At 26.3% G+C, this 60,428-nt stretch overlaps 12 protein-coding genes across 15 annotated transcripts; 6 read left to right on the top strand and 6 right to left on the bottom strand.

The window, feature by feature from the left end:
* Positions 1-5,991: 5,991 nt before the first annotated feature.
* LOC112592659 (V-type proton ATPase subunit E-like) lies at positions 5,992-7,191 on the top strand. Its single transcript, XM_025336813.1, has 3 exons — positions 5,992-6,485; positions 6,552-6,720; positions 6,787-7,191. The coding sequence occupies exons 1-3, from the start codon at positions 6,319-6,321 to the stop codon at positions 7,108-7,110; spliced, it is 660 nt and encodes a 219-aa protein (XP_025192598.1). The 5' UTR covers positions 5,992-6,318; the 3' UTR covers positions 7,111-7,191.
* LOC112592658 (palmitoyltransferase ZDHHC15-like) lies at positions 7,100-14,356 on the bottom strand. Of its 3 annotated transcripts, none has more exons than XM_025336810.1 (9): positions 13,770-14,356; positions 13,528-13,649; positions 13,326-13,449; positions 12,996-13,249; positions 10,248-10,377; positions 9,474-9,600; positions 7,461-7,555; positions 7,329-7,374; positions 7,100-7,263 (listed from the first exon to the last, which is right to left on the bottom strand). In XM_025336810.1, exons 1-9 carry the CDS (start codon positions 13,897-13,899, stop codon positions 7,200-7,202), a joined length of 1,092 nt encoding a protein of 363 aa, XP_025192595.1. In that variant the 5' UTR covers positions 13,900-14,356; the 3' UTR covers positions 7,100-7,199. The 3 variants fall into 3 exon arrangements, with proteins under 3 accessions (XP_025192595.1, XP_025192596.1, XP_025192597.1); XM_025336811.1 differs by having other exon boundaries at positions 12,996-13,234; positions 13,770-14,354; XM_025336812.1 differs by lacking the exons at positions 7,100-7,263; positions 7,329-7,374; positions 7,461-7,555 and adding an exon at positions 7,929-8,194 and having other exon boundaries at positions 13,770-14,351.
* Positions 14,357-17,955: 3,599 nt separating this feature from the next.
* LOC112592655 (cleavage stimulation factor subunit 1) lies at positions 17,956-19,925 on the bottom strand. Its single transcript, XM_025336807.1, has 9 exons — positions 19,776-19,925; positions 19,508-19,707; positions 19,289-19,443; positions 19,004-19,234; positions 18,781-18,941; positions 18,556-18,706; positions 18,397-18,490; positions 18,209-18,340; positions 17,956-18,141 (listed from the first exon to the last, which is right to left on the bottom strand). Exons 1-9 carry the CDS (start codon positions 19,850-19,852, stop codon positions 18,026-18,028), a joined length of 1,317 nt encoding a protein of 438 aa, XP_025192592.1. The 5' UTR covers positions 19,853-19,925; the 3' UTR covers positions 17,956-18,025.
* A 4,221-nt stretch (positions 19,926-24,146) lies between these two features.
* On the bottom strand, positions 24,147-25,656 carry LOC112592653 (inhibitor of growth protein 2-like). 2 transcript variants are annotated; one of them, XM_025336804.1, is made up of 2 exons: positions 25,336-25,656; positions 24,147-25,158 (listed from the first exon to the last, which is right to left on the bottom strand). In XM_025336804.1, the coding sequence occupies exon 2, from the start codon at positions 25,133-25,135 to the stop codon at positions 24,245-24,247; it is 891 nt and encodes a 296-aa protein (XP_025192589.1). In that variant the 5' UTR covers positions 25,136-25,158; positions 25,336-25,656; the 3' UTR covers positions 24,147-24,244. The 2 variants fall into 2 exon arrangements, with proteins under 2 accessions (XP_025192589.1, XP_025192588.1); XM_025336803.1 differs by lacking the exon at positions 25,336-25,656 and having other exon boundaries at positions 24,147-25,329.
* Positions 25,657-25,906: 250 nt separating this feature from the next.
* LOC112592657 lies at positions 25,907-26,262 on the top strand. Its single transcript, XM_025336809.1, has one exon. It carries the CDS (start codon positions 26,020-26,022, stop codon positions 26,245-26,247), a length of 228 nt encoding a protein of 75 aa, XP_025192594.1. The 5' UTR covers positions 25,907-26,019; the 3' UTR covers positions 26,248-26,262.
* A 31-nt stretch (positions 26,263-26,293) lies between these two features.
* On the top strand, positions 26,294-27,205 carry LOC112592656 (protein YIPF3-like). The gene has a single exon (XM_025336808.1). The coding sequence runs from the start codon at positions 26,311-26,313 to the stop codon at positions 26,932-26,934; it is 624 nt and encodes a 207-aa protein (XP_025192593.1). The 5' UTR covers positions 26,294-26,310; the 3' UTR covers positions 26,935-27,205.
* Positions 27,206-27,615: 410 nt separating this feature from the next.
* Positions 27,616-30,236, bottom strand: LOC112592664. The gene is made up of 5 exons (XM_025336819.1): positions 30,059-30,236; positions 29,556-29,818; positions 29,151-29,354; positions 28,502-29,033; positions 27,616-27,767 (listed from the first exon to the last, which is right to left on the bottom strand). Exons 2-5 carry the CDS (start codon positions 29,805-29,807, stop codon positions 27,616-27,618), a joined length of 1,140 nt encoding a protein of 379 aa, XP_025192604.1. The 5' UTR covers positions 29,808-29,818; positions 30,059-30,236.
* Positions 30,237-31,005: 769 nt separating this feature from the next.
* On the bottom strand, positions 31,006-32,651 carry LOC112592663 (A disintegrin and metalloproteinase with thrombospondin motifs adt-1-like). Its single transcript, XM_025336818.1, has 6 exons — positions 32,597-32,651; positions 32,242-32,311; positions 31,806-32,094; positions 31,625-31,676; positions 31,337-31,516; positions 31,006-31,184 (listed from the first exon to the last, which is right to left on the bottom strand). The coding sequence occupies exons 1-6, from the start codon at positions 32,649-32,651 to the stop codon at positions 31,006-31,008; spliced, it is 825 nt and encodes a 274-aa protein (XP_025192603.1).
* Positions 32,652-34,684: 2,033 nt separating this feature from the next.
* Positions 34,685-37,799, top strand: LOC112592662 (tRNA pseudouridine(38/39) synthase). Its single transcript, XM_025336817.1, has 8 exons — positions 34,685-34,890; positions 34,977-35,074; positions 35,757-35,958; positions 36,108-36,302; positions 36,383-36,687; positions 36,746-36,889; positions 37,045-37,178; positions 37,685-37,799. The coding sequence occupies exons 1-8, from the start codon at positions 34,828-34,830 to the stop codon at positions 37,753-37,755; spliced, it is 1,212 nt and encodes a 403-aa protein (XP_025192602.1). The 5' UTR covers positions 34,685-34,827; the 3' UTR covers positions 37,756-37,799.
* LOC112592661 (lethal(2)neighbour of Tid protein) lies at positions 37,775-39,116 on the bottom strand. The gene has a single exon (XM_025336816.1). It carries the CDS (start codon positions 39,068-39,070, stop codon positions 37,793-37,795), a length of 1,278 nt encoding a protein of 425 aa, XP_025192601.1. The 5' UTR covers positions 39,071-39,116; the 3' UTR covers positions 37,775-37,792.
* A 2,641-nt stretch (positions 39,117-41,757) lies between these two features.
* On the top strand, positions 41,758-47,955 carry LOC112592660 (fatty acyl-CoA reductase wat-like). The gene is made up of 8 exons (XM_025336815.1): positions 41,758-42,128; positions 44,259-44,507; positions 44,651-44,778; positions 45,308-45,417; positions 46,091-46,280; positions 46,416-46,676; positions 47,534-47,791; positions 47,865-47,955. The coding sequence occupies exons 1-8, from the start codon at positions 41,940-41,942 to the stop codon at positions 47,950-47,952; spliced, it is 1,473 nt and encodes a 490-aa protein (XP_025192600.1). The 5' UTR covers positions 41,758-41,939; the 3' UTR covers positions 47,953-47,955.
* Positions 47,956-59,029: 11,074 nt separating this feature from the next.
* LOC112592654 (fatty acyl-CoA reductase 1-like) lies at positions 59,030-60,396 on the top strand (the record flags this gene model as incomplete). The annotated part of the gene is made up of 2 exons (XM_025336805.1): positions 59,030-59,245; positions 60,356-60,396. Coding segments are annotated over exons 1-2 (230 nt in total), but the record flags the coding sequence as incomplete, so codon positions are not given.
* Positions 60,397-60,428: the final 32 nt, after the last annotated feature.

Below are 60,428 nucleotides of genomic sequence, written 5' to 3'. Positions count from 1 at the left end.
GTATTTTTATATGATCACTAGGTCTAAGTCTCGTTAGTTCAAGTGACGTTAATATTTGGCTTAGGTACCTCCTGGCCTCTTAGGCTAGAATTACGATGACTTTTAATGGCCAGGCGCCTACAAGTTTCTTTTATAGGAAAAGCGACCACTTCTAAATTGCAAATTTAGTTTGCACAAATTATATTTTCTTTTATTAGATACCTACTTAATACTTTTAGTGATTCTCATTCCCTAGTGGTTTTTCAATTTTATAATCTCGTAATTATTACGCAATAACCCACAGAACGCCCACCTCCCTTTTTTAGGAGTTTGATATAGGAAATTTTAATGAATTTAAAGTAACATAATATCTTACACATAATGTTGGATTACATAAACAGTAAATAAACAATAAGCAATCATCAAATATCTAACGTATAAGTAGAGAACTAAGGAGTCTTAAACATGATTTATTAGCCCATGATTAGACCCATTATATTATATTGAGCTATTAAATTAATCAATTTTTCATGTTACTCAGCATAAATGTATTGGAATTACTAATTAAAAGTAACTTACAATTATTAGACATTAGTCTCGTGTCAGTATCATTGTTAGTTGCGGCACGGTTATTAAATTATAATTAAAGTATTTATGTGTCTGTAATGACCATCCTCCCAAAGCTAACCACTCAAAATTGGTTCTTCCGGACGCAAATTCACATTGTCGTTCTTTCGTAAGACAGGCACATACACGGGTGTGGCGTCGTGCTGTACGCGTAGACCATAAATTAAAAATTTAGGTCTTTAGTCGTATGTAAGCAAACGTCATTCGTGATGCTGCACACGAGGTTTTTGTTAAACAATTAATTTATCTAAATAGCATTATCAATATATTTGTAATTATTACTCTCTTGTCGGCGAATCGCAAGGCGTGGTAGTTATTAAAGCTCGTGTTACCTAATCTAATCTGGCATTTTTGTTAACTATATATTTCGACTAAATATATGTATAAAACTATAAAAGCTCTTTTACCCAATAATATTTTATTTTAGTTGTAAAATGTTGGATATATATTTTTTTTATAATGTATTAGTAGTATAGGTACCTACAGAATTACAAATTATAGGTATAGTGCAATGCATTATAAATTTATATCGTAATATGATTATTTGCTTAATATTTGATTAATGATTAGTAGATATATATATAAGCGATGACGGTTGCGACTTATATCGGTTTTATTATTTAATTTGTCGGCTTTATTACTATATCACTACTAATGAGTCAACTGTAGACTACCTATTTTGAGGAAGGGCACGCGTAGACGAATAGTTTAATACAGTTCTTCAGTGTATTTACAGACGTTCGGGCACCTAAACGTGCGTTTATATTGTAATAATTTATGATTAACCAACAACTATTCATAATGTTGTCATTGTTTTACTGTTAAAAAATAGTTTATTATCAATCGCGCTCATACAATGTTAACATTTTTAGCGGCTAACGTATGAGTTCGACCAGGCTGTACAACAAGACTTGCTATCGTTACAGATGGCGAACACAGACATCGGAAAAATAACAGCCAAGCAGTTTTATGCACTCCGCGAGTTTGAGTCATAATGATTATCTATAAGATAACAATACTATACAAGTAGACAAGTAGTGCATAGTAGTACTTCACGTCTACATGGTTATAAACGCGTAGCGCAGCGTAGATATTATATCATATATGTCGCGCCGTCGCGGGTTAGGTGCTTAAACATGTAAAGCAAAAGCTGACAGAAATTTTCCTAGAGCCATGTAAATTGTGGCAAAATGCTAATACACCTACTACCATTCCTGATATAGGTATAATCAATGGTATTATATAATAAATAATAATTCTTTCAAAATACCTCTATTCCTCTAATTCTACAATTTAAAATCTTATTTTCATGGCTTGGTTAATACTTATAAAAATATCAAATTACTTATTCCACTTACAAGTGCGTGTAAGTAGGTACTCTGCTTTACCTTTGGGCAGTGACCTACAAACACTATTCTTAACTCTAAGTTATTATTTTTAATTCAAAACATTTGGACGCATTTCATAAGTTTTTATGATCTGTAAAACATCACTTGGAATATATTTTTATCAGTCCAACAACCCAGTTTGTAAAGTATAAGAATTAGTAATTATCCGAGGAAAATTAATTACTCTAACTCCATGACTAGATAAAATCCTGACGTCAAATATCCATAGAGCACGAATCCGAAGAAATTATATAGGGGGGGGGGGTCATTAGGGAATGTTCACTATACATACATTATACTCGTACCTACCTTACACATTTTACTTTTTTGGACCAGTAAAAATGTTTCAATTTTCAACTTAATACACATATTATGGAAACTAATTGGATCTAATCATTCTAATCAGTATTTTTTGGAGTCAAAAGTAAAAATACACTATCATTTTCAAAATCACCGGGAAAACCAAAAAAAAAATAATAGTAGAAAACGAAAATATTTATGATTAACCAGCTTTTGATAAAATTAAATTTTTTATTATTATTTAAAAATGAATAATTATAAACTAAAATGTTTCACCAAATATTTATAATATCATTTTTTAAACATGAAATAATTTTCAATATATTTTGTGCAGTTATAGACATTTAACATTTTGTTTTTCATTTTATATATTACATTTTTGTTTTAGAACTATTATCTAATTATTAAAAAAAAAAAAAAAAAAATCATAATCGTTTTCTTATTCAACGATTTATCATTAGATTCAAATTTAAGTTTTAACACACCCATTACAGTTAATTATTAAACACTGAGATACACACTGGACAGTTAACACTTATGTATAGCAGAATGATTTCCCCATGTTTATGATTTATTTAAAAAAGGTAAAACAAAAAATCTAAAAAATAAAATGCCATACAGACAGATTGTAATTCTTCTAGTGAAATTGAATATTGAACACTCATAATAAAAAGGGGTGTTTATCAAAAATTTAAATGTTTACAAAATCTAGATAATACATGTACATTATACCACCCTCCAAAATCTACCATCTGAGGGTAATTCCCATACCACTGTAATTGTGATTGAGGGAGTTCCTTGTAAATATTTACAATGTCCACAATTTAATATTTCTACATATTTTACACGACTACACACGTATACTATTCAATATCGATTATCGTTAATAATATCAACCCCTACCAGTTAGATCATTTTTCATCTAAACATTATTGATATCATAAACATATTAAGCGGGAGAAGTGGAAGTTAATCACTCGAGAGGTACGTTTTTAACCTAACCTTTGGTAAACTATTGCGGTTTTACTCTTTGTATCTATTTTATTACAACTCGCATAATATGATCCAAGCTATTTCACAATAAAAAGAAACATCTAAGTTGATATAATAATAAATAGTATCCTAATTAATTCTCAAACTTAAAATCAACATTTAAATTGACTTTTACTGTGATTTTCCTTTAAAATTAATTCTGGCTTATTTTTGTTTATAATATACATTAATAAAACTTTTGAGGTTGAAAAGTTCAAAAAACAAGTCATAGATAAATGTGACTAATAGTTTTAATAAACAATAAACAAAATTTACATTGGTAATAATTATTCTAAGTAGTTTAATTAAAAATACAAATAGATAGGTAGTATAATATTTTGAATATTGGTAATAACATTTTTACAAAAACCGAGAGTTAATACCTAATTTTTATTTGTATTTTTGATCATAATTAATTTAAAACTGTATGTTCTAACCATTTTTAAAAAGCTACCTATGTTATAAAGTATAATATTTAAGTAATAATATTATAATGGGGAAACAATACGGTCATACCCTGCGAAACAATCCGAGATCCAATTTAGAATTATTCCGTACCTACTGAATAATAATATATAGATTCCTAATAATAAAAATAAAAACAGTCATGAGTCATAAAACGTACAATAATTTAATAAATTACAATATACATTATAAACAATTAAAATACATAATTTTTCGTGTAATTATATGATAAGTATTAAGTACTTAGCTATTGCAGTGTATGGCCAACAAATTTAAATGATAAATAATACAATAAAATTAGATATAGGTAATAATCGCATAAGTTTGTCTTATTAAAATCCGATTACACATTTTTCATCGCTAAAATTGAGAAATAATCAAATGTAATTACTAAAAATTATAAACGAATAAATAAATTGATATATTGCGGTACACAAAATTGCAGGTACGTAGGTCATATTGGTGTACTGGGACGTCGGAAAAGCAGAACAGGCCGTATCGGAAATCTTTTCTGAAGTAAAAGGCAACGGCTTTGGACAATTAGTCGTGGAGATTCGAATTTAGCATCTTTCGCATCGGTCAAACGTTGCGCAAAATGTATTTTACAAATGGAGAAACAAATTCACTTGCTAGTGAACAACGCCGATCAGTGGTACACGCCTGTCTAAATCTGCTTTTTGTACAATTACGGGGATCGAATCGAGAAATTAACCACGTGGGGTTAGAGATATGATCTGTCATCAGTTAAATATAAAGTAGTCGTCATACACTCCTTTTAATACAAAAGTTGTTAGCAAATTTTGTGATTTCATTATTATTTATTTTTATTAATGTTATATTTGCATTATTTGCAAGCTAATAATTAAATTTAAATTAACCTCAATATAGTGGTTTCTATTTAAAATTATCTTTTTTTCAAGGAGTAATGGGTAGTAGGAATTGGTTAATTGTACACTTAACCCTCGAGTGTAAGAGTGGTTAAACCTATCACCTATGGGTACTCAAACCTACGGATATTATTTACCTGCAGTTGTAATGGCTTGTTCCAGAGGGTCAGAGGAAAAACTCAAGACGGACTCGAAACAGTCAAAACCCAATTTGGCGTAAATTACTTGGAGCACTTTTTGTTCACGTCTCTCCGCTTACCAAGAATCCAAAACTTAACGCCCACCCGCATCATTAACGAGTCATTAACACGCATACAAGTTAATTCCAAAAACTTCAAAAATGTATTCGTCAATACAAAAAATACGGTCAAAAAGTATTTATTTTGAGAAGAATCGATCAATTTTGAAAACATCAACTCCGACAGAAATTACTTGGCTATTATAGCTTATAAACAGAGTAAACTGACTAATAAGTAGTTCTTGATAGAACTGGCATGTAGATTCGAAGGCACTATTATATAATATAGAATCGTAGAATTTGACACGTCTAAGTCATCTACCAGCACAATTAACAATAATATTAAAAATTACAAAATAAACATGTAAAAATTCGATTCTTTTAAAATTATGTTTTCGGTAAATCTATGTCCATAAAAATATTATTTTTTTCTTTTCAAAACGTGTTTATACTTTAAATTTATCCATATAAAAAAAGTTTTAAAGCATATTAATTAACCAAGAAAACGGTTGTGTAAAATTATCATCATGTATTACGTAATCACGGAACCGTGAACGCCAAATTGGTCAAAACAGTAAATCAAGTGTACCTACTTCCAGGGCATGTGGCTGTTGGAACATGTTATTATCTTTCTATTGGTAAAAACTCTAGAAAAAGAAGCTCTGACCACTCTGTACTGTTCAATAGATTAAAAGCCAGAGAAGAACCTGGACTTTATTACAAGTATATTATTTTTGGAAGAATTTTTTTTTTTTTTTTAATTATATATTTCTTTAAAATTGCGTATTTAAACGATTACAAAGCGAACGAATCGAAGCTGGCAAAAAAACTTTAGGTAAAAAACATGGAAATTGTTGACCTAAAATGATTATGACATGTTCAACTGCAGCGGAGACACGCTCCCCGAACTATTGAAAAATGCTTGAATTGTGAATGCTCAAGTGTATTTTTTAAACAGCTTTTTTTTTTAAAAATAATAAATATTTTTTATTCTTATTGTCGTGGTTTTACATTAGTATAATTATTGTATAACAACTAAGTGTTGACTGACAAAAGTATTTATATTTTTAAATATAGTTTTAAATATTTTAATATCGATAAAAAGAATTTTTGTTACCTAATTAATAATATTATAATATGAACGAATCACAGAAAACCCAACAAGTGAGCCCAATACTTTCAAAAATTGTTTTTATCTGGCGACTGGCGACAACTATAGTGTCTAATAGTTATTTTTGAAATATTTAAAAAAAAAAACATATAGGTAGCTGCCAGCTGATTATATACTTTGATTAATCTCATGAGACATAATAATTACCTAAGTTGAACTCCTTAGAAATACTTACAGTAGCAATTATAGTCTATGCGCCTACAGTATATTGAATTATTTTAGTTGGATAAGATGGTCAAGTTCATAGAGTTTGAAGCAAATGAAATTGAAAAAAATATTGACACTCAATCAGAAGATGAATATAATATTAAAAAAAATGAGATTATACTCAAAGGAAAAATGAAAATTAATCAATTGTACAACAAAAAGACAAAACTTATGAAAAGAACAACAGCAACGTGAGTATTAAAAAAATTTAAAGGTAATATTGCAAATAAAAAAATTCCCTTTGGTCTACTTCATAGAATGATTACCACGCTAATGACCAATGCCAAGTTGGAAATATTGAATGTCAGAGATAAATTCATTAAATCTGTGTTAGCCAACGTAAATAAAGAACTGTTAAAATTACGTAACCATGAATCGTATTATAGGGAAATTCTCAAAAAATTAATACTACAAGCAATGTACAAAGTAGTACTAATATAATGGTCGACCATTTAACAACAAATTGATACTTTTATTTCCGTATATTTCAAGGTTTTAGAGAAAAAAATAAGCTTAATACTAATATCAGATGATGTGGAATGTGTGAACTCAATGATCCCTGAATTAAAACAAATATATTTGGCCGACACAGGAATAAATGCTGAAATAAATATTGATAATAATATCAAGTTACCAACTCAAGAAATAGGAGGTGTTATAGTCGCAGCCAAAGGTCAAAGATTACTTATTGAAAACACGCTGGTGGTGAGATTGCTCTATCTCACTCAACAAGCTATACCAATAATATGTACTGGGCTGTTTGGGCCAAATCCCACTAGAACTTACTTAAGAGATAATTACAAAATAAGGAATTAATTTATTATTTAATATGTTTGAGTAAAAGTAGGATATATCACAGAAATAAGTTTTATTTAAGTATTAACTTGTTAGTGTAAGTCAAACAACTAAATTTGAATAAGATCTTGATATTTAGGGGCGTTTGTATCTGTTGAGCTCATGTTATCATCACTGAAACATTGATAAAATTTCAAGTCAAATTATATTAATTCCAATTAATTTTGAATCTAATTCACCTTATTAAGATTGATGTAAACAATGACGTATCATAATGTTCAAAATCTAGAAAAAAAAAACATTGTGTTTGATAGTCAGTGAGACAATTAAAAATCTAATAAAAATCAATCATCTTTAATATATTAATATACCAATTGATGTTTTCTGGTCGTTCACATCTGAGAATAACAGACTTTGAGCTTCAGGAACAGTTTTATTGATTGGAAATGACACACCCTCACCAAGGCTGTAGGAGAATCATTAGTATTAATACATGCAGTTAGATGATAAACTAAGATAGAATTACTATGTTAATAAGCTGTAGAACATTTTAATACTATCAAGAAAATATTGCAAATATATATAATACTAATATTTATGATTTAAACAAAAGATTTTACCAAATTATTACGATAAAAGAAAAACAACACTTTTTTTAGTATATTTAGTCAAATAAAAAACTCATATTATTTTATACTGTGTTATTTGTACAGGTCAAAAATATGTAGAGTAAACAAACATTACCAAAAATATACAAAATGTCAAAAATATAAAATTGCTCACCTTATTAAACAAATTAAAATATAATATATCTTAATAAATTAACAACATCAATAAAATTAAAAGTAATTATATATCTATATGAATATCGCATTTTTTAAGCAAGAATAAAATAAACAATAAGAGAGAACACAACATAATACTGATTTGAGCTTTATGTGTACTTGTTTATTTTTATATTGTGCATAGAATAAGTACTAAACGTGTCTTGGTATAAAAAAATGTCTAAACAGTAAATGGTGTCCTGGATTTGTTTGATGATTGCCTAACACTATCATTAGACTTCAGGTCGCTCGCCAATGGATAAATTACACCATCCCCCAAACTAAAACAGAAAAATTAATATCAGGCAACGTATTACGAATATCAAGACGTATACCCGGGAATATATTTACACTACTCGTATAGAAAATTGGTAAGATAACGTTAAGAACGGCTGTTAAAATAAAATGTTATTAAATCCACAATGATTGATCCATAATATAGCCTTTCTATACGTTTTCAAAACCATTTTATAATAATTAAATGCACTTAACCAACTCATAAAAACATAATTTAATGCTATAAAAATATTATATTTTACTTTAGAAAGTTGTAATTACAAAATAAAAAAAAACGATAACACTAGATTTATATTTAAAAAAATGTAAAGGAATTTTGAGAAATTTGACATTTAAGGGGATCTTAGATTCTAAGGAACCTTTTATAATCAACTTCTTATGCATTCTACAATTCAGCGATACCATATTAGTTGTAAGTATATAGGTTTCATGATACTAGGACTATTTAACTTACTTAGATGCACATATCAAAAATTATAAAAAATAATTATTTAAAAAAAAGTATTTTATTTTTCACTCAAGTGAATAATTCAAATTTTACTAGTATCTCATAATGTTTTTATTTCAAACATTTTTTTAAATTCTTCACATAAAATAAGACTATTTAGATTAAATATTTTAGCTTGAAATGTTTAAAATAATATCATACTCACTTGAGTTAATTTCATTTCACATAATATAGCAAATTTAAAAGTAAAAATATTATTAAGTCCCAAGTAGGCTTTATTGATGTTTTAATTTAAATGTGTTATGAATATTTTAAAATTGCAAATCTCTAAACAGAGTTAAAATTAATACTGAGATTTCATATATTAATGCAAGAATAACATTAATTATGCATTGTTTATTGATACCTTAAAAATGAATTTAAATTAAAAATAATGAATTAATATTGTGTAACTTTCTGGCTTCTTCATCAAAAATAAATTTCATACTATAATTTCCCAAGTATATTCTGTTAAATTTAATAATCACAAATCAATTTTCTTAAATTTGTGAACAATTTCATTAAACTACATTCAAAAAATCAACAATATTTTTAACTTAGAACAATTATCTCTACAGTCATAATAAACAAAATATATTAAAAAATAAATAATATAATGTTTGCAAGCTCGAATTTTGAAAATTTAGAATATAATGATTTTTTTTTATATGTAATGAACTAATGAATAAGAATAATATTTATTTCCTAGCAATGACTTAACACGTTTCCATAATTGGTAAGTGCATTTAAAATTTGAATACCCTCTTATTACTTACCGAGTATCTATAGGAAAAGGCCACAAAAGAATTTCTTTACCAAACACTTCTTGTATATTTCTGCAGCATCCCAAGTTGAATCCATTTTTATCATTACCTTCCAAAAATTTAGGAGGACGAAAAGACTCTAAGAAAAAAAAAATGAATACTCAACATATCTAATAAATATTATATCAATAAAATATATTTAATGGTTATAATTAAATTGGAGAATTTGGAAACTATAAACAAGGTCAAACTATATAGTTTAAGCATTAATTAAATAAAATATTCAAACATACTAGGTATATTATCAAATATTTACTATGTTAAATATATTTTTAATGTAACTTAGCATAAGAGAATATTTAAGCAGTTTATATGACCTATCTTTTGAAATTGTACAAAATTATTATATAAAAAAAAAAAAAAAAAAACAATGACTGGTAATTCTACAATGACCATAACAATATAAAGTACATTTATATATGATTACTATTATTATTTTTTAATTAAGCTCAATAATTCAAGCCTGATAGCTGTAGAATTTTATGATTGTTACTTATGGGGTATGGTACAATAGGTTTTGAGAACAGATGTTTCCATAAGCGGGACATGGCTTTGTTGCTAAGAATCCAGATAGTCACCCATCCGAGAGCTACTAATATCAGTCAGTATTTAACCACAATACTAATTATAGACTGTCATAGTGTTAAGCCTCTTAACTCTACATCATAACCATGCCCCAAAAAGCGATAAATATTTATAATAAGACTGTATTATTATTTTAATTACCTAATGTTGTTCTGTTTTTTGAAACCAGGTAGATGTGATATGCAAGCAATGAGAATAAGCTTAATGAAAACATTGAAGCAATAAAAAACAAGAATATTATATGAATTTTATAAGATCCTTCTTGAATTCGCTGAAAATAAAGACAATAATTATTATTGATTTAAAAAGATTAAAAATACATTCTTAAATTTATTCATATAATTGCATTATAATAAATATTTTTGTTGATCAATCAATATTTTAAATTGTTATTTCATACAACACATAAAGGATGCATACTCACCTAAAATGTATCTTTCAGTTATGTATTTTTTTTAATTTATAATTGCAGATACCATTTTATAACTAATGGATTATTATAACATTAAAAAAATATTGATACAACTTTATTTTCTAACAAATATACATAAATGATTTTAAGTAAAGCTAATTTATTGAAATCTATTACTATAAAAACTGAATACCCATAATTTTTTTATAGTAATCTAAATATTAATTTATATTTAATCATAGCCAAGAATTCATACAGTTAAAGGTTTATAGCCAAAAACATATCTATGATTTCTTAATTTTCCTTGCAGAGAAAATATTTAGTTTTTTATTATTATTTGGAAACCACATTTCTTACTGTTAATTGTTAAAAATATTATTTATTGGTAAATTTAAAATTTAAACAAGTAATGTAAAATCTTTCCATTTATTTTAAATTTTAATGAAAACCAATTCTAAAGCCTATTGTCTTTACATCAGTACATATACTGATAACTTAAAAATTGATCTAATTTTGATTTATAGATATAAAACATAAGCAAACATTCTTTAAAAATCATCATTTCAATAATTTACAAACATTTTCATAAATGGAAAAAATAAACTTGTATCACTGTGGAACACTTAAATGGCATAAAAATTTTTAATACTTTAAAAATATGATCTATAAGTTACTCAAAAAATCCTAAGACTCTGAATTAAAATAAATAAATTAATGATTAAAAGATACAATACCAAAAAAGAGTTTGCTTAGATTAAAAGTATGTTATATTATAATTTTAAATATATATATATATATGTATATAACTCCAATTATTCAATGAAATACAAGCATTTAAAATTATGTGTACAACATTATAGAGCTAAAATCTGAACGACAATGTACATTTTACATGTAAAAATCTAGAAAAATTAATATGATAATTTTAATTGCTAAAGATATATTTTAAACTTTTTTTTTAATGTGATTTAAGTGTATATTATAAGTAGAGACCGGATTCTCGTGCAATTGCAACTTTTTTTTCTTTTGCTTTAAAACATATAAAAACAAATTATAAATCCGAATCATGAGAAGTAGATTAATTTAAACGTAGTTTTATTTTGCACGAAATTGCACGATTTTAATTTTCATTGCATGATGCATTTTTAAAATTAAACTAGATAATATTTCAGTTTTCAACTATACAAAAGGAAAAAGTGAACTCAAGCTGATAATATATTCTTAGAATAACATCAACTTATTAGTGTTTTGTGATAAAAATAAATGACAGCAAATACTAGTTAGATAATAATTTGGAATGTATAACATTGTAAATTTTAACTCAATAAAATTTTTTTTATGTATGTATAATAGTTAAAATTAAAATTAAATAGCTTAACTCTGTTTTTTTTTTTTACACAATGTGTATATTCTTATCAATATTTTAATTATTTTTTATTTTTTAATTATTAATTGCTAATCTTGTAATAGAGTAAAAAACTGGATAAATAAAGTATAATTTAAGGGTTTAAATCAATGTACTTTAAATGTTTACAAAATGTTGGTAAGTATTAAGCGATTTTAGGTCAAAAATACATTTTTGCACGATTTAGGTACTTAACTGAACATTTTTTTTGATTTTTACTGCATGAAAATCCAGTCTTTAATTATAAGCAAACATTACACATAAAAGTATCATTACTGATGTGATAATAATTTTTATAAATTTTCTAGTTTTTTCATAGTAATAAAAATATTAATTAAATTACATAAAATTTGATTAGAAATATGGCAATACCACGCAAACTAAAATTTACAAAATTTATACTACTAAACATCTTATATTTATTATTAATATATTTTCAATTTAAATATGTATTGATTTTTTTTTTTTTTTATATATATAATAATTTATATTAAGTTAACAATACCAAGATATTTAATATAATTTAAAAATAAATACTATAAAAAGTTATTGAAATCATCATATAACTCAAGAAACTTTTACATGTAAAAGTAAAACATGGGCAACTGTACTCTTGTATACTTAAAGAGCTATTAATCAACTATTATTATTTCATCAAATGATTATTATTATTTTTTTAATTTCTGGTTTTTATTTAAACGTTTTTCATTAATACAACAATCATCAAACTTAAAATTTAAATATCAAATAATAAATTATTTTCACAAAAAATATAAATTCATTGATTGATAACATCAAAAAGATATTTAAAAAAAAAAAATAAAATAAATATTTATTTAATGATTAATAACATTTTACTGGACAGTTATTTATTATTTTTAGATAATTACAATATATAATTTATTAATTTTGAAACTTTAAAGTGTTATTAGTACCCTCAAAGAATTATGATTATTGATTTAAAATATAATTTTAATAATTTATTTTCAATTATAGTGTTAATTTATAGATAAATAAATAAATATAATCAACAATTTAAAGACTCTAATATAATAAAGTATTAAAATATTACCATATCTGTAGTAATATCCCAGAATTTGATAACATATTCAACTGTTGTAGCTGCCACATAAATACACAATAAAAGACCATAGGCCAAAAATAGTATAAAATACTTGTAGTTAGAATATGATACGCAATTGTTCACCCATGGACAATGGTGATCCATTTTCAACACACATTTACGACACACGCTACAATGGTGTGATCTATCTGGCTTGACTATTTTACATTTATCACAAAACCGAATATCTGAAAAAAAAGGTTCTACAATTTTTAAATCATATATAATCTACAGTACAATAAACGCGTACATTATCAAGATAAAAATAAATTATATTACCATTGGTATTTGTGAAAGTCATGATAGGCAAGTTCTCAGCAAAATCACGTAAAATAGCGCTTTGCCTACTCAAGTCTATAGGATTTCTATTGAACTCTTCAAATACTTCTTCTGGCAGTCTGAACTACAATAAAATAAATACTGCGTGTTAATAAACTAATGAATCCATCACTACCAGTAATCATAAATCATCTGTCAATACATTTGGTGGTGCGCCGCTTGGCTCTGTGAAAATAGTTTTGAAGTACGACCATAGGAACAACACTAGTATGATGTGGTACACTAGGAGATATGGTACCGACAGTTCAACAGACGTGACTCGATCTAAAAACAAGAGGTACAGAGAATAGACATTATGAATGTATTATTAATTGTGGCACTAAATGGCGTGTAGACATTATTATCATAGTAATGTCTGTTCAAACTTCAAACGACGAGACTTACTGAGGCACAGGTGATAGACGTACGCGTAATACGACCACGCGAGTATACACAAAATGAATATCACCGGGATGCTCTTGACTGCGTGGACGCAAACGGTGCAGCAAAATCTCTTCGATGACGGTGCCTCCATTGTTGATTCCAGAGGGTCGTAGGCACCATTTATTCACGATCTCCGTGATGTGAGCACAGGGCGATCGCTAAACTGTACAATACTATCTGTTGACCAACATTATTCGATAATGACAGTACGTAACCACAAATTGTTATTATATCATACGACTAAAGAAATCGCATTGCCTTAATTCAACGCAATAATAACAAATGATTAGTCTATAGGTGCAAGGCGTAAAATGACTACACTGTAAAGTGTAAGGTGAACGTGGACGATGTGACTCAAGTATAGTAATAAATAATAATAATAAAACTTCATAAAATGAAAATATGTGACAAGAGGGTGTTAACTGTCAAGTTCTCAGTACTCGAACGAGAACAGCGAGGCGCGAGCGTTTATACTTCACGGCACGTATTTGTTTGATGTTTATTATCTTTTATGTGGGCGACCGAGAGTTAGAGGCGGCCTGGGTAGGCGGGCAGCGACCAGTTGTTGTGAGGAGCAAGACATGTACATAGCGATTGTGTTATCTTAAATGCTTAAAATCAGTGTTACCAACATTTCGTTGTTCTATGATGATGATGATCGATAATTCGCTACAAACTTCTGATTGACCGATTTAAATTTACCACCAAATTTAATTCGTATCGAATTTTCCACGTGAGGAAACGTATTATTTAGTATAGATTTATTATTTAGCCACCATAATTTACAGATTATAAGTTATAACCATGAATTATAATTTATATCATGATGAAGTAGGTATAGGATCATTGGGATCTATTTAATATAAGTGCATATTATTATTTTTGAAATATAATTTAAAAAATATATCGTGTAACGTTGTATAGTAAGGCGTATGTCAGTTGTAACTTTGTAAGTAGCCAAAATCTTAGTAAGTTATTTTATTTTTATTATTAGTGATATGAAGCTATATTACGGGCATATATCCAATTAACAATTCGCACAATTTGTTACGAATTCTACAACAATAATAGTGTTATAATATAAAGGTGTAAAATAATAATCTTAACTGAACAATTTAATAATTATGTGTGATAGAAAAGGAGGGGTCAAAATTGGCTATAGACATACAACGACGAAATGCCTTACTTAAACCATAGTTATAATGAGAAAGTTGGTAGATTAAAAATAAACATAGTGTCGAGTACTCGAGTAAAGCGTGAAGAAACATTGAAAAGAAATTGAAGACAGTACACAGCCGTATATCTACCTAGTATTACTATATAGTAATAGTACAGACGTACAGTTAATACTTACCTATACATAGTGCTTACGTAAGTATTCCCTAGTTTCGCTATTAACTATCAAAATATTTAATTGTATACTATGTGCAAGAAATTTATAAAATTAATTTTAATGAGTGATGAACATTCATATCAATAGGTACATCAATATACTTTTCGATCAGAAAAAATGATTTACCTTTCGATAATTAATAATGTACCTATACAAGTGATTAAAATTTAGGGGCGATGGTAAACTCTCCCGATTTTTAAAAATAGTAAACTCTCCCGGATTAATATTATGTTTACCTGAAGTAATTGCGTCCCGTTTCAAATTTTTTATGTAAATTGCAGCCCGGGTATATTTTATACATACGTAAATTGCGGCCCCGTTACATTTTAATATATTTGCTTACTTAAGTATTTATCATTGTTATGTAAATTACATTAAGGGTTGTTATTGAATTTAAAAAAAATACAAATACTAATTTACCAAATACTGTAAATACTGTAGACCAATGTAAAAACTCGTGCAAAATATTTCGATCAAATGCACACTGGCTAAATTACAGGATACGCTGGTATCGCATCTTCTTACAACGCCTATATAAATTATAAACTCAGGTTTCTTAACATTTATTTTAGACGTTTTTAAAATAAAAATTGTAAATTTACTATTTCTTTAATCTTTTGAAACGTTTTTTTTTTAATACCTAAATACCTAAATGGAACCAAAACCAAAAGAAATAAAAATATTTCAGACCTTGAGGCCTGTGCTATACACGACGGATGTAATACACGTCGTGTTTTAATCCGCGACGGAAAAGCCTATGGGCTTACATTTTGGCGAATAAAAACGCAAACTTCTAATTTTATATTATTTTAAATTAGGATAGACTATACTGGTGATAGAAAACGTCATATTTATACCATAATTTTATGATTTTTTTTTTTTAGATATTATACAAATATACGCGGAAAAATACACTCGAGGGATACGCCTTGTATAGTCCAGGCCTGAAAGAAATTACTGAATTCGTGGAAATGTCCACATCAAATTTAACTAAATTATAATAATTGTATTATTGAACCTAAGCCTAGGAACTGCCAACTAATAATTATCCAACAATTATAAATAAATATTTTTTATTATTTATTAGGTAGATATTTACTAGGTAGGAACTCGGCTATTAATATTATCTAGCATTCACTTTTATATTAGGTATCTACCTACCTATCTAATTAAATTAACATTAGGTAGGTACATATAATATATACCACCTGTATAAGACATAAAATACGACTATATATTATATAGGTAATATATATCATATTTTAATATTATAGTATAATATAGTATTTTACATTAGCAAGATCATAGAGATATATCTGAAATGACTGTAAATTGTAATAACAATAAGACGCATGGATTTTTTTATAAAAAACAAATACATAGGCACCTAACTCCAACTACGTGCTATTGTCTTATTTTATACATATATTATATAATAGATAATAAATTATGTATGATTATTATTTGATCGTATTCTAACACTTTAAGTACATATAAGGCTGCATTTTTTATAGGTAGATAGGTACTTACCTACAATTTATATGGATTCCATATATTATATCTACACTATATTTATTACATGATTGTGCATATCAAATTACTGAGTAATCTTTCATAAATTATTTTTATTTTTAAAACCAATAGCTACAAATATAAAAATATGTATGATGTATTTATAAATTTCAATTCAAATAATAAAACCATTTTTTAATTTAAACAAATATAATTTGGTTTTTGTTCATTGAACTTAGTAACATATTTTTCTATAATACTTTATCTATAGATAGATATTTTATTATGACACAAAAATGTGTTATATATTGTTATTATTATTATTATCATATTATATATTTAAAAGTATATAAATGGGTAACCTATTATTAGAGTGCAATTACCATTAAGGATATTATTTTATTATTAAGGAATAGATATGGGGCATGGTCACTTAAAATTTAACATAATTTACTATAACATAACAGTTATCGTAGAATCAAATTTCGTTTATAAAAGAGTGATAATCTATTCGTATGTTCGGCTTAAACAAACTTAAATCTTTTAACCTACAGGGTATTTAAGTCAAAATATTATATAATTACATATTTATGCACAAATGGTAAATTTAATTTAAGTTGTATACATGCAACATAGTATTAAACTGAAACCATTTAATAGTAAATAAACCATACTTAAATATACTTCACACAAAAAATAGTTATTTAGTGACAAAATATAATATATTCATTATTGCTCTGTTTATACTTAAATATTACAATTACTTAATATATTATCAAATTCAAATATAAAGGAATTCAAATTAATTGATTTTTAATGGAGATTTTACAATATATATTTTTTTAAGCAAGTTATAAGTATAAAAATATTACAATTTAAAAATTAAAATACTTTAAAAAGTCCATGAAAATGCACAGATAGTGTTCTTATTTTTAAATTTTGTATTAAGTCAATTCAATCTATTGTTAAAGTTTACTACACAAAATTAAAGCTGTTGAATACAAATTTGGGATGTTGTACATTTGTTAAATAGAAACACAATGGAGTGTGACATCCTCCAAAGAAAAATTTCACTAAAAAAAGATATTTGTTTTAATAATAATTAATATTTAATTTTTTTTATTACATTAAAAAATTTAGTAAATTGTATAATTTTAAATTTAGGAAATATCAATTAATTAAAAATTTACATTTTAATAAATGCAATATTTATATATTCTATATCATATTCTAGTTATTTTTACTGATGTACATTAACTTTATTCAAAATCATATAAATAAACAGTTTTTAAATAAATTCAAAATATTCAATTTATGCTCCAATCAGGTGTTTTCTATACCAAAAACGAGCTCTGAAATCATCTGAACAAGTCAAAAATGCTGCTGAATTCGGTGAATGAACTATTGAACGAATAGGTCCATTATGGCCTACAAAATAATTCACAATAAAATCATTTTAATAAAATAAACACATTCAAAGAAATTAATTAAGTACCTAGTGATAAAAGTTGTTGCCGTGAAGCATTTCGTGCATTCCATGCACACAAAGATGTAGTGGCTTCATCTGGAAACATGACATACTCTTCAGTATGATTAAACAATGCTTGTGTACGGTGTTCTTGTTTTCCTATTCAAAAACATTGATTATTCATAAAATTTTGAACAAAACAAATACTAATTTACCAGTGGTTCCAGCTCCAGTATATGCAATCAGACATCGACTAGTGGACAATTCCCAAAGTTTCACTAAAGAATCTTTACCTGATGATAAGATGTACTGCAAATGAAATAGAAAATTGTTTTATTTAATATTTATAAAAATTTAATTAAAAACATTATTACCTTTCCATTTCTTGAAAATGTCACAGAACACACTTGACTACCATCGTGTGCTTTTTCAAATGTGTTAACACATTTGTTAGATACAGCGTCCCATAGCTTAATTGAACCATCTCGACTAGAAGACACAAAATACCTGGCACTTGGTTCATATCTAATAAATCATAATAAACAATATATTTAAAAATAATTTAATAGGGATTTCATATAAAATAATTTTTTGTATACTTAATTGCTGTAACAGGACCAGTATGTTGATGACTGGGAAGTGAACAAACATAGCATTGAACTGTATTTATATCATAAAGCCTTATAATAGGGCTGTTGGTGCCCATTACTATAAAATCTCCAATGGGGTGAAAACTTATACATGTTATAGGTTCAACATCCTGTAATGTAGTTGTATGCAATTAAAATAATTTTTAAAGTATAAAATTTGATAATGTCTCACATTTATTGTCTTAAAGGCTTTCTTCACAGATGTTTTAGAATAATCAAAAAGTTTAACATGACAATCTCGAGAGCCTGAAGCTAAAATTGGTTTGTTTGGATGGAATTCCAAGCACGTTACTTCCTCCAAATGATCATATAAGGTTCGAATTACTGGATGTCCCTGTCCTTCTTGGTTATCAGTGCTACCAATATCATGTGCTTTAGCCAGCATTCTTTCAACATCTAAAATCTATTAATATTATTTTAATAAATCTTTTAATTTAATGTCATAAAATATAATTACTTTGATTGATGCATCACTGCTTCCTGTAGCAATTAACTGCCCATCAGGGCTAAAAGCACCAGCCCTACAGGCTCCTTTGTGGGATGTTACATATACAGTTTCATAAAGCGATGGTTCGGGAGCAGTACAACTAACATTAGTCTCAAATTCCAAATCTAATAAGATTCAAGTAAAGATTAAATATATAAATTTATTTGTTATATAAATAATTAAGCATACCAATGCCTGGTCCAATTAACATTTGTTGAATTGGATTTAAGTTTAATGCTTGTTCAGATTCTTTTTGTCTATCAGTTTCGTGTTGTAAGCCTTTTGTCACTACACTCATAAGTCTATCAGAAGGAGAACAAGGCGGATCAACGTTAACCTGGGCAGCTAAGCTTGATGCAATTGTGGAATGGCCATCATAAAAAAGTTGACTAAACAAATCAAAATCGGTATAAATCTAAATACTATGGATTAATATTTATTAGGATTTATATTTTACCTTATTATGAGCCTGTATAAATGATCTCTATTCTTAATACACATTTCAGGTTTAGCATTATTTACTTCACTCCTCATTTTAAATGTTTATTGAACTATTTGAACTCAATCTCATATAAAAATAATGGATAAACAGTAACTTAAAAAAATAAAATTATTAGTTAAGTGTTTTTAGATCATACTATAATGTAATTTATTTAATATTATAACAAGTTAGCGACATAAACCTAATATTAATATATCATTAAATTATTATTTTCCCATATTTTCTAGTCAATTATGCTGGAACGGATAAAGTTTGAAATATGATAACACTATCAGTTTTGTACACGGACATCCAAAACTAAAAACAACACGAGTAAAATACGTCAGTAACTTCATTCATTAAGAAACCGGCGTCCGGCAAGGCGCAAGCTGCACGGTGGCACAGCTACACGTGAGACTGTGAGAGTCGTATAGTGACTTGTATTTTCACTCGAAAGTCAAAAATATGGCTTACATTTCTTACTGAAAAAACTCTCAGCTTAGTTAAATAATCTGATTTCAATAATTATTTTTTATCTTAGCATTTTCAAACTTTGAATTTAAACTTTAAAAATTCTATTTCTAAACTAATATTATGGTTTTAAATAAGACGAATTTTTACTTTTAACAAGCAAATATTACTCAATTGTAATATATAGTCTATGTAGCTTGTGTAGATACTAGATAGTTATAAGTTAAACTTTTTAATGGTTTAACAAATACTAATCAAAGTTAAATCATATCACTTGTAGAAATTATTCAACAAAAAGGTTAGCATTCTAAATTTAGTATTAGAATTTAAAATTGTACATTATTTCTCTTTAAAATATGTATCTTATCTCGATAAGATTAATCTAAATATTTTATTTCCTCAATTATTATTGAACTTGGATCATATTTGGAAAAACCGTTTATACCTATTAATTTATTTTGATATGAATCGAAACTATATAAATATAATATTTTTTTTCTTATATTATAATAGACTGCAATTGCATACTATTAATAGTCTATATTTAAAAAATGTTTAAAAAAAAACATTAAAGAATGCACTAAAATATGAAATCAAACTTGTAAAATAAGCCCTTAAAATACAAAAATGTCAAAAAATGAAAAAATATGGACTAAAAAAGTTTAAATTTTTAAATCGTTATGTTATGAAACAAATTTTGAGCTCACTTGGCATATCAGAATAAATATGGAAATGCATATAAATATTACAAATCCGCGCTTTACTTATAACCGTATGAATCTTATAGGTGAAGTGGAATATAAAAACAAAGTAGGCACTCATGAATTTTATTTTATTATCTTGCTTTTATTTTAATCTACTTAAATACATACATATTACCTATTAATATTATTAGTGCATTAATAAAAAAAATGAAAATTATATTATTATAAAAATTATTACATATTAATAAACTTTATAAATTATGTATGTACTTACTTTTTACTTATGAAAAAAATTAATAATCCTGATTTGTTTTGAATTACGTTCTAATATCCCGAAAATGGAATTTTTGAAAATTTTCGACATTTCATTTGTAATTTTTGAAAATAAGTTTATTTCTAAATATTGACCAATAATATTTATTTTATACCATTTTTTTTTTTTTTTTTTTTTTGTTTACGAAATTTGAGTCTTATAACCGAATTTTTTTATAATGTATTTGGATATGTCCGTTCCAAACGATTTTGAGTCTATTAAGCGACTAAACTTTTTATACGCGAGTCTTATAACTATAAGCGACGTCCACTATACCAACAATACCATATTGATTTTTGTACAAACCTAATTAGTATTTAGTAGGAATATAAAATACCTACATCGCGCGTGCAATAATTGAAAAACAAATAACGTTTTAAGTTAAGGATTAATAATTTAAGCCACATGTATTTTCCAGCAACAAAAAAAAAAAAAAAATAGATATACGTCATTTATGAATTTATGATTTAAAGATTATGACAGCCAATAGGTCATTTTTTCCGAATTCCAAGTTAGTTACATATATTGGCAGACCACTAAAATCTACACATCTTTTTAATTTAAATTTATGTCGTCTTAAATAGATTTATTTACTTCTTTTTCTTTTCATGAGGTATATTTGAACTTAACATACTAAGCATTTTTGTTTATCTTCATTATTTTAAAGATGTAAAATTAATTTTATTTTCATTAAAAAATGTATTTGGTTGTTATAGTCAGTCATAGTAATATCATACTACTAATAGGTATGTAACCAGATCAAATCTAAAGAATGACATTTTATTGAGCTCAAATAACACTATATACATTTCAAAATATGGTAAGCTTTAATTATTTAAGTTTAAAAATCATTACATGATTTGATTTATGTCTTAAGAATTTTTTTTATAATTAATACTCCATAAAAGTTCTGATAATTAGTAATATTCATTTTTATATTTTATGGAGTAGAATACAGTATACTTCAAAATGCTTATAAATTTTAAGTAAGGATTTTAATGTAACACTTAAATGTTTTTAAATAATTCATCTAGAAATGCTTTTTATTGTTTCTATTTTAAACTAGTTCTATCACAAAAATATTTTTATTTAATTAAAAAAAAAGTATATCAGGACTTCTAGGAATGCAAAATTTTAATATTTTATTGAAATGCTATTTCATAAATAAATAAATAAAATTAATATTAGTATATTCTATGAATTAAGATTTAATTGATTGAGGACTGCTCTCCCATCATAGCTAAGATTGTGTTACTACAATATTGATATTCATATATTATTCATATATGATATATCTATTATTAAATGTATCATATAATACTGTTGTTGTAATGAAGTTGTTAAAGTTAGTAATTACTATTAGTAATAATAAATGATTAAAAATAAGTATAATTTAATATGTATTTTTTTTTTCATGCTATGTATGAACATAGTATTTAAATTTTAGCATTAGGGCCAATTAGTTCTGATAAATGAAGGCCTATAACTATATTATAATGATTTTTAATAAGTATATAATGGCTACAAAAAATTATCTATTGTAATTTTATTAACAAACCAAAATTACAATAGTAGTTTTTATTATTTATAAAAGATTATTTTTTAATATCTATAATTTAATAATTTCTTTTTTTTATCGAACATAAAATGTAACAACATTTAACCCTATAAACTTAAATATTATACTTGGATATTTAAATAAATATAAATTATTCTCACAATAGTTATTGATATTACTACTTTTTAAGATTTTTATACAAATTCAAAAACTAATTATAATATATTTTACATTTATAATTGGTGAAAAAATGCATATTATTCTGTTATTTTGTTTCTATAAAATCGTCATTAAATGTTAAAAAAAAAATAAAAGTAAACTACATAGTTTTTATTTGGAACTGGTACTATTCATTGTAGTACCAGTTTTTTCATGTCGACTTTTGTATTTGGCAATCTCACGACACACTTTTCTGACAATTGACGGAGAATAACCTATGTCTAATAGTTCTAACATTGCACTGTAAACAAAACCATTATAAACATTAAAACATTGACAATTTCCATTTCATAAATTTTAAATAATGGTATATTTGAAGAGATGACAGAACCTATCTTAATGTTCCTTAACACAATTCAATTTAAGAATTAATAAGACTGGATAATGAATAAATGATATTATGTTACAAACAAAATATGGAAATAAATATATATTACACAGGACATCATTTCACAAGTAAAAAAATAATATGCCACAATATTTAACAGTTAATAACTAATAAAGCAATACCTACCTTGCAACATTAGGAGAAATTTTGACACCAGCCAATTGGGCAAGCTCAACAGAATCCAATATGAAACTGCACTCTGTTCTAATAAGAAGAAGTTAAAAAGGAGGGAGTTAAAAATGAGACAATTTGTACTTATGACAACAATAAAAGGTAATAGTAATGAGTAGTAAAAAAAATACTTATACTATAAAATAACAATGAAATATTTGAGGGACACTTATAACACGTAATTTTACAAAAAATTAAATTTAAATTTCATATATTTAATTTATTGAGTTAAATAGTTCAAATAGTGTTATAATAGTCAAGTTTATATCATGATTAAATAAAAAAAAATTATAATAATAATTATATAATACTAAAAGTATCATAGTAGTCAATAGTACAGAATTAATAAAAATGATAAATGTTATCAAATAATATAAAATGATCAACCTATAACTAAATTAAGCTTGATAAATTTGCATGCATTAAATATTTAAATAATATTGAATTAAAATAATAAAATCCATAGTTTTACTTATAACTAATTTAATAATATACATAAACTTTAATTTAGCTTGTATGAATAAATTGTTAACTAAATACTAGATAATTTATTGAATAATTAGGTATTTTTAAATATCAAGTTAAATTAAGTAAATTGTAGCTTATGTTCAAAACAAAATCTTAAGCTTTATCTTCTTTTTCTTTGTTATATCGTTCAAGTTCTTTAAGGAACTGTGCTTTAGGTTTCATTATATTTGGACGATCTCCACGACACTTAGGACAAAACCATTTGCCTTTTGGTTTTGTTGATAATGAAACACATGAAAAATGAAACCATTCTATTGGACATAAATCGTTATCGCAACATATCATTTCTCCGTATGAAATTTGATCACAAAGACAATAGGTTGGTTCATCTGGATCAACAGCTATTTCATCATCGTCATCCAATGATGGTGAATTATCCTTCTGTTGTTTTTTATACTTTCCTTTCTTTTTGGTTTTTGTTTCTGTTTTTTGAGTAACTTTTTTCAACGTTACTTGAGATTGTACTTGCGCTGTTGCTGTGGCTCTTGGTAAAGGTGTGTTGGAATGTTGTAAAACTGACATTGCCATCACATCATCAGAAATTTCTTTATAATCTGGCTCATCGGCTCTATTACGTCGTGGCCGTTTTGCAAGTTTTGCATCATTATTAGATTCATTACTATCATTATCAGTATTGCGTTTTTTCAATTCTTTAGAAACACTACTAGTACTAGTGCTAGGTAAACATCTTTCTTTAGAACAATTACCACTGTCTAGTTTTTCTTTGATACTTGGCTTAGGAGCATCAGGTTCTTTAGCAGAAGTCAAATATTTCCTACCAATTTCTAAACGTCTGACTTTATCATCTACCAAATCAGATATATTTTGAACTGTTTGCACCTTTTTATCTCCTAGATTTAAACCAGTTATTAATAGCTTTGTCAATTTTTCAGAATGTAATGAAGACATAGAACCATTAAAATTGTCTGTCAATTCTTTGATTTTTGACATCATTTCTTGGTACTCCAAATCACATTCACGCATTTGCGTTACATGCCGTTGTACATCTAAAGGCAAGTTTTGGGTACAGTCAATATAATCATTGTAATACTCTAAAGCTCTATTCGTTCGATTCGTCATTTTATCAAAAAATGTTCAACTCAATACATAGATTTTATACACTATAATTGCTATCTGGACAGTTTTATAAGAAAACAGAAAATAATGATTTAAATCAAACTTACTTCTCAAGAACCATAATGTCGAGTAGTTAGTCGTATCTTCGTAAACTGTTAATTAAATTCAAACGTAGGTGACTTAATAATGACAATATTATTGTTTAGAAGAACATTTTTAACGACCATCTAACAATTAATCATTACACAGGGTCAGATGACAGACACTGGTCACTGACAAATAAGATTAAGTATTACGTTAATACTTAACAAAATAATAAACAATACGACATACGTTAATAACAGTCTATATGTCTACAAGTCATAACAGTTAGTACAACATGGCTGGCTAATGGCTATTAGTTTTGCCTTTTGATATCAAAAAAAAAAAAAAACGAAAACTACATGGGGTATAGGTTGCTGATAGTGTGCAGCTGGCGATCACTAAATCTAAAACGATATTATTTTATTTATTATGTTAAGAGTTATCATTTGTTGTTGGTACTCTGTGGTGTAATCACAGAATAAACCCTACTCGTAATTTCATATGACCGTTCTCTTACGATGGGACGAGATACACAATAATATAACTATATCACGAAAAATGTTGGCAACGTTTGCTCGACATAATATGAGATTAGAGTTAACAATTCGACGTTATTATTGTTTTTTTTTATTGCCATCAATTGTGAAATGAAAAAATGTTCTTTAAGTTGTTAGTTAAGCTTCAACGTTTTTAGTACTCATTCGTGAATGAAAATGGTGTTTAGAATTCTACAATATTTCATGAATCAGCAGCAACTGGTAGATAAATTGGCGGAATCGAAGTTTATGAGAAGCGTTGCTCGGTTCGTTGTTCATAAGGCTATTCGTGCGAAATCATTGACAGAAGATATGAAGTCCGAACAATTAGAAAAAACTCTGAAAAACATCACCGAAAAGTTAAAGGACACCAAGAATAAGCTTGACGGTAAACAGTGAATACGTCAATTCGTCCTAGACTGTTGAATATACCTACCTATCCATATTAAATTTAGCTGTACAATGAAAGACCATTCTATAATTTTTTTGGGGTCGGAACCTTCGAAGGACAAAGATTCCGTAACGCGCACCCTGTCTTATTTCACAATGCCTGTGGACGATCTGCCAAAACGGATATTGCTATCGTTCACTCCGCCGCTGCATTCTAGATTTGTATACGTTGACTTCTTGGGGCCGTGTTTGGCGTTCATACTGTTGGCCACGATACTCGGCTACGGACATGCATACAAGACACCATCAGCCATTTATCACAGATCGCCCACCGAAGTGTTGTCCGTCTATTGTCTAACGATGCCAGCGATTTGTTATGTATTAACCCGTTTAGGAAAGTCTAGTATATCTTTTTTGCAGATATTGTCATTATTAGGATACGGTCTTTATGGTTATGTATTCACGCTTGTCATTAGTTTTATATCAGATGAAACGAATAATGTAATATTTTATTTGGCCTTGATACTGTTTACCGGCACTAGTGTTTTTAGAACATGTCTTATAATATTGTTAACAATTAAATTACCTGTTATCAGGCTGTTAGTTTGTAGTGTCATCGCCATTTTACAAACACTGTTTGCTGTATTTTTGTATTTTACATTTGTCCATTCAAGCTTTGCGTTTCGCAAACACTAGATATCTCAAATTGTACATAATTATTTGTTGATTAGGTTTAAATACTAAATAAATTAATGTGCACATTTAAAGTCATTTTATTTTATTTTTTTATCATAATTATAAGAAAAAATATTGTTACAAATGCAATTAGTCTCCCAAGTATTGTAAATGTCTTCATCGCATTATTAACAGTGTCAATATTATTCTTTAATGTTGTAACACCGTAAACACGAATTATCTTTTGAAATTTCATTGATACACATAAATAAAAGTTATCATCATACACAGACTTTGAAAATATTGTTATTTGAGACACATGTCTGTTAGTTGTAATAATGCAATTGTGAGATCTGTAATTATAAATAAAGTGTTGAAAATGTATTACTTCTAAAAATATTTCATGTCAAAAAGTCTTGAGAAAATTGGTTTTATTATATGATAATAGTTATTATAAAAGCAATTAGTGAAATTGGTGCTTGGGTACACATGTATACGAGTATTATATTACACTATTATAAAAGTTAATTTATACATGATTAAAGCTATTTTAAAGGCAATTTTAAATATGAACACAGAAAACATAATATTTTGAAAATAATTTTGTTTAGGAAGTGTATAATAAATAATAATATAGTATAAACAATATATTGTCCCATATACTAAACTAAATAATAAATTAATAGAAGATTTAATTTATATTTACATATTACAGTCAATTCTATATAAACTCAATTGATTAGATGTTAACCATACAACGTCTAAATCTTTATCCATAAGGTCATCCATGAAAATACAGCTTAACTCAATAACATCATTTTCATTTGTCATTGTTACTTCACTAAACGACATGTCTGATTAAAACATTATTATGCAATTGAAGTAAAGAATGTATTATGATAAAACGTATAAATTCTTTAAATATAGGTACCAGATAAGTTCCATGAAAGGGCATTGTACTCATTTTTGGAACTGATTATAAAATCTTTAGGATTTAAAATATCATCATTTAATTTTAAATATCCTATGATTCCTTGGAGTTGTGTTGAATTTAAATTTTCCTAAATAAATGTTAAGAAACAGAAACAGATCAATTAACATAGTAACCTACAGTTAACAGATTTATTACATGTATTTGTATATATAATTTTATTAAAGGCCTTATTTGAAAATTTGAACGTATTTTATGATACTCCCAACTCCGAAACTTTGTTAAAAGATTTGGCATCTCAACTATAAATATTGTTTATATTAATATATTATAAGCAATTCGAATAAATTATAAATAACTAACTTAAAAGTATCAATTAAAAAAAAAAACAACTATTACAACTTTATAATACTTTATCATTGATCCATTTATAATAAATATCATCAGAATCTTATATTACTTCTTTTCTTAGTCAACAAGCACTAGGTAAATATTAGTTTTTTTTGACAATTATGAAAATATCGGATTAGATTCACCTTTCTCCCCCGACACGGCACACACACACCACAAATAAATTGTTCCACCTTTTGATTTGTTTATATTATATTTATTAAGTTATAACTATGGGCTATTATAAATATTTATTTAAATTTTTACTGACTTGAAAGTTGCCAATATACAAATAATTTTCGCATAGTTCAATAAGCATGTCATCGGGTACTATCAATGAACGCTTGTTGTCGTTTACACTCAAATACCAGCTATTACCGTGTTGTTCGATTTCCAGATGAATCCAAGACGAATCAATGTATTCAAACTTTATTGATACTTCGTTAAAGTATTCATCTAATTTTATTTTAAGTTTGAATACGTCGTTATTAATTTCTACTGACATGTAATCTGTTGTAGTGCTTCGGATTGAAATTAAATTTCCGCGGGCTAAAATTTCAAATCTCACGTACAATTCTAACTGAAGTATAATACGAAACATAATAATAAGTACAAGTGTACAACATGCTAAACACTTTATGATAGAACATTTTTTTTTTCGTTTGCAAACCTTCCAATTTCTTCTTAGTTGCGGGCAAGGGATCTTAATCGTGTCAAATAAATCTGAGTACGACTGCTCTTCCGATAGTTCGAAGACTGTGTTGAAAGTCGTGTAAGGTAAATACATGGTATCTGAAAACTAAATTAGGAATGTATTACATTTAGATATACCCAACGTCCATGACGTATAGGGCCTATAGAGAAATTTATTGCGCTGATATATATAAATATATAATATATATATTTATGTAAGTACTTTATCGTTTATGGTTAATGCGTAAGGTATAAAGTTCACATCAAATTTTTTTATGTAACCTTCGAAATCTTCTCCGATGATCATCACTTGGTCCAGATTTACAGTTAATATCATACATTTTATAGATGTTGAAGTTTGGTGGTTATTTAATTGTAGGACTACTTTGTTCTTGGTGATTGAAAAGGAAACTTCATTCCATCCAAACTGTTGATAAAAATAACACTCGATACAAACAATTTAAATCTTTTATCATCGCATAATATGTATTATATATTTTATATATTGTGATTATAAAGTTAGTTTAATGGTTGATAGAGATCTACACAAAATCATGTAAACATGGCTAATTATAATTTAGCAGATTCACATTCTTCATACGGAATTATTGGTTTAATTTTTTCTCACGTTTACTATGGAAGGACTTTGTAACGTAACATTGCACCCATCTAAGTTGACCGTCAAAATAAGATAAAAATTTATCAAATTCAGCTGAATGCTATTGCAATAATCGTCATCACAATCGTCGTTGTCGAACCGTCGAAGTATGGTACCGGACATGTCGAAAGGATAAAACTGTATAACTACGTACAGCAGAGTTGTACTTGTTTCCATAGCAGCATACTTAATGTGAGACTGTTTATCAAACGTGGCCACCATAATTGGTGGTCCTATCATTTAAAAAAGTGTAACTTTATATAAGTATAGGTACAATAGTTATAAATTATATAATCATTATAAATAATTTGAAAAATACTAAAAAAATCGATTATTTTAGTTATATGAATAATAGGAAGTTCGTATATCGTATTCAGTATTATAGTATTTACTACAACCTGCACTTTTTTTCATCAAAGCGTTTTTTATAATAGTATACACTATTACCTAATAATTATTAATAATTTTCACACCTTTGCAGGGCCCTACGTAACATATATTGGTCTGTTCAGTCTCTCCTACGCAATTTCGTCCAGAGCCTTCTGGTTCCGGTCGGCTACAACTTCGTAACCTATACCGGATTCCTTCATCACATGTTGCCGAGCAGGGACTCCATTTTTGCCATTCGGACCATCCTCCATCGACTGTTATGACAGAAGTATTGAAACAAAATGTTATTAATGATTATGTAACAAATGTTTTATTTCTAAACCAGCAGGGGATGGAATCTATAGGTTTATTAAGTTCGATTAGCTGTTTTCAAACTAATTACTTAAGAAAAAAATAGTTTAATATCCTTTTTTAAAGTTGAAATATTACTGTGAATTTGTAAAGCAATAATACAGTATAGTTCATTATAAAATATGTATATACCATAATGGATAATAAAAGGTACATAATATCTACATATTATATTTTGGCTGTAGAAGTAAAATGTTGACATTCATTTTATATAACCAGAAGTTAGAACACTGATTGAATGAGTAGTAAATACAATTTTTTTTTTGTCTAAAGCCAGGTTCTGATACTAATAACATTTATTATATTTTTGATTTTCTCTTATAACTCATAAGTTGAAATTCAATCGAATATCAACGGAATAGTTGAATACATATATATTACATGATGATGTATGCCAAATCTGAATTCGATTGAATATTGAATTTATAAAAACTGAAATGAATACTAAATTACTGGAAATTATATAGGTAATTTAGATACCTATATTTCGAATTATCGGTTCTTGTAGTATATTATAATATACCTATAGGTAGTACACTATAAGTACCGTAATGCTTTTCGAGACGAAAGGTTCCACTCCTTTCAACTGTAGGTCTAAATCGAAATTATCAGACATCTATACATTATATTATATTATGTCCTATCTTTAAATCTATATGACTATATTATATTGTACATATTACATATTACCTCCAGGTGCATAGCATTGACCGATTTCTGTGTGTGGTCCTGAACACGACATGTAGAAACTGTTATTATTGGTATTAGTGGACCGACAAAAACGTTTCCGGACGATGATGCCATTACCTTGCTGAACGCTACATTCTGACCATTTCATCCACTTACACCAAGTCCCATCTATTGAATATAATTTAATATTATATGAGAAGATTATTTACAGCTGTAGAGAGATATCTTAGTAAATATATTTTTATTGTTAAATTATTTTATTTTTTAAATTATATTGTATTTAAATTTAAAATTGGGATAAGTTATTATAGTGTAGGTACTCGTTTTAGCGATACACGATTTCCCGAAACAATTTTTAAATTCTATATAGTTTCCGGAACAGTTAAGTGAAGTTCTTGAAGGGTTAGGACGATCACAACGTCGTAATCGGTATTGCATTCCAGAACCACATGTTGCAGTGCACTTCGACCAAGAACTCCATTTATTCCAGCCTCCCCTAACTTAAAAACACAATTAAAATAGTAATAATTAATAATATTTTAAAAAAAGCACCTATTCCCTGGTATAGGCGGATAAAAACTATTATTTTAATTCTGACATTCGCTTACCGGGGCAGCCCAAGTTGTGTTTAACACATAACAACGCGTTCCACAACCGATCCTACGAAAAATAATTTGAAATAAAATAACGCTATCAATTTAACCATCACAAGAAGTATATTATTAAGAAGTTTTGACATTATTTTTATTGTCGTCCTGAGATGATTAAAATATTAAATTTCTAACTAACAGTATTATTAGTAAACGTGTTCTTCAAGGCGTAATAATTACAATGGCCCGAGAAACACGCATCCAAAATAATCTGATTTGTGTTTCTCGTTCTTTGCAGAATGTAATTCAACTCTCGTGTTCTGAGTTCATTTCCTTCGGTGGCTTCGGTGTAATTACTTATTGTACATCCTAAAACGTGACAAGTTTTCCACTCGTGATTAAATTCGCAGAGAACATCGCTTGACGTAGTACTGCGGTATCGAGACATGTAGCCAGTTTCACCACACAGACCCTTGCAATTGGTCCATCTTAAATAATAACAATAATAAAAGTTAAAATGTAAGATGTCGATAAAAATGGTTGGTAGATACTTGAATTGTAATCATGAAAAATATAGTTCTATACTTAAATAATTTACGTGTAGCTGTGTATAATTAAACATTGTCTGTATTTACTTGTTCCAATTAGGGTCCGAATTTGTTGAGTTGTATTTTGTATAATTCTTAGCTTGGACATGTTGTTTTCCTAAATCATACTATACATAGACATTATGTATTTATTGTAATTTTATTGTAACTTATAACATATATGTGTTTTCTGCACTATTAAAGATATTTTTTAATATTTACCTTTTAATTATTATTAAAATATTACATAATATAGTAGTACGTACAATACTGTATAAAATGATTTTGTTTTATTATTTATCGTAGTGATCGGTGAAATTTATCTTTAATACTATATTACTATAATAATAAATAATAATAATAATAATACTATAAAAAATAATAATATTATGCCCTCACTTACTATCTATAATGTATGTAATCATTAGCTTAATAACACAAGTCCAAATCCAAAACATTATTTTTAATGTTGTTATAGTTTCTTAAATATGTATTAAATTATTTTGTTACCGTCAAGTCAACAAAATTAAAATAACACAACTAACAACGCGGGTCACGTGGATCTATGGCTGCGGAAAATATCAAATTAGCCATAAATCATAATAATTATTAATGTAATGTATTGTATCTATTATTTATTTTTTATTTTTGCTTGAAATATACGTTAGTAAACATGTAAAATATGTACGTAAATATATACATGTTATATCCTATGTCTGTGGTAATTATTAATTAGTAATATTAGTAATAACTAATAAGTATTATTTTATTATTTATTTATATATTTATAATTTATGTTACAATAGACATATTATGTTGTTATGTGTTTATAATATAATAAAATATTTAAAATTATTTTCATTTCATACGAGGACGGGCTGATTATATAGTAATGTCTCAGTCTCATAGTTATTTTTAGATTTACGATAAAAATTTTATTTGTTGTGCATTAATAGTTTATGTCATTGGTTTAGAGTGTTTGCCGTTTGTATGGTTTAGTGTGTGCGAAGACACGACAGTGTAATGTTATTTTTTTATTATTTATTGAATCTATAATGACGACCTCTTCAGATGTGCGGTTCAAACAGCGCGCTGTTTTTGAATTTCTCGTTGTAGAAAATGTGAAATCAGTCAATATTTATAGACGTCTGCTTGCGGTTTATGGTTACCTAACTCTCGATATAAGTTCGGTTCGTCGTTGGGAATTACGGGTTAAAGGTTTTGAAGTAGAAAAAACGATTATTGGTAAATATAACTTGAGTAAAATCATATTGTTTTTAAAATACCATAATTAATTATTTAAAATATGTGTTTATTGGTAAGTATGTGACTTTGAGAAACACTGAGTTTTTCAAATTTAAATTAATACTAATGAAATTAACATTCCAATAGTTGAATAATTAAATAACAACATTTTATAAATTTTAATAAAATATTTAGGTATCGTAAATTCGTTATTTAAAACAAATTTGAATTTATACCTGAATCTGAATAATATCGAGTTGAAATAAATGTAGCAATACTGCAGTAGTTACTAATTAATAATGAATAGATCATATAATAGGTTATGATTATTGTGAAAAAAATTAAAAAAAGTAAACGTTTTTGTGAAATGTTCACAATAAGTGCTGCAGTACTGCAGTACTAAAAGTATTCGATTTATCTATTAATATTTTTAATGTTTAATTATATTTTATTTAAATAATAACTATTTGAATTAAGACTGAGAAAAAAAAATATATTAGGTAGTTATTTAGGAAAGTACTAATGGATTGTAGATCTACAGTAATGCTATTTGCGTACTTAAACCACTACTTCCAGCAACCGGATATTAAGTGATTTGAATAACAAAGCAGTAAAAAATATAACAACAAACAAAATGTTATTTTATTTAATTAAAAACAAGGTACCTATATCTATGTCAAAGCTTAAATAGTGGCCAAGTGACTGAAGGTGCTCAGGTATTAATGGCTATGGTACATATTCCATTGATGTTCTCTGAGCTCCCTTATAAATGGAATCAGTTCCTTGTTATGATAGCCCACGGCTTTGAATTTTGCAGGTATCCTTGGAGTTGTTTTAATATCAAAAATTTGAAATAACAAATTTGTTATTGTAGAAAACGATCTCCAAGATGCATTTTACTCCTAATTGCCAATACGCGCAAGTGCAATCTCTTGTTGCAAAAGGGCGACCTTAATGATGCAGTTTCACCTTAGTTACTGACACGTGTTATGAGTATAATATTATTATAATATATTCTGATATTTTGTAGCCCACGACAGTAGATAATATTATGAAATATGTAGTTCATTTCTAAATAGAACCCCTTGTAAGAAATTCATAAGCAACTATTTAAACAGAATTTCGAGTATCACCTTATCAAGAAATGATAAGACGTGCTGATTTTATGGAAGTTATCTTATTCTGTGTTATCTACTACGAAATATAAACGAGATAATCAGTGAATTCAAAAAATGAAAATATAAAATTAGTATTAGAGATGTACTGTTAATTAATTAAAATATTTCTATTTATTTTTATTAACGTATTGTTTTTAAGGTTTTAGTAGTAGGTCAGTTCTATCATCTTATCCTATCGCCTAAAAGTAAAACATAAGAAAAATTATGCAACATGTCACTTGAGGTAGATTCTGATAATTATGATCCTGAAAATCTAAGTCACCTAACTAAAGAGGTAATTTTTTAACAACATATTATTTTTTGGTACTTAGTACTTACATATTTTATTTTAACAATTAAAACTAGTAAATTTATTTGCAGGAACTGATTAGGATAATTTTAGACCTCAAAGAGCAGAATGTTAACCGCAAGAAGCTGACTAGAAAAATAAAACCTAAAAGAACTATTGATTTCTCAAAGTAATAAAATATTTTATGTTTAAGAAACTTACCATATTATGAATACAAATATTTTTATTAAACATTTAATCATTATTTTCATTGTACTTAAGACAAACATAGTATTAGGCAGATAAAATTAATTTATATAAGCGCTTGCGTATATTTGAATTAGTACAATTTATCATATTATTTTACTTTGAAAAATTCAATGACATCAATTCTTTTTAAAGAATTCTAACCATTAGTATATTTTTACATTATCTTTTTAGGTGTTTTAGAACTTTAAAAGTGTATACATTTAGATATTTAAATATGTTAGAAATATTGTTAGTTAAAAATTCTGCAAGTGAGATCATCTATTATATATGTCAGTTTTACATTTACTTTTAATCAGCTACGAGAAAATTTTGCTACAATTAATATTATTACACAATTATAAGCATATATTTAAGACAATTTTTGATTTAATAAAAAATAGTACAAAATTATTTTAATTGTTATAGTTTGAAGAAGGATATTAATCTAGGTATATTTAAGTAATATCATTATAATTATTCATGTTTTATAATCTCATAACCTATTAATTTATTTTGTACCTAATTATTATTTACATATAATAATAATTGAGGGTTTTAATATAATTTTATTTTTATTTTTATTAAGCATAAATTATCTAATTCATTTATATTTATTTTTGTAGGTATCATAAAAGGCATGTCGTTTTTAAATTATTATACTTGGGATGGGACTATCATGGATTTGCTACTCAAGAAAATTCTGAAAAGACTATTGAACATGAATTATTTCGTGCACTTACTGTATGTTGTTTAATAGAAAGTCGTCAAACCTCAAATTACCATCGTTGTGGAAGAACTGATAAAGGTGTTAGTTCTTTTAGTCAGGTAAAAATATATATATATGTAATACATAAGTTCAATTGGTATTAGATATATTAATAAATAAAATAAGTAGTATAAATTATTAAGTACCAAACTATTATTCTATTATAGAATTGCTTTACTTTGTATAACTTAGGCATTTTATTTTACAGGCGATTTCTTTGACTGTAAGAAGTAGTGGTGATGAAAATAATGAATTACCTTATTGTAAAATGCTCAATAGATTATTACCGAAAGATATAAGGATAGTGGCCTGGAGTCCAGTCAAAGAAGATTTCAGTGCCCGATTTGATTGTGGGTCTAGAACATATAAATATTGGTTTCCTAGAGGTGATCTAGATGTGGATGTTTGTATTTTTGTAGATAAATATGTTCTTTTTGATATTTGAGTAGTAAAAAACTGACAAATTTTTCAAATTATATTTAGTTGATGAATCAAGCTCTACTGCATGTAGTTGGAACACACGATTTTCGTAACTTATGCAAAATGGATGTTGCTAATGGTGTTGTACAATTTTATAGAAGGATCACAAGGGCTGACATTAAAATATGCTCTGAAAATAATCAATTTTCAACAAATAGAAATTATGACATGTGTGAACTTACCATTGTGGGTAAGGCATTTCTTTGGCACCAAATTCGATGTATAGTATCAGTACTTATATTAGTTGGATGTCGTAAAGAAAATGAAAATATATTTAAAGACTTATTAAACATTGAAAATTGTCCAAGGTATTTAGTTAAAATATTATTTTTTTTAAATACATAATAAAAATGTTTATATTTGTAGGAAACCTCAATATTGTTTAGCCAGTGACTTACCTTTAAATTTATTTGATTGTCAATTTGAAAATATCAATTGGATTATTGAAGATGAGTCTATATCGGAAGTCATTACTAGTCTACAATGTTCATGGGCGACAAATATGATCAAGTATTTTTTTTTTTTTAATTAATCATCTCTTAAACATTATTTATGTTGATTCTCAATTAAATTATTTTTAGTTCATAACAGCTATAATTAATACAATAAATACTAAACAGTAAATTTATTTTGAAATTGAATTTGTTTATTAAAATAACTTACAGAGCTACAATGTTGGGAGAAATGTTAAAAAACACTGAAACCTTAGCAGAAAACAATGTTAACAATCAAAGCAAATGGTTAATACAAGGTGTCAAATCTAAAATTTATCAGCCACTTCTGAAAAGACCGGCTAGTGGTAATATACTAATATAACATTATATAATATTAATAAGATATTAAAAAATAATATTCATTTTTATGAACTTATTCAAAAACTATTTTTAAATACTAATTCAATGAATTAAATATATTTTCTTCACAATTTAGTTCTTATCATTATCAGTCAATTTTTATCAAGTACACTCAGACAATGCCTGTGCAAAGGAACTGTTTTATTTTAGTTAAACTTTTGTTTAAGGTTTACAATTAATATAAACAAATAATAGTATATCAAGTAGTAATTTTTTTAATTAAGCTTTAAGTTACTACAATATTTAATAATGTTACTATTATGCATGATAGTAAAAATTTAAGAACACAATAATATATAATTAATAATTATTAATTACATGATATGTTTGGTGTGAAATTAATTAAAAATGTGTGTTATTATAAAAAAAGTATCTAAATATAATAATGAACATTTATTTTATTGATAACATAACTACTAAATATGAATGAAAATATTTTTTTCTTTTGCAGCGAGTTTAGAAAATCGGATTCAATACTACACAAAAAAAGGGAAGCTTAAATTAGAATGCAAAGAAAAATAACATTTTTGTTTACATTTGTAATATAATATAATTTCTTCTACCTATTTTTTTTTATAGATCCATATCTATACCTGTACCTATGTAATCCATACAGAATAATACAATGGCAAACATGTAGTAAAGCACTGCTAAATGCTGTTGCAGGAAATGTATTCCAACATATTTCTATGAGGCCTAGTACAATTAGTCTAAACTTATTTCCGTAAGGTGTCGACCATAAAAGAAATGGCAGCGTATGGTAGTACCATACGTAAAATTGATAGTGTAATGAGCGGCTGAACATTATTCCAATAAAATTGGCTGAAAACATGGGCAACAAAAATAAATTTGCACTGATATCCATGTTGATGTTGATTTTCTTTTTCTTCAGCTGAGGTTTTAAATCGTGTTCGATTTGTTTCATTTTGGCATACGAGTTCAAATACTTTATCCATGTCGCAGTGAAACACAATAAAACTGTGAGGTGTATGGCCAGTAACAGTGTATGAAAATATCCACTCACAAAAATATTAGGTGGGACGAATTTCCAATTCACTGACCATTTGTACATAAAGACTCTGGACAAGTCAAATGCGCCCTGTACATAGTTTATAGGATTGTTGATTAAAAACGGCAAACCCAACAGTAATTGTACTAGAGCACAGTACGTTATGTGTTTGATTGTTCCTTGTACACCAAATTTAGTGATATACGCTATTAATAGTACAGGGGAATAGAGCAGGATGTTCATTTTGATGGAAACAGCCAAACTGTAGACTATGCTGCCAATCGCCCATTTATTCTTTAGAAACATGTAAATGGACAGGTAGAGTAGTATTACGGCAATTGGATCATTGAACAGTCGCAACACATATATAGAATGGATACGATATGAAGAAAAACATTGCAACAACATGACAAACGGTGGCACTTTTTTACTGCGTTCATGTATTTTGAACACCAAGTATATGTTGATCAAATACAGTAACATGAATATATATTGGCCAACTCTGATGTTCTTACCGAATGCGGTCAAGTAGTACAGTACGGAGTACACGTACACAAACCCGGCCGGGTACACCAAAGGTCCTGTGTCACCTTTCAGTTTGCCATAATCAAATGTACCGTTTACCACGACACCTTCGACTTCTTGCATATATGCCTTCCAGTCAATTTCTGTGTACTTGACTGTTTGTATGATATACAAGTTTAGCACAAGTTCGATGGCAATGACAATCCATTTGATCGACGAAGTATACGAAGGATCGAACAAGTACGACTTTATGTTTTCTAGTGACCCGTGAGTTTTTACAGTTTTTATACATTTTTTCCACATATTAATATTATAATTATTCGTTCTAAATTTATGTTTGTTGTGTAAAATATACTAATATCTTAATAAATTAAATTATGAAACTAGAATAATACGAATAAGTAATAATTAAAAGATGATCGTTGATCATTATGTTACCGCACACATACAAATCGTTATCATAGAGTGTAGACTGCGAATAGCTGGCAAAAGCTGCAGTAGCCAAGCCAGCGTAAGCGAAACATGTTCTCACGTGTCAACTAAAATATGGTTGATAAGCCTTATCATCGTTGTTGATATCATAACCGGCTTTGCGCCTTTGCGATCATATTATTTAAAAATATTCATTAAACGCATACACTTAACACCTACGATCTACCCAGTATAGTTGGGTACTTTTGTAATAATAATTAAAAAGCAGCAAAAGCCAAAAAGACACATCAAAAATCTTAATATTTTAACGTGTTCTATGCGTTGCCACGTCTCTTCTATTTTTAGCATACGTCTTCGAATGGAATAATGGTGATTGCGCGCTCACGGCCGTATTTAGAATTGTTGAGCCCCTGGACATGTAATTTATTAGGTTGTCCTATTTAGGGTTGCCAAATCAAAAACTCAAAATACAAATAAATTGTGCATATTATCATAGTACCTACTTATACTTACATTCATGCTGTTGATTGTTCACATCTAAATAACGTTTTTCAGTCATTGTGCTTAGTGAAAAATTTGTATTGTTGTATAAATGACTGTAGATTTTTAATTTTCACGAAAATGGAACAAAGTGATGAAAATTTCAATAAATAGAACATTTTCAAAAATGGTTTTTTTTTATATAAAAATATTTATTAAAAATATAGTGATACAAATATTTTATAAAACAATTTGGTTTATCTACCTCCTGTAAGCAAATCTTGTGTTGAAGATGGAGAGTTATTTCCATAAAATCAACAAACTAAATACGTTTTTAATAAAATAAATAAATACTAAATATTTCTTGAATTTACAATTCAAATATGTAAACATTTGTTAATGATTTCTTTATATTAATATTATTATTTCTTAAAATTATTATTACATTTGAAATATGTTAGTCCTAAATAAGCAACACATTTCTGGTTTATATCTTTTTTAAATTAATTTTTATAACGCTCTATTCACTATTGTATATAAATCATACAATTGCGAATCATTATGTGCTTGGTCAAATCCTCAATTTTGTTTTATCAAAAAGCTGTATCGTAAATAGTTATAGTGCGATTATTTAATTAGGTAACGACAGGCACGTCGTCAAGGGGGGCCTTAGGGGGCCTGGCCCTCTAAGAAAATTCAATGGTCCCAAACTGGCCTCCTTGATTTTATTTTTAAATATTTTAAATATTATGGCGTTTATTCGTCCCAAATCTTGAATATATATTATATTACTCCATATAATTAACAATCGTATAACAAAAATTTAATTCTAAGATTTTATTTTATAAATATTTGTCACTCAAAAATTGGATATGAGAGTATAAGACATATATAATAGATTGAAAACTAGAAATTCCAAGTACGGTTATCGCACATTGATGAACACAACTACGGACAATATTACAGTAGTGAACCTATGTGATACGATAAACATGTCAACAAAATAACAATAAAATATTATTCTCTATTGAGTTTGAGTATTGATTCATTCAAAACACGCAGCGTTGTAGACCGAAGTAGTTAACAAAGTACGATATAATAATTATTAAGAGAACTTTAATAAGTTATTTTAATAATCAAAAAAACTTGAGAACCGAGAGGTAAGTATGATAATTATACATGGATACTTCGGATAAATTTTATCTACCAAAGTCTTACTTACTTATATCTTATAATTATATTTAATAATTATTGTAATTATTTCCTTATTAGTTAATAATTAATGTTAATAATGCATTCATGTAATTCTGGATATTCTAACAGTAGGTAATAGGTAGATATTAATCCGTATTAATTAATAGGTGCATGTTGGTTTTTATAATACCAATATAAATGTATAAATTGTACCTACAAGTAGAAAGATAAAATAAATTATAAAACATAAAATATATGGTTAAATAAATTAGATCATGTGGACATTCACGCTTGATATCTGACGTATTAAAATAAATTAATGATTTGTCATTCGATTATTTTAAGTTTAATATCTAGGTACTTAATGTAGCAAAAAATGAATTATTATTTTTTCGTTTTATTTTCACACTGACGCATGGCTGTATATATATACATGATAAACCTAATACTTATATGCAGTGCCGGATTTAGAAAATTTGATGTTCGGGCCAATAAAAATGTAACGTCCTTACATGATTGGAGCTTCGGGTTTACCGGGTCTCAACACAAATCAAAAAGTATATTTTTATTAAAATTATTGTCTCCTTGTGTATAGTTTAGAATATATTATTATGTTAATATTATACTTATAATATCATTAAAAAATATAAAAAGGTATAGGTTATACATACACACTAAATTGTCTAAGTTGAAATATCTATTTATATGCTAGGTGTCTAGGTATATAAATAAAGTATTATATCATAGCCATCGATTAGTATTTAATAGGTATTGGCGTAGAAAACCTATTGATGAGTTTATTGTTACACACTTCTCATTAAAAACTGTTTCATTTGATTCATTTTTATTAATTTCATCCATTATATCATAGGCCTTGAACATTTGTTCATATCTACTTACCTATCGCTAGGCATATATAATATCTCAAAAGCGATTATCTGTTAATTTCATTTTAAAGATTGTTTATATGACGGTAATAAGTTCTAATGCAGACAAATTTTGTTTTCATTCGTACATATTTAAGCATTACGAAGTTTATCGTTGACGCTTTATTGAAAAATTAATAATGGAAGGCTGTATACCTGAAACGTTTAGAAATGGGACAGTCTTAGTGACTGGAAGTACGGGGTTTCTCGGGAAAATACTCGTTGAAAAAATACTCAGATGTTGTCCTATAAAAAAAATTGCCGTCCTAGTGAGAAATAAAAAAGGAATTGTTGCTAATCAGAGAGTGGCAGATATCTACAAACAAGCCGTAAGTAATTTATTTTCTTTTTAATAATAAAACATTATTTACAATTTTAGTAATGTAGATTAAACACCATTAATGTATTTTTTAAATGAACCATATTATTTAACTGAATACGTTTGTCAGTTGTTTTAAATAGGTATAGTATCAAGATCATACACGAATAAATGCCTATTTCTGATGTACCTATAGTTCTATTAGATTAGTGTTGCAGATATATTTTATACTATAAATTTCATAGCAATTTAAGTAAATTATAATATATTTTATTAAACCTTTACTACAAAAAATGAATACAGACAAAATACTCTGCAGAATACCGCCTTGATATCCTTAAAAAATAGAGCAGATGAACAACAAAAAAGTGATTTTTTTATTTTTTGATAAACTTTTTAATGGATTAATTCGGTGGTTGTCATTATAGCACACTTTCAAAAAAGGTCGTTGTTCAAAACCGCACACTTTTATATCTTAATCCCGCATATTTTCCCCAAATTAAACCGTTTAATACCGCACACATCAATATGTTTCAATAACATATACATTTATTTAAAATAACATTATCATTTAGTACCACACACTATAGTTAATCATATTTAATTAAGATCACAAAATCTGAAACCAAGTTTAGACTCATACGAAACGACTACGTAAATCGTACATGTAAAGTATGTAGAAAAAAAGAAAAATATATTTTAAATTTATATAATCGTTTCGTGACCAAGGAAATAAATTTAATTGATTATTTAAAAACATTTGGATGTAAATTTATTTCAATTTAATTATACTAAATTATTTATTTATAATAAAATATTATGCTTAATTTTTAACTGTCAATCAAATGTGTGCGGTTTTGAACTATTAACCTTTCAAATTTACTTTTTTAACAATAGTATAAATATGTGCGGTATAAACGGTGTAAAATGTGTGGTTATGAACAGTAAATGTGCGGTAATGACGACCGCCGAATTAATCCATTAAAAAGTTTATCAAAAAATAAAAGGTCACTTTTTTTATGCCCCCAATATTATTGAAAGGTTTAATTTAAGGTCCGTGTATCTACTGCAAGAGCCACAGCCTACAACACTTAAACATTTCTTACACGTTCCTCCTTCATAAATCAACAGAACACAATAAGAATCAATTGTAAATTGTTTACCGAATTTTAAATAAAGTGAATAAATAACCTACAGAAATCGACGTCTTCCCTCTTACATTAAACTAATTAAAAAAAAAAAATTAGAACATAATATCACAATAATAAAATATTATTACTCATTATTTATTAGTTTAGCCTAAATTACTATATTACCTTTTATTTTATTACTAAGTAATATTCTTATCTTATTTATTTTTTTATTATTCTCTTTGTTTACTTATACCAAATGTCTAATTTTTACTTAAATATTTATATTTTATGTAATATTCCATTATAATTACTCAAAGTTCGTTTAGTCGTTGATTTATAATAATATGCTTTATGTACTAACTCAATAATTGTTATTAAAATTAACCTAATAACAACGACATGTTTTGAATTTAAAAAAGAGCCGTAAAATGTCTGTACACATTTATTCAGAAAGTAAAAATCAATCAATACGCGTTTTAAAATATAAATCATATAAAATATAATTTATAGTTAATTTGATTTTTAAATATTTATTAATTTATACAAATATAAATATATAGACATAGTAACAATATGTAAAATTTAAATGTACCCATCATGTATAGGAAATTTAAATAATAATAATAATTGTTTATAACGTGGGTATAGTTAAATCTTATGTTTTTAATGTAAGTATTTACGACAGTTGTAATTAATTTAAAAGATCATTTGTAAATAATTGTCATAATTTATTATTATATTATTTATAAATTCATTAATATATCATAAATTGTCAATTAAATATTTTTCGATGGATAATCACTTCTTTATTTAAGTATTAATTTTAAATTTAGAGCTTTTGACTAAAATTAAAAATTCAATTTAATTTGGTGTTTTATTAACCACGCAAATACTAAAACTATTATAAATTACAATATAACAATTATTTTAATTATAAATAGTATGTTATTATTATATAATGTATATATTTTATTATGAGCTTATAACTAAAATAAATTTTTTTAAAGGTATTTGATCGACTTAGAAGTGAAAAGCCGAATTTTACGGACTTCATAAAAATCATTGAGGGTAATCTAGAAGATTCGTCAATGGGTTTAGTAACAGCTAATCGCGATTGGATAGTTGAAAATGTAAACTTTGTTTTTCATTGTGCGGCTACAATCAAATTTAACGAAACTCTCGAATTAGCATCAAAAATAAACATACTAGGGACTGAAAAACTCCTGTCCTTAGCAACACAAATGAAGAAGCTGAAGGTAATGTAATATGTCGATTAGCTTAAAACTTTATAATAATTGATAATGGACTACATTGTAGACATTTGTGTATTAAATAATTGAATATAAACAGTATAATCTTAAACAATAATATTTATAAAAAAATGAGTGTAATTTCATAGGGTTTCGTGCACGTGTCGACCGCTTATTCGCATTGTCCCAGAGATGAAATTAAAGAACAATACTATCCCGTTCCGATTACGGCCAAGGAACTAAAAAATATGTTTGGTTCCGACGATTCTACACCAAGGTAAATTCTTTTTAATACAAATTAAGCGATGAGGCAATTACGTTTTTTGGCTGTGATTAGATAATAAAATATATACAAGTTACTATATAGTTTTATTTCTTAGTTAACGTTTTTTGTGAGAGTAAAAGTACTCTTAAAGTTCAATTTATAATTCAATTTTTTTTTTTTTATTTAAAAGTATAATAAAAGTATTTTTGGAGTTATTAAGTATAGTAGTATTGACATATTATTAAAATAAGAATAAAAAACACTCAAATGTATTAAAAAATGTTTAGTCTTGCTGTTGGTAGCTTACATAATATTATAATTTATATTGTTCAATTTGAAAATCATTATTCATAATTTTTTTAGAAAAATTTACTTTTTTACGAAAAGAAATATAAATACCATACAGATTATAATGATACCTGCCTTAAAATATTTAACATTTATTTATTAAAAATTGATGTGAAAATTGTACCTATCTAATCTATTCTGTTATATGCAGACATAGTTTGGTTTAAATAACTAATTTATATGTAATTTTTAGAATTTTAAAAGATTGGCCGAACACGTATTGTTTTACAAAAGCAATTGCAGAAAATTTGGTATTAATAAGTGGTATTCATCTACCAATTTCAGTATTTCGTCCATCAATTAGTAAGTTTATTATATTTTTTTTATTTATTTAATTTTAAATCATATAATTCAAATAACAAATGGGCTGAATTGTTTATACTATATTTTTTTGCACCTTTGTATGGGAGACGGGGATGTATAGTCTTACTTAAGATGTATTGGCTGTTTAACATTCTTATAAACCATTCAGTATTTACTTTTTTAATTGAACGTAGTAAAGATTTTCTATATTTAAGTATCTATTTGGAGTCATAATGAGAGTATTTCACCTTTTATACAAAAATAATTGAATGATTCAATATATCTGATGATGGATCAGTAGTAGAAAAGAGTAAATTGATTTCTTGATTATTCTTATTATGATAATATTATAAACATACATATATAATTTATATAAATTGTTATAGAAAAATATAAATATTATAAAACAAATAGAATATGCGTTATCTAAATTTCTATATTTTTTTAGGAACCACTTTAAAAATTTTATAGGAATGTAATTTTTAGCATTTATTTGTACGATTTTGTTTTAAAATACATTTTAAAAATTATTCAATTTCATATGAATGAAACACAATAAAATAAAGTGTTAAAATAAAAAAAAAAAAATTTAATATTAATTTACACTCAAATTATGTTTGTGTTGAACCATCTAAATTCTACATTATTATAATATTATGCTAACTTTTTTCAGTAGGCTGTACGAAATCGGAACCCGACCCCGGTTGGTTGGAAAACATGAACGGTCCGTCTGCCATAGTCGCTGGTGTTATGACTGGATTCTTGAGGATCGTTCCGATTGCCAGAAACAAAATTACAGACATAGTGCCGGCGGATTATACCGTAAATGCGTTGATCAGTGTCATGTGGGACACGGTGAATAGGTAAATACTATTGTAATGCACTAATGTGTATTAACTGTTTTCAAATACGCGCATAATGCAGTTGTGTGTTCACGCAAAATTTTAAATGCATTACATTGTAAATGTTTGATACTGATCATAATTTTCAAACTTCAGATATCAAAACTCTAATCTGATAAACCAGGAACCAAAAATATACAATTACGTTTCTAGTGTCGAGAGTCCCTTGCTATGGGACAAATATATAGAAGAAATGAATGGTCATTATCATGTAGCTCCGCCTCTACAGTCAATATGGTATATGTTTTGTATTTTTTATACGAATTCATGGATTGGCAAAATTTTGAGATTCCTATTACACTGGATACCAGCCATGTTGATGGATTTTTTGTTAATCGTATGCGGTAAAAGTCCTAAGTACGTGTTATTTAGGTTTTGATTTCTGTTTGTATTATTAATTATTATATAGTGATATATTTTAATAATTTAATGTATGTAAGGCGATTTAACGGACATTACATAACAATTTTTTTTTTAAGTTAACAGTGCGGTTATTTAATTATACTGTTTTGGCAATGTACTCGGTAAAAATTGATTGCTTACGTCAATGAATAATAATATGTTTTACTTGTCGTTAATAAATTTAATACCTTTTTTTTTTTTTTTTTTTTATTTATTTTTTTTTTTATTATACATGACGTATAAATTGGTTATGTAACTAACGGCGTGTTCTTATTTTGTATTTATTCATATTTGTTATTAAGTAATAATATAATTACCAATATAATATATACAATTCATTGTTATTTGGGTTATTCTGATCGTTAAACTAATAAAATGAAATAAAATAATTGAGATTTATTTTATAACTGTAGAAAAAATTATAGTAATTTTAAATTTTTACGAAATATATAATCGAACGAAAAATAATTTTAAAATTATGAAACTTTTAATCGTATCATGGAAAATAACAAAAAAAAAAAAAAAAACCATTGTAGTTAAATCTCCATAATTGTTACCCTCCTACTTGGATTTTTAAAATTTAAAAGACACATGTTTTAATGTTACGTGTAACTTTTGTGCGAACGATGGAAATTTAATGTTGATTTTACAATATACCTACTTAACCTCATATTAAGTTATATAAATATTTATTTTATTGCTCGTTACTAAACATATAGTGAAAATCGGAATATAAGCTTAAATCAAAAAAAAAAAAACAAAAACAATTAGCAACTATTAGTGATTGAATGTATTTTTATGTTTATTTATAGAATATTGAAAATGTATGTCAAAATGGAATACATGACAGATTTACTTTATGAGTTTACTACGAGACAGTGGAAATTCGACAATAGTAACATCAGAGAATTATGGTCGTTATTAAGTCAAGACGACCGCAATGTATTTTGGAACAGCTTGGAAGAATACGATTGGACATCTTATTTAAAAATTTATTTCTATGGTATCAGAAAACACGTGTTACATGAAGAATCGAGTAATGTGGATAGAGCAACAGTGAAAAATCGAAAGTACGATATTTTGCTTGAATGAAATTTTTCTTAATATATTATTACATATTCGTATTTAATGTATTGTTTTCAGATTATTTTGGTTGCATCAGTTATGTATTTTTGTAATTATTTACGTTACTTATCAAATATGTTGGACGTTGTATCGTAGGTATTCATAATGATTGACTAAATGTGTTGGTATAGAATATTGTAATGGTGGTATGTTGTTAATAGTAATTATTAATAAATCAATATAATAGGCATCATTGATTTAATGTTGTTTTTTTAAAGTTTTATTTATAATGTGTTTGTAGAAGTTCAGTATATATAATACCTCCTACTAGTAATTGAGCATAATATATCAAATATGTTTAGAGTGATAGATATTTAATTTTTCGATTCATATGGAAAAAGTTCTAATGAATTCATAAAAAAGTAAAATAATATGTTACTTTTAAAGCATACTTATATAATTGATAATAATAATATAATTTGATGATTTAATATATATGCTTAATTTGAATAAATATACAATTTTTGCTAGTATATGTAATAACGTTCAGAGAACCAGGAAAAATTAACGAAATTCGAAAAAAAGATATTGTTGAACAGTAAAGAGTACAATGTTATGCGTGTATCATAAAATGTTGACTTTTAACTAATTATATTATTAAAAAGTTAAGTTTATTATCATTACAAAAAACTTTCTATCATTTTTGTTTGAAAGTTATTTTATTTTTATAAAAATTATTTTAAATGTTTGTTTTTACTTTTTCAAAATTAGTTTTTGATTTTATATTATACACCGAGATAAGATAAAATATAATATACTGTTTTTTGCCATTAATATTTGATAATATTTTCCGTATATAGTGTTGTCATTATAGACAAATTACCTATTTATCTAAATTTACTAAAAATAAACGTCATTAAATTCAGATGATCATTGTTGGAAGTAAGGAATTCATCATATAAAATAACCGATAAAAATTATCATTGTATAAAACATCAAAGTTTTTCCGATATCTTTCATTTTAGATTTCAAAGCTTAGTGTGTCACCACAACAATTGATATCATTGTAAATGGTTTCTACTATCAGCTCGTAAATTATATAATGATAATTTAATAACATTATTATGTGTCGACACATTTTAGAAGATAACTTGGCTTATAAGAGTTCTGAGTAGTTTTTCAATTCGAATTTGATTTGAACTACAATTTTTAATTACATTGTATTATTGACACATTGAACACGTGCTTTTAGCAACTATTATTGTAAACATACGTGTATGGTGTGTTTTCAAATAATAACAAATACATTTAATATATTGGATGTTTCTATTTGTGATTATTATTTCTATTATTATTTGTTGCAATTTGTTAAAATAAAACTTGTAAGTTATTTGCAACATATCGCGGGTGGTTTCGAGGTCAATGAATGAGCATAATATATTATATAATAGCAGATTTATCTCACGTGTTGTAATGATGTTTGCAAAAATATCCGCTGTTATTATTTGTAAATACTAAATATTAATTATAGAGTAACGAGGGATTTTACGTTTATCTATTGTTCAAGTATTATATCGTAATATAATAGTGTAATCGATCGATGGATTTTGATCAATTTGATCTCAAACGATGCTTATATATTTTTAAGGGTTAAGAGAGGTTAAAAAGATATTCATTATTTTGTTAAAATTCAAAAAAAGTCATTAGCGAAAATGATAGTATAATTTACGTATATTATTTAATTTTATACACACGATGACATTTTTAAATACGATGTGTTTTATGATATTATTGTGAAACTGAATTATCAAAATTATATCAAATTGAAATACTTGTATAGTTAATATTAGAAGTTGATACTGCTGCTGTAGACTGAATTTTATTTATTCCGGTATTATTAATATCGTTATTTGCACATATTATTATCATCGGTGTTAATTCGTTCGCGGATATGCATTTTGTACATTATTAGCATTTTCGAGTAATTCAAAAGCAATTTCCTTAAATCTAGGACCCAAAACTGTTGCTTTTACAGCAATCTTATTGTTTTCTAAAAAATCCCAATCGCCGACTGACTGCATCTATTAATGCATTTTTAAATGCTTCATCTATGGTAGTTTCTATTTGAATGTTTTTTTAAATATATGTTGCAAGCCTGAAAGCTTCTATATAATTAAAGTTTTAACAGAAGGAATTGTTACGTTATTTTCTTCCGATTACTCTGCAGTCATAATCTCAAACGGTTTTAAAGTATAAATGCAATAGGTATTATATTGTTTCCCATGGTGACGCATTCAAATAATTAGTCGCTCGAGGAAGAGATGACGTAGAGCGGATCGTGGATATTTAATTTCAAGGAGTCTCCCATAGACTTATCAGTTATCAGTGTGCGGGTTTTCACAAATCAGTGGAAAGGACCATGACCATTAAAATAATTAATGACGAGAACGCTACACGTAAAGCGTAACGTATACAACGGACGAGAGAACGTGTTATTAAATGTTTTCACGATCCGCAAGCACGTGACGTTTAAACTGCCCACAATTCGTAGTCGGAGGTCAGTCGACGATTATGTTCATTCGGGAGTGACGTAATTATTTACGAAGTTTTTGTCTAGGACGGATCGATCAAATATAAAATCTATACACCCATATACGTAAATACTGCCGTATTTTTATTCGAGCGTATCTACACGATTTGTATTTATTGTATTATTATTTATTAGTTACTTATATAGGTACTCATATAATATTTGAAATATATGAAAACAGTAAATAATTATATATTATATATAAATTTATGACAATAACCTTAACTAATATTACCAAAATATCTGATTATTAATTTTCTAGTAGGTACCTGTGTAAATGTATTCCGTAATTTTAAGTAATTCAAAGAAAATAGAATATTAAGCACAAAAATCTGTACACATATAATATAAAAAATGTACCTAAATTTATTATAATATATTACATCATACTTATATTATAGCATACGAGTGTACGCTATAGAGAAAATTAAAAATTAAACTAAATAGTAAAAGAAAAAAATATCTCTGTTTAGTTTTTTTTATTTAACTCATCTTGAATCTTTTTAAGTTTGAATATATCTTATTGTAATAAGCTTTTTCCAGATTTTGAATCAATAATTTCCAGAAGGAGATAATCTAAATAAGACCTAAAAAAGTAATTCTGTAAACAGTTAAAACATAGGTAGTTTTTAAATATTGTTGAATTTATATACTTACAATTTTAGTTGGTTTTCCATTTTATTATTCCAAGATAATTCATTAGGTATCTACATTTAAAAATTTTATGTTCAAAATATGAGTTTATGATTTAGTGTGAATGATAAAATAATGTACATTTTTATTTGTTATTCTTACCTAACCTTGTACTTGGAAATAGTATAAGCTTTGAGTTTTTAATTTAATTTCATCATTTTTTAAGTACCAGTATTGGATCTAAAATAATTTTATGATCGAAAGAATAAAAGAGTTAAAGTATTAGTTATAATTTTCAAATTTAATGTAAGTTCACATTTTTACGGGGTGTACAGTTGCACACCTTGCATATCGTGTGCACGCTTAAGGTGTAGGTATTCGATTATTTGTTAATTATTTGCGCGTAATGTAACGTAGACGCGCAAATGTTATAAGTGTGTATGGAGCTTTTGTCATCTTTTTCCGAAGAATAAGGAAATGTGTGATAAATGGGTCGAAAGAACTGGAAACAATGAACTGCTGAATAAAACTATCCAACAAATTCTTCAATCTTGCGTTATGTCGTGAAAAATTTAAAAAAGGTGAATGGTAAATAGGAAATATAAAGTTACGTAAAAGCAGTGCATTCGATAATCGATAAATAAGAACATCGATACACAACTATATCGATTTCTACCAACTATCGATGGTTTAGGTCTTAGTTCGTAATACACAGCCACACGGAGCAACAGCATCAAAACGTTCTACAGAAGTCGCCTTTCTAATTTATGTTTGATCTTTGATCTATTTTCCATGGTATTGATCTATGAAATATCAATTTTCCCGTTTCTATTTTTTTTTTTTTTTTAATATAACGATCAATATTTTATCTTTGCTTGCAAGTAAAATTATAATATAAAATTCAGTACATAGTATTTTTGCCACCGTGGTCGGAATATAAGTCTGATTTGTTATTTCCATAGAAATAACTACGGAGAACTGCATTCGCTTTACAGTGGTTTTAGAGAAAAAACACCTATAATAATATCGAAAGAAAACAATACTTCGGAGAAAACATCATGTGCGTTTTTTAATGTTGATAGTATGTAGCTTATAAATTAAAATACTGAAATATATATACGTATCTTACATTTTTTAATTAGCAGTAATTTTTTAACTAATGAATAATTGTAACACGGATATGAAATTATCTCTTGAATATTTTATCGTAAGGTCTATAACCGGTTTTTAGTACCGTTTTGTTTGTTTTACGTGAATATGTTTTTACCGTGGTATAACGTCTTCTTAATTAATAATTTGTAAATAGGTATAATTACCAATTAATTTGTGAATGAGTAAAATAATAAATAGAACTTGATATGGAATAATAATAGAGAATGTTGGGCGGTCAACGATGAACACCAGTTAACCGCGTCATCGTCTGTGTTTCACTTGGGTATTTTCAAGGCTCATGAAAAAAAAAAATGGTATTGAATTTAATATGCATAATACAAATACCCCCGTAGGTACGTATGATATTATTATTATTATTATTACTTAACATTCCGCGTACTCCCGATTTAGCAAGAGTTAAACCGGATATCTTTAAATAATGTATACAGCTGAATCAGTAATATTACGTAGGTAATACCATTGACTGGATATAAAAAAAATAAGTTTATTTTTCAATCAATGGTATTACATAATTATACGGTATTATATAGAATATAATTGTATGTTGAATACAAGAATAACTCGTTTTGTTGTTTTAGTATTTAGCTAGTAAAGGGTCATTGATCAAAAGTCAAGGGTAATACTTTCGGGAAGTTTTTATTTTAACGAACAAATATTAAATTTTAATGTATCTATACAATATTCTTTAAACATTTTGCAAACATAGTTCCAAAATAACCATTCGTTTAACGTGTTAGGTCCTTGGGGAAGTGTTAGTCTTACGAAGATAATGTTTTTTTATTGTTTAGGTAGAACATTTGATATGTGATTGTAATTAAAAGTCTTTATAGATGTCATTTTTTCATCTTATCACGTTTGCATCATAAAAATGTGTTAAAATTGACGACACGTTGTTTTTCATAAAATATTTTTGAAACTTATGTTTTTATTTTTAGATTTTTAGCAAAGCAATGAATTTTGGATTTTGTACAACGGTTTGTGCGTTTTCTTATACAGGTTTATTTTAATTTTATTTTTTGTTATTTTTAGAACATTAAAATATTTTAATTTTCAACTTTAAGTGTAGTTTCAGATAGAAAATTTGACTTACCTCGTACTTTTGCGTATCTTATTGTAAACTGTTAATAAAATAAATCTAACAGTATGTCGGTATTGATTTAAATGGTAAATAGTAGAAATAATTGTAGTTTACTTATAATAAGTAAAGTAACTTAAAACAATAATGTATAATGAGATATTAAACACGTTGTTCTTAAAAAAAGTAAGATTAACGTATTCAGTGGAGGTTTGGATGTTAAAATTTACAATACAATAGAGCAACTTTCGAACTTTTTTGGTTTTTTTTATAATTTAAAATATATTAATGCAAAGGATTTGAAATCACGGCCAATTATTTATATGATAGCTACTCCTATATATCCATTGGATTGCGTTTTGAAAAATATTTTACCGGGGTTAGCTTAGGCACCTATTTACTATTTAAGAATAGTTAAGGTATTGAAGTTGATATTTTATTATTCTTTAATAATAAATAATTAGATTTTCAACAGATTTTGTTTCACAATCTTTTTTTTTTTTGCTGATTGTATTTTTAAATTTAAAAATACACATTTTATTACTTATTGAAAATGTATATATAAAATAAAAATTATAAAAAGTGTCGTTTGTTTTTACACACAAGTATACATAGGTGATAACATGGTTTTATATGCTGATTACAGGAAACTGATAATTTAATTTACTACTGGCCACTATATGAATACAGACATTTGATGTATCATAAAAAAATTAAAATTATTAAGACTAGGTATACACGATAATAACGTAGAAAATTCTGTCCGCATTACAAAATATTCAATTTTTGACAAAATCAATTTTTTTTCTTATGTGAATTTAAAAAAAAAAAAAAAAATACCATAGGTACTTTTTCACCAATTGTTATTATATTATCATTTTCATTATATAAAAGTTTTTTCAATATTTTCGTCAATAATAATCTCAAAGCAATCCAAAGAATTGAAAATATGTCTTGAAGTTCAAAGTCCAAAGTACCTTATTAGCTAAAGCCTACAGCTTACCTAATGACCTGCGAATTTGAATCGTCAACTAGACTTGTGACTTGAGGCGTACTCGTTTTAAACAGCAAATCAAAATGACAATAAAAGTATCGATCCGGACCCGTATGGCTTATAGTACTATTGGAAATATAATAATAGGTAATAATATAATAAGCAATGTAATATAAAACTATTGCAATAAGTAATAGACAATAGTACAATATATACGGCGTTACGCGATCTCGATTAAACGATAACAAATTATACGATAAACAAACTACGTTAAACCATAGTAAATATACTTTAAACATGCTTATATAATTTTAATCTATGGCTAAACGAAATAAATATGTAATTATGAATATTTCAGTACTAAGTTAAAGGTATTTTATGTTTTCAAAAAAATAATGTTACTGACAAAAATGTGTAAAATTTTAAAAAGCAATTTCAGCGGCCTCCCGAGAATGGCGCCCTCGACAACCGCCCGAGTCGCCTTACCTTCACGCCGGCCTTGGGCTCAGCACTAGTCAACATTAAATGCAGTTGCGGATATAATATGCAAACTATGTGTATGCACAATAATATTTTATTTATTCAAATGTTTTTGATATTATCACTTGGTGGGAAACTAAATAATCGTTAGAATTGTGTTTAAATTGTTTTATGTATAAATACATAAAATAACCACAGTATTTTGAGTACATATCATAAATATTTAAATAAGAGAATGAGAGTTAACAAGTTTTAACGTTATTATACGCGAAGTGAATCGAGTGCCAAATTAGGTTTATGTAACGTGTCCGGCTTTTATTTTATTTTTACATTTAATTTAATAAAATAAATGACTATTACTTTTTAATATTCATACACTAATATTTGTTTCATAGAATATATATAATTATTATATATATTATATCATTTTATTGATACAATGACGTGTATGACGAAAAATTACAATAATAAGTAGAGTGAGAAGTTATAGGAGCTAAAATAGACAAAATATGCAAGGAAAAATTATGATATACTCGTATATGCATCAAAAATTTGAAAATATGCAAAAAATATATTATAATATGCAATTTTAACATTATTTTGTTTTCGGTTTATTGCGTCGCCTACTTCACCAACTACGTCATCTAATTTATTTTGAACCGATTTAACGATAGATATTGAATCAATTAATGAAATATCTTGTCTTTCAAGTTGCGTAATTCTTGATGTTAAAAAAAAAAACACCTTAATTTGAATGAATAAAAACCAAGTTAGCTTCTATAGAATTTTCACATAGCTATAAACGATTAGATAAGATACTAATCCTATACATTTACTTTTATATACTACTTATTAAATGTTACAATTCTACAATTGTCAAATTTGCTATCTGCGTTTTTATATTATTGATTATTGACTATAAGCTTATAAAATTCCATAAAATAATAAATAATTTTACTAAATATGCATTTGCAAAATTTAAATACCAAATTTCAATTCAATGGGTTATAGAATAGATTTTTAGCTCACTTAGATATAAATAGGAGATACAGAAAAAAATATGCAAATCCTATAACTTCTCATCCCTAATAATAATAAGTATAATTGAAGACGTATCACACGACTGTACAAGTGCTTAACTTGGTCTTTGGAAATTTTCAGTTATTATTTTGTTTATGCTATATCTGTAAAAAAAGTAACTATTAATTTAATAGGTTATTATTTGTATAATATGAGGTATAATATCATGAACACGATAATATTATATCACTACAATTACGTGTTTGATAAATATTACTAGCATTATAACTTATGGCTAAAATATAATACGTACATTTGACTGCCTACCTGTTAAAAAATATTTAATTATTTCTCAGCTATTTAATCTACTTCGTAGTAAAAAGTCAGATTTTATAGAGTCAATCAGTCATCGATGGACGTTTAGTGGAATCGTCGATGGGTTTATTTTTGTCGAACCGAGAGCAGTTACAACTTAAAAGAGAATGTGAACTTTGTTTTTCATTGCGCGGCAACGGTTAAATTTAATAAATCCCTCAATTGGTTTCGAAAATAAACATCTAATAAATTGAAAATATATTGGTAATAGTATCTCAAATGAAGAATCTCAACTCTCAAGGTAATAATAATAATTTTCCCACGAGTAATACTCACATAACATTGTTTAAAATTTGGTTTCTGCTGAAATTTGTGTGTTTTGACGACGATAATATAACGTTCGTATTAGGTACGTCATCGCGACTCCATGATAAGTTGAGAAATAAATTTAAAAAATAACATCGTAGTCGGACTTTTTTTTGTCTTGAATAATACAATTATAAATATTAATCTATTGTGTTCTGTGATTTATCTCAATATAACAAGTTGTACTAAAGTTGACTTAATATTTTTCGGTAATGTGAATCTCCAATTTAACACTAATTATTCAATGAAATACTCAAATACAAAAGCGTTTAAAAATATGCGTGTGATGTCATGGTCTCAGGGTCATTATATTTAAAACGAATAAGACATGTTTAAACTAGTGTAAAATCCAAGTAAATATTGTTGTTTTCTTTTTAAATGTATTTTTTTTTTTTAGTTTGTTATTAACAATAATAGATATCTTTCAAAAAAAATGTTTAACTATTAAATAACTATATTTATTACAGTATTACCACTCTTAATTTTATTCTAGTAATAAACATAATATAATGAGTAATAACACATAGACGACAGACATAAACAAAATACAATTTATATTTATAGTACTCTGTTCATTATTTTATTTATATTTAAAAAAAATACAAAAGAAATAAAAAATAAAATGTAATCTACTTATAAACAACAGAAATAAAGTTATACTATAAAATAAGTAGTCAACCTTCGAAATTTAAATTGAGTAATCAATTTATACAATTATAGTTTATAAAAAATAAAAAAACAAAATGTGTAACAGTAATATTTTACAAGTCACCATTAAGAAAGAACATTTACACTTAAAATATTTAGCATTTAAAATAAAACAACTTGTGTAAACTGGATAAAAAATTAAAATAAAATATTAATAATTGCCACTAGCCTTTGATTCATCAAAATATACTACAAATTACAATATAGCCATTATCCAAGTATATTTTATATTGGGTATATATAAAATATTATTTTAAGTAATTATTTTTTGGAGTTTGAATATTCAAGCTTTTAAAAATTGACAATTATTTTGAGGATTTTTCTACTTTAAGTTGGTTCTGAAGTTTTGAATACACCAATCCAAAGGAAGAAAATAATCGTTATATCCGTGCTGATAACGCTACCGCAAAATTTGTTGAGCGAGTCCAAATAAATTAGGACTGATTCGTTTTTTTATTGAAAACCCCCAAGTAATAGGTAAGTGTCACATTTTACATTTTAAATTTACGTTAAATAGGTAAACATATAATTGGCAAAAAGGAGCTGTGTGAGCTTGATACTGTATAACTTCCGATAATATTGTTGGGTTTCAAACAGTCGAATACATTACTCATCTCTAACTCAGTTATCTTTAGACTTTGATAACGATGACAGGATGATCTAATATATAACTTAACAGATGCTATGGAGTAATAGCAACTTTGTATGATTGTACCAATTTAGAAAATGCTCTAATAGAGTTAAATAATTAACTTAAGAGTTAAAATATTCTTTAAGTTTAATCTAAATATTTATGGTTTCACTGCCTTCACTTATGGTACAGGAGTCAATTACCTGGTTTAATGCGATTGATATTTTCTTTAACTTTATCAAAAATTCTTGAGCATCATTTTTCGTATTAATGTTTTCTACTGTAGCAAGTATATAATTCTAAACTACTATTCTCTTTTCATGAAATATTTGGTATACGAGTATTATTGTAATAAGGTAACTGTTAGGATAGGGAAAAAATTAAATACAAATGAAAATATATAAAGTACTAATTATTTGGCAAAAAACCTTTGGAGTTCAATTAATTTTTTTTAAATACTATTTTAAACTGTTTAAAACTCAAACATTTAATTTTATTTAAAACATCTTTTAAACAAAAAAAAAAAAAAAAATTGTTTAAAAAAAAATACAAGTATTTTCTTTTTTTTTTCAAAACTTAAAAAATACACAAACTCTGCATAGAGCCAAAGTTTGAATGGCGACGTATGTTTTACGTGTAAAAGCGTCTACAATAATACAAAGATTTTAATCATTAAAGAAAATATTTTTTTATTTTATTTTTATGTAATTTTAAGTAATTTTTGTATTAATTGATACTGGTGTGATTCGAATTTTATTTTGATATACTTTCTAGTTATTTCATAGATACATTTATTTTAGTACGTTTCGTAAAATTTGGTGAAAATTAAAATCATTTTATAAATCAAATTATTTTTATACGTAACAAATGAGCGGCTGCTTACTCGTCGGATCGTCACGCGGCTATTCATTTACACTCATTAACTCTTCAAATAATCGCATAAATTCAGATTTTAATCAAAATGTTTTTTATTATTTCAAATACTATAATACACCAATAAAATTAAAATATATATATAGTGTTGTGATGTCCTTTAAGATATTTGAAAATATTTCATTTACTAAGCTATTTTAATAAATAATTATTACCTTCCGAAGGAGGGATAGCTATAAAATATACGTGCTTAACCAAGTTGAAAGACTAATTAAAAATGGGCAGTCTTTCGCCACTCCATCAAATTTTATTCTATTATTCTATGTTTTATTTTTGTTATAAATATAGTTAATATAGTTTTGTACAATAGTACTAAAATACTATTCGTAATGCGTTATACCTAAAATTAATAATGGAAACAAGTGTAGCAGAAACATTTAGAAATGGGATAGTTTTAATCACAGGAGGTACTGGATTTTTGGGAAAATTACTCACTGAAAAATTACTCAGATCTTGTCCTGTCAAAAAAGTCGTTGTACTTGTCAGAAGTAAAAAAGGATTGGATGCTAGTCAAAGGGTTGCAAATATATACAAACAAACAGTAAGTGCAGTATTGTTATTTATAATAAATAAGTGTAACGTTATATCTCAAGTTCAGTCTTAAATAAAAATTTTAAATTTCAATAAATTATGAGTTATTACATAACTTATTTACAAAAATATAGATATAATATGAGTGTTAAAAGTATTTATCATTAATTAAATCATTTTTTTTGAACTCACAATAATTGAAACAAAATATTTAATAAAAATTAATGAGTGTCGAATTCTATTAGCAAGTAATATTTAATAATATGTCTAATAAAAATATATATATATATAATTTTAATATTATGTAAAAAATACAGTGAATAACAAGTGTTAAAATATTATTTTTAATTTTAAACATAAAAAAAACTCAAAAGATAACTTATTAGACATTGGTACAAACATGATAATTTATAAGAGAAACGTTGTGTACAAATGTCTAGTCTTAAGATACAAAACAAAACGTTTTTATTAACATTGAAACTTATAAATATAAAATTTATTTTACCATGATATATTTATTTCGTTTTTAAAATGTTGAGGTATACAATATATAATGTTAGAATACATATATGCATTAAAATTTAATAGATAAGAAATAAAATATTTGTGTTAAACAGATGGAAAATTTAGAAACATTAAAAGTTACAATTCAATGGTTTTTAATTGAAATTAATAACCAGTAAGTATTTTATTTTATTTTTGAACTGAGAATTTTGATTGTAGAAGAATTCATGCGTATGAAAACTAACATAAAAATTAAAATCTACTTTAGAAATTGTGTTATATTCATAAGCTCAACTATGGCCATTATTTTTTCATATAATTTTCTGATTGGATTGGTTAGGAACTATAGCTCTCATATTTATTTTGGTAGAGCAGGATTAAAATATTTGTGACGACTCAAATTTCTCAAGCCACCACCGATTTACCAATAAGACTATATTTTAATTATTTTTCAGGTAATCCTATAAACAACTTAAAATATACGAGTGTTTTGTTGGATATACACTTTTTTAAATATGAATAAAAATGAATTAAAAGTTATATTAATATTAAAAAAGAATAATAATTTATACATATTATTATTATTTTGATTTAAGCAAATATTATTTATTTTTAGTTATTTGACCGAATTCGTCATGAAAAATCAAATTTTATTAAGTCAATTAAAATAATTGAAGGAAATTTAGAAG

The sequence above is a fragment of the Melanaphis sacchari genome, unplaced genomic scaffold, assembly GCF_002803265.2.
Source record: "Melanaphis sacchari strain LSU unplaced genomic scaffold, SCAv2.0 Contig183_pilon_pilon, whole genome shotgun sequence".
NCBI classification, from domain to species: Eukaryota; Metazoa; Arthropoda; class Insecta; order Hemiptera; family Aphididae; genus Melanaphis; species Melanaphis sacchari.
This window is presented reverse-complemented; position numbering and strand designations above follow the sequence as displayed.

Bases quoted from the DNA above. Each gene is read 5' to 3' on its own strand.
- LOC112592658 (XM_025336810.1), bottom strand. From the start codon at position 13,899: ATGGAGGCACCGTCATCGAAGAGATTTTGCTGCACCGTTTGCGTCCAC. The intron at 9,601-10,247 runs GTAATTAAAATA...TTTTTTTCTTAG, and splicing joins AAAAAACAGAACAACATTAG to AGTCTTTTCGTCCTCCTAAA. The intron at 7,264-7,328 runs GTGAATTAGATT...TCAATGTTTCAG, and splicing joins TTTACATCAATCTTAATAAG to TGATGATAACATGAGCTCAA.
- LOC112592659 (XM_025336813.1), top strand. From the start codon at position 6,319: ATGGTCAAGTTCATAGAGTTTGAAGCAAATGAAATTGAAAAAAATATT. The intron at 6,486-6,551 runs GTGAGTATTAAA...TCTACTTCATAG, and splicing joins ATGAAAAGAACAACAGCAAC to AATGATTACCACGCTAATGA. The intron at 6,721-6,786 runs GTAGTACTAATA...GTATATTTCAAG, and splicing joins TACTACAAGCAATGTACAAA to GTTTTAGAGAAAAAAATAAG.
- LOC112592664 (XM_025336819.1), bottom strand. From the start codon at position 29,807: ATGGTGGCCACGTTTGATAAACAGTCTCACATTAAGTATGCTGCTATG. The intron at 29,355-29,555 runs GTGAGAAAAAAT...TTTTATCAACAG, and splicing joins AAAGTCCTTCCATAGTAAAC to TTTGGATGGAATGAAGTTTC. The intron at 29,034-29,150 runs GTACTTACATAA...TTCCTAATTTAG, and splicing joins CATTAACCATAAACGATAAA to TTTTCAGATACCATGTATTT.
- LOC112592653 (XM_025336803.1), bottom strand. From the start codon at position 25,231: ATGACGAATCGAACGAATAGAGCTTTAGAGTATTACAATGATTATATT.
- LOC112592660 (XM_025336815.1), top strand. From the start codon at position 41,940: ATGGAAGGCTGTATACCTGAAACGTTTAGAAATGGGACAGTCTTAGTG. The intron at 44,508-44,650 runs GTAATGTAATAT...GTAATTTCATAG, and splicing joins CACAAATGAAGAAGCTGAAG to GGTTTCGTGCACGTGTCGAC. The intron at 45,418-46,090 runs GTAAGTTTATTA...AACTTTTTTCAG, and splicing joins AGTATTTCGTCCATCAATTA to TAGGCTGTACGAAATCGGAA.
- LOC112592662 (XM_025336817.1), top strand. From the start codon at position 34,828: ATGTCACTTGAGGTAGATTCTGATAATTATGATCCTGAAAATCTAAGT. The intron at 34,891-34,976 runs GTAATTTTTTAA...ATTTATTTGCAG, and splicing joins TAAGTCACCTAACTAAAGAG to GAACTGATTAGGATAATTTT. The intron at 37,179-37,684 runs GTAATATACTAA...TTTCTTTTGCAG, and splicing joins TCTGAAAAGACCGGCTAGTG to CGAGTTTAGAAAATCGGATT.
- LOC112592656 (XM_025336808.1), top strand. From the start codon at position 26,311: ATGAAAGACCATTCTATAATTTTTTTGGGGTCGGAACCTTCGAAGGAC.
- LOC112592663 (XM_025336818.1), bottom strand. From the start codon at position 32,651: ATGTTTTGGATTTGGACTTGTGTTATTAAGCTAATGATTACATACATT. The intron at 32,095-32,241 runs GTAAATACAGAC...TTATTATTTAAG, and splicing joins TCGGACCCTAATTGGAACAA to ATGGACCAATTGCAAGGGTC. The intron at 31,517-31,624 runs GTAAGCGAATGT...TGTGTTTTTAAG, and splicing joins ACACAACTTGGGCTGCCCCG to TTAGGGGAGGCTGGAATAAA.
- LOC112592661 (XM_025336816.1), bottom strand. From the start codon at position 39,070: ATGTGGAAAAAATGTATAAAAACTGTAAAAACTCACGGGTCACTAGAA.
- LOC112592657 (XM_025336809.1), top strand. From the start codon at position 26,020: ATGAAAATGGTGTTTAGAATTCTACAATATTTCATGAATCAGCAGCAA.
- LOC112592655 (XM_025336807.1), bottom strand. From the start codon at position 19,852: ATGAGGAGTGAAGTAAATAATGCTAAACCTGAAATGTGTATTAAGAAT. The intron at 19,708-19,775 runs GTAAAATATAAA...TGATTTGTTTAG, and splicing joins TTATACAGGCTCATAATAAG to TCAACTTTTTTATGATGGCC. The intron at 18,942-19,003 runs GTGAGACATTAT...ACTACATTACAG, and splicing joins AAGCCTTTAAGACAATAAAT to GATGTTGAACCTATAACATG.